At 35.3% G+C, this 71,035-nt stretch overlaps 7 protein-coding genes, 1 long non-coding RNA gene and 1 pseudogene across 12 annotated transcripts; 4 read left to right on the top strand and 5 right to left on the bottom strand.

Moving 5' to 3' along the window:
• Nucleotides 1-1,216: 1,216 nt before the first annotated feature.
• On the bottom strand, nt 1,217-6,398 carry LOC137735589 (26S proteasome non-ATPase regulatory subunit 12 homolog A). Of its 4 annotated transcripts, none has more exons than XM_068475020.2 (13): nt 6,246-6,398; nt 5,525-5,580; nt 5,223-5,417; nt 4,679-4,786; nt 4,471-4,575; nt 4,309-4,365; nt 3,992-4,188; nt 3,292-3,391; nt 3,078-3,190; nt 2,817-2,970; nt 2,652-2,729; nt 1,548-1,792; nt 1,217-1,458 (listed from the first exon to the last, which is right to left on the bottom strand). In XM_068475020.2, the coding sequence occupies exons 2-12, from the start codon at nt 5,525-5,527 to the stop codon at nt 1,574-1,576; spliced, it is 1,329 nt and encodes a 442-aa protein (XP_068331121.2). In that variant the 5' UTR covers nt 5,528-5,580; nt 6,246-6,398; the 3' UTR covers nt 1,217-1,458; nt 1,548-1,573. The 4 variants fall into 4 exon arrangements, with proteins under 4 accessions (XP_068331121.2, XP_068331122.2, XP_088554015.1 ...); XM_068475021.2 differs by having other exon boundaries at nt 1,217-1,454; nt 6,246-6,387; XM_088697889.1 differs by lacking the exon at nt 6,246-6,398 and adding an exon at nt 6,121-6,242.
• A 5,940-nt stretch (nt 6,399-12,338) lies between these two features.
• Nucleotides 12,339-14,275, bottom strand: LOC137733243 (uncharacterized). Its single transcript, XM_088696673.1, has 4 exons — nt 14,179-14,275; nt 13,557-13,720; nt 13,212-13,414; nt 12,339-12,850 (listed from the first exon to the last, which is right to left on the bottom strand). The coding sequence occupies exons 2-4, from the start codon at nt 13,703-13,705 to the stop codon at nt 12,843-12,845; spliced, it is 360 nt and encodes a 119-aa protein (XP_088552799.1). The 5' UTR covers nt 13,706-13,720; nt 14,179-14,275; the 3' UTR covers nt 12,339-12,842.
• A 2,530-nt stretch (nt 14,276-16,805) lies between these two features.
• LOC137735744 (E3 ubiquitin-protein ligase ATL4) lies at nt 16,806-18,414 on the bottom strand. Its single transcript, XM_068475184.2, has one exon. It carries the CDS (start codon nt 18,272-18,274, stop codon nt 17,303-17,305), a length of 972 nt encoding a protein of 323 aa, XP_068331285.2. The 5' UTR covers nt 18,275-18,414; the 3' UTR covers nt 16,806-17,302.
• A 16,143-nt stretch (nt 18,415-34,557) lies between these two features.
• Nucleotides 34,558-36,744, bottom strand: LOC137735238 (uncharacterized). 2 transcript variants are annotated; one of them, XM_068474648.2, is made up of 3 exons: nt 36,586-36,743; nt 36,356-36,454; nt 34,558-35,213 (listed from the first exon to the last, which is right to left on the bottom strand). In XM_068474648.2, exons 2-3 carry the CDS (start codon nt 36,444-36,446, stop codon nt 34,615-34,617), a joined length of 690 nt encoding a protein of 229 aa, XP_068330749.1. In that variant the 5' UTR covers nt 36,447-36,454; nt 36,586-36,743; the 3' UTR covers nt 34,558-34,614. The 2 variants fall into 2 exon arrangements, with proteins under 2 accessions (XP_068330749.1, XP_068330750.1); XM_068474649.2 differs by having other exon boundaries at nt 36,356-36,744.
• An 864-nt stretch (nt 36,745-37,608) lies between these two features.
• Nucleotides 37,609-41,126, top strand: LOC137733761 (10 kDa chaperonin 1, chloroplastic). The gene is made up of 7 exons (XM_068472941.2): nt 37,609-37,887; nt 38,017-38,075; nt 38,167-38,217; nt 40,077-40,142; nt 40,231-40,278; nt 40,465-40,494; nt 40,932-41,126. The coding sequence occupies exons 1-7, from the start codon at nt 37,800-37,802 to the stop codon at nt 40,998-41,000; spliced, it is 411 nt and encodes a 136-aa protein (XP_068329042.1). The 5' UTR covers nt 37,609-37,799; the 3' UTR covers nt 41,001-41,126.
• A 2,013-nt stretch (nt 41,127-43,139) lies between these two features.
• Nucleotides 43,140-43,991, top strand: LOC148695614 (uncharacterized). The gene is made up of 2 exons (XR_015964220.1): nt 43,140-43,799; nt 43,917-43,991. It is a non-coding gene; the product is annotated as an uncharacterized LOC148695614 (long non-coding RNA).
• A 4,634-nt stretch (nt 43,992-48,625) lies between these two features.
• LOC148695613 (receptor kinase-like protein Xa21) lies at nt 48,626-52,440 on the top strand. The gene is made up of 2 exons (XM_088696490.1): nt 48,626-51,764; nt 51,905-52,440. Exons 1-2 carry the CDS (start codon nt 49,619-49,621, stop codon nt 52,258-52,260), a joined length of 2,502 nt encoding a protein of 833 aa, XP_088552616.1. The 5' UTR covers nt 48,626-49,618; the 3' UTR covers nt 52,261-52,440.
• Nucleotides 52,441-58,601: 6,161 nt separating this feature from the next.
• On the top strand, nt 58,602-61,916 carry LOC148695612 (LRR receptor-like serine/threonine-protein kinase EFR). The gene is made up of 2 exons (XM_088696622.1): nt 58,602-61,293; nt 61,436-61,916. Exons 1-2 carry the CDS (start codon nt 58,602-58,604, stop codon nt 61,810-61,812), a joined length of 3,069 nt encoding a protein of 1,022 aa, XP_088552748.1. The 3' UTR covers nt 61,813-61,916.
• A 2,789-nt stretch (nt 61,917-64,705) lies between these two features.
• Nucleotides 64,706-68,514, bottom strand: LOC148695611 (protein TRIGALACTOSYLDIACYLGLYCEROL 4, chloroplastic-like; annotated as a pseudogene).
• Between the last annotated feature and the right edge of the window lie 2,521 nt (nt 68,515-71,035).

Here is a 71,035-nt window from a genome sequence, read left to right as displayed (position 1 = left end):
GGATTCTACCATATCTCTTAGACAAGATATTATCCTATTAGAGTTGTAATCCTATTTGGGTAAGAAATTTATCTTCCCTACTATTATAAATAAAGGCACAATTGGGTGGAATAACACACCTCACAATTACACATCTCTATCTTTCTCTCTCTATGGCCTTCATAATTATTCAGTAAATTATGTTTACAACAAATGCATTTTTTATTTTATTATTATTTTTTTTTTAATTTTTTTTTTTTTTTTTTTTTTTTTTTTGCTTTTTTCTTGTTTTCTTTCAGTGAACTGCATTTGAAATGAGCTTGTTATAATATAACTTTGACTTCCTCTTTCATGCTAATGAGGCTATATAGGAAAAGTTTGTATCATTTTCTCCACAGGAGTACTTCAAATTCTTGAAATTCCCCTTCATTTTTCAGAAATCAAGATCTTGGAACCTAATTTTTTGCGTTAAAATTGTATCTGATGTACTTTTCGGATGGTAACCCCCGGAAGTTCAAAAAAGCTTGCTTGGGGCTGCTCTGTAGGCTGTCGACGGACCGACTACCAGGTACTTGGGTCATTTGGCGGAATGATTCGGGACATTCTTGCCCGAATTGGACATGCTCCATCTTCTTCTGTGAATATTCATTTTGTTACTGTTTTGGATTTCGATTCGGGACATTCTTGCCCGAATTGAACATGCTCCATCTTCTGTGAATATTCATTTTGTTACTGTTGGATTTCGTGTTGGAGTGTTTGGGGCAAGGAAAGTGGGCGTCATGGTAGTCTTTGTCACGGGTTGATCATTCTGCATTCGATGGAATGAGTAATGCCTGGTTTGAGCAGTTTTCGTTCTGTCGAAAAAGTAGATACCTTTTCTCGGGAGGTTTTAGAGACCGGTAAAGCAAATTATGTTCCGTTTGCGGTAGTCATGGCTGCCGCTAGAGTACTGAGGGCGTTATATAGATCTGTATTATCCAAAACAAATTGAGAATTCATTGTAAACAAACCGGTTTTAGAATATTGACCATAAATAACTTACTGCAGCTCCAATGATGGTGTATATGATGACAATGGTAACAGTAACAAACCCCGTCAGTTCTGCTAATTATCGCTATCAAACAATCATGTTCTAAACATAACCAAAACACTCTGAAAGCACAAATCTAATGGAGATATTCTGTGGCAACCATGTAGCAAATAAAGAATCTTCACAAGACCAAAGAACATAGACAAGTGAAGTGAAACGCTTGTTTTCTTCCCAGAGCAAAAAACGAATACCATCCAAGGTTTTGCTTTCATTACCTACTAGCAAAGTAAGTGCTGGTAGCTTACAACAATCTTCTAGTTTAAAGACGCATAATGCTAATAAAAAACAACTTGGTACGCATGCCTGATCTGCCCCTATCAAACGAAGATTTACTCCAAATGCTTGAATCTGAAAGTTTCTTTAGTCCACCAAACAAAATTAGGGCCTACCTGCAAGAATGGTTTTAAGGGCATCGTTTTGTGTTTACATTTTATTTTTAAAACCAATTTAAAGCAAGCCACACGCGGAAGAATTCTACCTGAAATTTTGTGATACTGAATCTTCTCAAACCTTCAGAGAAGCCTTGTGTACCATGGTTTCTTTGTGTATTTGGTGGCAGCTCTTCTCAACAAGATCAAGCAGTTTCTCCAAGTTCATAGCCCACGAATTCAGAACATTGTTGCTATCCTTTGCAGTTTGGAAACAGACTATTCCTACTGGCCTGTCAATCTTGGCCACTAGTGCCTTGGACACAACCATATCCGACAGATGCTTCTCAGCTTCCTGTATAGGAAGGGGGCAAAGCTATAGATAAAAATAGAATTGAAAACGAAAAATCGCAGACTCCAAATAAGTCCAGCTATGGCATCCCAAAACCGTCAGATTATACAGATCAGACAGTTATCATATATAAATACGTTACATTATAATGATACGTTTACACATAGCGTCTACTAATACTCATTCCAAACTTTTTTTTATGTCTATATAAAAAAAACAAAAGAGAAACCATTTATCAACCCATAGATTCTCACAATGAATCGCAATTACCTATGGATTTATAGATCACAAAAATAAGACACTTTGAAAAGAAAAGAAAAAAGAGTGCAGACAGAAAACGGACAATTGAGTGGAAGGACGGACAGCACAAGAGCCGTGAGATTTACCATTCTAAATTATGTGAATAAATTATAAAACTAATGTGTCATACTTCATTACAACAACTTATGTGTAAATCAGGCTTCGGGTGGGGTTGCTTTGGAAATTGGAATGTTAATTTAATTGCAACCGATTATAATTTACAGAAATGATCAACGCCCATTGCACTAACCTTTTCATTTGGACCTTCTCGCTTTATCAAATGCCATGCGTCATTTTTTTACACAAATAAAAAGACATTTAATGCCTTTGAAATCTTTTTCTTTTCATTTTTAATCCCTAGCCAAAAGCATTAAAAAGTTCTGTTTCTTTTTTCGTGTACAAAATGACAAAAGGCATTTGATAGTGAGAGGGTCCAAATGCAAAGGTTAGCACAAAGGTTGTTAGCATTCCCCTTATATCTAAGCATGTTGCAACTAATCTAGACAAAATAATTCACTGTAACTAAGATTTCAATATTAAATGCAAATCAGCATTTGCAAACCTGGATACTCAGACACAGCAGCTCTGCAAGTCTTTTCAAGGTAATTCTCGAGTAGTTCTTTGAAACAACAAGTATGTTCTGAAAAAACAGAATCACATGTCAGAAACAAATTACTAACTGAACAGTTAAATAAAGAGAAGATGGGGATGCTTAGCAAAACTCTACATGTTCAATAATCCTCTGTCTCAGATCTTCAGCTGCTTTGTCACCCAAAGAGCCTCCAAGCATATTCTTCTCACTCTCAAACTCATCCTTGTATGTATTCCAAAGAGTGGTCCATTGTATGACCTCCATAGTTACCACCTGTTTCAACAGCAACCTATACAGCATAATAACAAAGGCAGGCATCATAAGTCAATGAAGAGCATATATTATATGTGAGCACGCAAAGGGAGATGTGCAATAGACGCTATTGTTGAATAATACCTAAAATATGGAAGTTCAGAAAGATTCTTATCCTCCAATATGGAATTGAGAAGGCTTGACTGCATTGAATCGTATGGAGCCAGAACCAAGTACCAACAGATTTTCCTCAAGACCTAGAACACAAGTATCAGAGAAGCTCAATTATATTCCTAAAATATATGTGTGTGTGTGTGTGTGTGTGTGTGTGTGTGTTATGTGTGTGAGAGAGCTTTACCGGTATCCACTGGGCTGGATTCTCCTTAACAGAAGGAATATCGTATATCGCCTTGTAGCAACGGCAAATCTCAAGGTAATCATTGGTGTGAAAATAATACCTACATAATCAGTAAGAGAACATCAGCAATTTAATTATTTAGACAGCCAAACAATTCGCACAATTATCTGGAAGCCATTCACCTTCTAGCATCTACAACTCCAAATGAGAAACACGGACTCATGGATCTAAACATAATCTTATACAGAAAAAAAACTAAAAGAAGTAAAGTTAAAATGTTATTCACCACCTCAGATATTTTGTCCTTTAACAGTTGTGGTTTGAATGGAGCCATGCCAGAAAACAAAATTAGAATGGAATCATGTCAGAAAATGAACCGAGCTAGTGTTTGGCAAAATCAGATTCTACACTCCATGCTTATTCTTTGCAATCCAACATTCCCATCCTACTGTTTGAAAATAGTAGGTTGGAACTGCTTACACTAGAGCACCAATACAAAGTTTACCTATAAGGGTAAATTCGTCAATAAATTTATATATAGAGCCAAAATCAGGGAACGGGAATGGAAGATCTAACTTTCTTTGGGAATGCAACCCATCCCTATTTTCACTTTAAAACACTGAAAAGGAATCTCATAACAATTCCAAAGTGGCAAAACAGTGAATCAAATACATAGAACAGGGATAAAAACACTCAATACCGTATCATTAATTCATAGTAGATCCGCTTCAACTCCAAGAGTGATGGTATATCAGCAGGAGCTTCTTCAACAACATTGTCACCTTCTTTAGGTTTTTTCTTTTCTTTTGAAGCATCAACATCAAAAACTCTGGGACTAATCTTCCTTGAGAGTATTTGAGCACGAACATAATCCTGACGATCTAAGCACAACCGAACCTGCAAAATTAATTACGCAGCGTGGCTCATAATGAGAACAGACCTAATACATAAAGACGTTGTGAATTTAATGAATGAATAGTGAATATAAAGTGTATTTTCAAAAGAATAAGACCCAACTTGTTCAAGAATGAAAGCAATCTTCTCAGTTTTTGCCATGGCACCAAAAGTTTCCACCTGCAAAGATTAACAATTAAAAATGAGTGCAATAAAATGCATTCTCCTTTCTTTTTTTTTCAAGAGGAGGGAGTGGGGCAAGGGAAGATAATATTCCATACTGACCGCAATTTCTTGCATCAAATCAGCAGCTTCAGCAATAAGCCCTTGCTCTTCCTTAATCTTTGCAAGTCTCTTGATTAACCGAGCTCTCTCAATTTCAACATATATCTAAGGAATAACAGTGCTCATGAGTACTTTAAACAAAAAATCATTTAAGTTGAAATCACATAATCTGAATGGAGGCAATTAAAGATTTTTACAATAAGTTTACCTTCCCAGCAGAAACATTATTCAGTGTTTTAATAAGCTCTACACGAGTTTCAATATCCGGTGTCTGATCAATGTATTGCATCGCTTGTTGGACCATTGCAGTTACAGCCTGCCCATCAAACAGCCCAATGAGCAATAACAATAAAAGAAAATTACTTCTCGGAATGCAATCAACTGCAACTTGGAAAACACATTATCACGGAAAGCAACTAATATAGGATATGCCGATATCCCAACCACAGCAGTAATTTGCTGCCCTGAAAGGAAAAGAGATACCGGTAACTCTTGATCTGTAATATTGACCATAAATAATATACGTTTAAGGAATCATAAGACAAAGATAGTTAAGTACACGTGCATACATGATCAAAGCTCTGTTTCTCTTGAAAAATGCTCAGTAGCACAAAAAATTAAAGGACGGCAATAACTAATTGGACACTGTACTAGTACTATTTTAACAAAGACTCAACATTTTAAATGGATGGTTTCATTTGTAAACTTAAATATACACAATCACACAACAAAGATGTCAAAGAATAGGTTACCTGCTTGAGCTGACCACGACGTTTGGACAATACAACAATCTGATCATTGAGAGTCTTCCATGCACCCGCTTTAAAGCAGAGATCAAGAATGTCAATGGCGGCCTTCTTGGTTCCTGCTACATCACCAGCAAGCCTCATCTGCTTCTCTACATTCAACAACTTCTCAATTTGGTTATCCAAATCACCTCCTCCTTCCTGAAATTCAACAATTCCACACAACACATAACAATTCAGGATCAGCAGAGACAATTATTAAAAGATTAGGGTTTTAGATCTGCGAAGAGGGGGTCCAAATGGCTTACCATTGTAAAGATCGAGTAGAAATGAAACACCTAGTCCTGGTATGGATGAAAGCTACCTGAAATAGTACCCGGCAATAAGATCATGACTAATTAAGCAAACATATTACATGACCAGATTAGTTTTAGTTCCATATTTTAAGGGGTCTATAAAATAACAAAATCTGAGCCATACAACACCCCCTTTCATCCCTTTCGCTTCCATTTCCAACAATATCCCTCACACACGGATCAGTCTCACTCTCCTCTAGTCCAAACATATCGTAAGGAACTGAATTCAACTAATCTAAATTCCTTAATTGGCTAAGAAACTCCAAAAGTAAACCCTAGAAACTCATAGCCCAAATGCAAAAGTAAAATAAAAAATTTAAGCTACAAATAAGCACAGTTCCATTAGAAATACAATGACAAGAAAAACCCATTACAAAAATCAACTGAAGTACCAAAAAAATAAAAAATATTCAAATATAAAAAGTCACAGGCCTGAAACCCTAAAATCATAGTTTTCAACAGAAGATATGAAGAGAGCATCCGAGTGAAAGAGTCAAAGGTCACAAAATCATTACAAAATTAAAACCCTAGATCGTTAGCAAACAAACCCAATCTCTACTTCACGAAACTAAATTCGGAACCCGTGCAGAAGGCCCAAATCGAAAACCAAGCAGATTTCTCAATGTATGATACAGCATTCAGAAAACCCTAAAAGTGCAATACTTGAGCATACCTGATGATACTTGAGATTTGAAAGAGAGAGCTGGAGAAACAGGCGAGGGAGGAGAGAGAGAAAGAGAGACCAGAGTGAGAGATACAAGTAAAAGACCAAAGAGGCGGATATTTTTCTTTCTTTTACTCGAAGACGTTAGAGTGAGGAATAAGTAAGGAATTTGGATCATGTGGGATCCTATCTGTATCATCCTGTATCAGATATTTGATCCTGGCCGTTGAAAATAATCCTACGGCTATGTAAAATTGATTTCTTTTAATACAATTTGATTTTTACCCGGACAAAACAAAAATGAAAAATTGTAAGGAGACTTTCTCAAAATGAGAGTTTTATATAAACTTTCTGTCACGTCACAGTTTAATGTCAATTATCGTACCAATATTATAAAATATTATGTCAAAATATGAGATGACAGATAGTTTATAAAAAATTCTATTTTTCAGAGAGTATACCGTAGTAATTCTCACAAAAAATTAGTGAAACAATTACAGCACGTAACAACAATGTTCCTCGAAATTACATGATCGTCTTAGTTATTTGTGCTATAAATTTTGTGAGGCGTTGCTTTCAGTTATAAATATTGTGAAAGCAGTCAGATTAGTGCAGTACCCTTTATCCTTGTTTGCTTTCAGATTAAGCTCCTTGATTAAAGAAACTGTGGAAGTAGGGTTATCCTTGTTGACACGAAAGTTGTATATTGGCTTATATAATTGGAGTAATCTTTAAGTTATCTTCGTACTCCTAGCTTGTTAATTAGTCATCCCAATATTTAAGATAGTTTAGTACTACTTCTATTTTATACAATGTTTTCTAACAAGACTTGTAACTCAAGTAATTAATAAACTGCATCTTGATTCATCGCTCTCCCCCAACAATCACTTGTACAAAGAAAAACATTTTTCTATATACTCATTTGATGATCATGGTTTGACATAAACTGGCCTTAAAACCCCACTTGATAATCATTTTCTTTGTTTGCGGCACAAAAAATAAAAACTAGAAAACAAACTAGTTATCAAACAAATCCTGAGATATTTAACTTTTGAAATGAAGAATAAAATGTTTTTTTTTTTTTTTGTGCCTAAAGCATCTCACGATACTTTTGGAAGTTCCAAAAAACTAAAAGCTCTTCGAACAATGTTTGATAGAAAAAATTAAAAAATTGAATGTACTTCTAATAAAGTGATTATGACAAAAGCACTTATGAATAAAAGTGCTTCTAAACAAGTAAATGTCACGAAGAAGTCACTTTTTTGTTTCATTAGTTAACCAAAAACTTTCCGAACCCTTTCCTTTCCTTTGCACAAAAGAAATTTCAGTATATTTATTCTTTGCTCCTCTTGTCACTTGAATAAGTTTTTTTTTTAACAAACGATATTACATACACTAACAGAAAGATGTGGGTTTAGCTTCAAATTGGGTTAGTAATAATGTGGTTCAAATTCGCCTCTAGCGATAATCAAATCGAAGATCTCTCATGTCACATCCCCGCCCGGGGGGACCACGCTCCAGGTCCGCTCCACCACCGTAGCACGATATTGTCCGCTTTGGGTTTACCATTCTCTCACAGTTTTATTTTTGGTAACTCACGAGCAACTTCCCAGTGGATCACCCATCATGGGATTGCTCTAGCCCCCTTCTCGCTTAACTTGTGAGCTCCCATAGAACCCGATGCCAGTGAGCTCCCAAAAGATCTCATGCTAAGTAGGGATAAGAATATACATATAAGGATCACTCCCCTGAACAATGTGGGATTTTACATCTCACTTACAAATAAAAAAAATTATTAAATCATAATACTAAGTCTCAAATTTCATTTAACTTAAAGCATTTGCCTTTTGCTCAAATTAGAAAGTAGTTGGAGTCGGTTAAGAATTATGTGGTTCAGGTATCATTACTTTAGTAGTTTCCATTTCCTCTTGTAGCAGTACACAAACGAATGAATGAGTACTTCTGAGTACTGTTTTTTTTTTTTTATCAAGAATCCCAAACTTAGCTTCTTCTTTTCTTTTCTTTTTTCCGAGAAACGATAAAGATCTTATTCACTTAAATGGGAATACAATCGTATAGGATAACATTGTAGATTAATTTGGAGATTCGTGGAACCAACAAGAATCCAAATCATAAAATATAATTCATTGTTGTTAGTTTAAGAAGCCACTATATTCAGAGTCGGATGGAAGTAAGGACAGGTGATCTCAGGATCACTTCGAAAAATATAAATGTGAAGGTCTTTCGAGGATTCTTCGAATGTTTGGTATGGATTTAGTTTGTGCTTACTAAATGTTTTATGTAATACATGATAGACATATCTTGACATATTGCTTCAACAACACTTGACAAATCCTTTCTATATCGCTCATCAAATTTCTTTGACATATATCAATATCTGTTGACATGTGCACAACAAGCCGACCAAGTGAATAAACTAATTCTTTTCGCCCGCTTTGTGCCTTGTTCCTAATAACAAAACTTGTATTTAGTACTGAGATCCCTATAAAGTTCAAATTCTGAATCTGGTAGAACGATTGGCGGTGACAAAATTTAGTGGGAGATTTTTACTTGGCCAGGAAGACGAACTTTCCCATCTACTTTAAGGTGTACGAGTCAGCGTTATATATATCTTGATCATTTTGAAATTATTAAATTAAATTACAAATATATTGAAATACTATTTCTGATTCCTAAATTTTTTAGTGTAATTATTTTAAAGTCCTGAGGAATATCCGAATGTATGTATATTTACTGTTAGAGTCACGTCGACAAAAGTCAAGTCTTTATCTCTCAAATAAAATTAAATCAAGCCACTAAAATGAAATTTTAATAAAATATTGGGATGCTTTAATAAAAAGAGTTTGGGTCAATTTTTTTAATAAAAAATCATTCACCACTTTTATTTAATAAAAAAACACTTGAAATTTAATGAAAATGACAAAAGTAACATGCAATAGGCCCAAAAAATTTAAATTACACGGGCTGCTCATTTGACATTATTAATTTAAGAACCATCCCCATTTCCATTTTTTCTATGGCGTCCACCATTCCTACTTCTATTTTTCCTCTGCACAGTTCCCACAAACTAAAAATAGTCTACATGTTAAAAAATAAAATAGGTAATGTAAATGGTGAACTGTCTTGATGTTTAAAGTTATATTGTCAACTTATGCCGTTGCAGGTTTCAACTTTTATCCCCTTAGAATAAATTAGTATATGATATTGCTTGTACTAAAAAGAATAAATAATTAGTATAAAAATATCCCTTGTACTAAAACAAAAATTACACATCAAATTAAAATTAACAATACCCCATCAATTATCTTTCTTTTTTTTTTTTTTTGAACGACATCGATTATCTTTTATATCAGCAAATCAATTATTTTGGATTACAGTTTTACAAGTCGTTTTGTCATATCCCAGCAATAACCTAAAAACAAATCAACAAAAATGCATTGGTATCATACTAGAAATGTGATACTTTACGATTCCTTAAGTAATAAAAAAAAAAATCAAATAGCTCAAATATTTCCATAAGTAAACAAAACTAGCAATTATAAACAAATGAAAAGTCTCCAAAATCTAAAATCTTCGAACTGAACACTACCATTGTATTTAGAACTAAACATTGATTATTTCTAAAACTGAACTATTTTGCTATAGTTCTAGAAATAGTATTTATTTGTTCCCTTTCAGAAATAATGTGAGTTATTTTGGTTCAGATATTAGAAATAGTGTGCAATTTTGTTGTAGTTCCAGAAATAATGTGGGTTATTTTGGTTCAATTTCAGAAATAGTGTTGGTTACTTTGTTGTAGTTTCAAAAATAAATTTATTTTGTTTCCTTCCAGAAATAGTATGAGTAATTTTGGTTCAATTTTAGAAATAAAGTGAGTTATTTTTTAGTAGTTTCAGAAATAGTATGTATTTTGTTATATTACAAAATAATTTGGGTTATTTTGTTGTAGTTTCAACAATAGTGTTTATTTGTTCAATTCTAAAAATAGTGTGAGCTGTTTTGGTTCAGTTTTCAGAAATAGTGTGTGATTTTGTTGTAGTTTCAAAAATAGTGTGGATTATTTTAGTTCAGTTTCAGAAATATTGTTGGTTATTTTGCTGACATTTCAGAAATAATGGTTATTTTGTTCACTTCTAAAAATAGTATGGGTTATTTTAGTTCAGTTTCAGAAATAGTGTTTTTTTTTTTTTTTGTAGTTTCAGAAATAGTGTGTATTTTGTTCATTTCTAGAAATAGTCTGAGTTATTTTGGTTCAGCTTCGAAAATAGTGTGGATTATTTTGGTTTAGTTTCAGAAATAATATTTATTTGTTTCCTTCCAGAAATAGTCTGAGTTATTTTGGTTCAGTTTCGAAAATAGTGTGGATTATTTTGTTGTAATTCCAAAAATAGTATGGATTATTTTTGTTCAGTATTAGAAATAATAAGAGTTATTTTACTATTTCTTAAACTAAGTACTAACTATTTCTTGACATAAATATGGATACTATTAATATTTCTTTAAACTAAAGACTCATTCTCACCAATTACTGACCAGTAACAAAAATTTGCAATGTTATGAACTAAAACCCTTCAAATTTTCTAACTGTACGAGCAAAAACTAGCATTAGTAGATTCAAAAGTTCAGAACTCCCTTGCATATAAATAGTTATATTTCTATAAATAGACATTTTCCTTTTCTTCTTAATATTTCACTTGCATTTCCACTTCTGCACCCAATATCGTATCTCCGTCCCAACAGTTCAGATCAATTTAGTATAGTGTAGCATATTGCTTACATAAAATAAATAAATAAATTCACCTACATTTTTCTTTTTCTGATTTGCATTTTCACATGCATGTGGCTGCAACCAAACAACCGAAACAGGGACATGGATAAAAGAAAATGAGGATTATTTCCAGGGAAATCAACAATTGTAGAGTTTGAATTTGAACACTGAATATTTTTTAAACTAAACACATGTACTATCATTATTTCTTAAACTGAACATTGACTATTTCTTGAATTGAATACTGACTATTTATAAAACTGAACACAAGTACTATTACAATTTTTTAAACCGAACACTGACTTTTTCTACAACTGAACACGGGTACTATCATTATTTCTTGGGAGTTTTAACGAAAAGTCCATAGTACTATTCACTTTAACGAAAAACCATATTTTTACACTAAAAAGTCAATCATTATTACTTTACCCTTTATTTTGTCCTTATCGTTAAAACTCAAAGTTTTCAAGCCATTTTCATTAGTTTTCTTTTATTTCTTACACTGAAAGTTGGTACTATCACTATTTCTAAACTAAACACTGACTATTCTTAAACTGACTGGTATTATCACTATTTCTTAAACTGAACACTGATTATTTCTTAAAATAAACACTAATACTATCAATATTTTTTAAACTGAACACTAACTATTTCTTAAATTGAGCACTCATTATTTTTTTAACCGAACACTAGTACTATCACTATTTCTTAATGAACACCCTAACCCCACAAGTAGGTAGTAGCTCTCTAGTTTGGGGCTGCAATTTGTAGCATTTCCTTTTGTTTTGTGGCGATTTTAAGCCATCATCATGTACAAGAAATCTCAACCAACTTCCCATTTTCAATTCCTAACAATCCAAATCTAGTAACGAGTAATGCCAAATTCATGACAGAACTCCATTCACTCCATTCTAATGTAAGCAGAAACAAAATTTCCACTCAGTCTCAAATTCCAGCACAATAAAACTTACATGCAAGAACGTCAAAGTTCGGATATGTCAAACTATTGCTATTGCTATGTGAAAATATTAAAACGACAACACGGTCGCGTCACAATTACATGTAAGCTTTCCTCGTTCCCAATTAAAATGTAGTTTAGTGACCTACGTCAACAGTGTTCCCACAATTACAGTGACCCAAGTGTACTTTTGTTGTGTATCAGAATGCTCAAAGGATAACTGGAGCCGATTTTAATTGTCACAGTGCTTGAAGAAAAAAATAGATAATGATGCATGAAATGCCATTTTACCCCATTTTCAATTTTCACTTTCACCCCAGTGGATAAATCTTAAATTTAATTTTGAAATAAAATAAGTCATGAAATGAACCTTTGACAAATGTGTCATCAACTATCAACTACTACAAATGTATCATCAAATTGCCAAATTTTCAGATATAAACAGCCATTTAGCAATTTGTTTTAAGCCCTTAATAAGCTAATAAACTTGACACTTCACAATTCTTTGTTTCTATGTACACAATAGACATGGAAATGTAAACATCATATGCAATGAGTTATGATGATAAATTAGATGATAGATTATTATGTTGTGGCCGGGAAAGCCGGTGATATGATGAACTCTATCTGAGATCATTATCGACCAGTTTGGTTTTCCCCTTTCGGTCTGGTTGGCAACAAGTTCAATGCCTAGTTGCCCTTTGTCTCCGGCCCAAATGCATATAGTATCCCTGACTCGGTGAGTGAGAAGTGTGGGCGTTCCAGTATATGGAATTGATGGGATCGATCAGTACAGCCTGCTCATTCACTTGCTTCAACGATGTCACTAGGTAGCTCCGGTGCCAACACATTTGCATGTCTATTTCCCTGTAAGAGACGCAACACACGAGATAAGAGTAAACTGACCTGAAAGGTTTCGAGATCATACAAATGAGCAATACTAATCTTCATATAAAATTTAATGCAAATACTACAATAACAAAATTGGTTTGGATTTATCAAGGAACAAACATGAAGATATCAAAATGAGTGATATCGAATGCTTCAGGAAAAAATAGTTTGGACAAGGCTCCCAATATTCTCTTTTCTTTTTTTATTTTATTTTATGTTAGTAACATTCTCAATTGAATAAGATCCTGGAACACCTCTATTTGGTTCCGTAAAATCTTTTTGTTCGATGTAAACAGAAAGCTATCAAGGCAAACTAATAAAAACATACAATCCTTACATATGCCATTTGGTTGACAAGCCAAAGCAAGAAGGTAGCAGTGTCCAGCTGCAATTTTCACCACAGGTACATTCTCAAGTGCTCCCAATAGAGGATGGGGCTCAACATCGGTTGGCTCGGTTAGGTGGCCGAGTTTGCCATCGTTGCCCCAAGAAAATGTATACATCCTGCCCTCTCTTGGCAACACAGCCATGAAGAAATTCCTAATTGCAGCTTGTACCACAAATATGTCTTTTAAAGACTCAACCAACAGTGGAGTAGTCACCTCAAACAGTAAACGAAAATAGTCTCACAATGGTCATGTTAAATAAAACTGAAACTGCAACAGCTTGTGAATAATGTTACCAATTGTTGGAATGGTGGTCTGTGATCTCTTCGCACTTGAGCTTGTACAAGACTGTAGTTTTACTTCCAGCATCGATACCGACCATACGAAGTTGCATTTCCTTCATAGCAAAAAGCCAACCGATCAATTTGGTGAAATACAACCCCATTTTTTCAAGTTTCAGCTGAATTCAGAATCCATAAGTCAGATACCAGTTCATCTAACATTAAGCCACAAACTTTCAACTTTAATTTTAAATCAAGTTACGAGATTTCATCAAAATCCAAATATACCAAAAAAACACATAAAAAATCCTTGCCCGACCTACAATTCTCCTAAAGATCTAAAATTTCATCAAAATCCAAACAAGCACGGGAATATTAAGCCTAGCACTAAACCCAAAAGCTACTAATCAAATTAAAATAAAAAAATACATTCAGACCTAAAATTTCATACAAAAATGAGGACCTAAAAGCTACTAATCCAAAAAGAATGAGATGCATTTCTAAATTGAAAAACATATCCAGATTCAAAAATGCGGAAATTACATGGTCAGCCGGAGAACAAGAGGAAATGGGAGCTTATTGATTTGACGAAGAAGAAGATTAGCAGATGGGTTGATGAAATGAGAAAATTACATACATGAGAGAGTAATCTGTCCACCTTTTGCTCTCTTCGTCTGAAGCGAAAATGGACAACATAAACGGGCCAAGCTGACGTTAGGCGTAAAATTGAAACCTTGATAAATTATTTTGTTTGGACCAGTTTTATTGGCCTGGTTTGATGTTGGGTTTTATCCCAAGGAAAATTAACAAAAAGTTTTAAAAAATTTAATTTTAATGAAAAATGACAAATAAAGGTGTAGTAAATAGTATCAGATAAAGGTAAAAATATGGTTTTTCGTTAAAAGTGAACAGTACCGAGAATGTTTCATTAAAACTCTCTTTATCCTAACCATTAAATAAAGTTATTACATAATTTTTGGTTAAAAATCAGAATATTGAAGTCATTTTTCATTAGTTTTCTTAAAATATCATTGATTGGTTATTCAATAAGTTGAGAGATTTTCAAAATTATTTTTTGGTGACTTTGGATGCAATCCCTTTATCAACGTTCTTCGATTGAAATCTTGTTAATTTTTAGTATTTTATTGGGATCCCTGAAATTAATACAATAATGCATTTCTATGTAGGTTATTATAATTTTAAATTAAATTTGATATTTGTAGTTACTTATATTAATGAGATTTTAAATAAAATTCATGATTTTAAATAAAACCCATTTTTGTCATTACTTATATTAATGACATTTTACATACAAAAAGTTGGTACATTTTATACAAAAAAGGTGGTACAGTTTAGATGAAAAACTTGGTACATATTATATACAAAACAATGGGTATATTTTAGGTTAAAAAAAATAAATACATCTTACATTAAAAAATGGGTACATTTTACATAAAAAATGGTACTTACAAAAACAAAATTGGTATATTTTACATATAACAAAGTGGAACATTTTTAAAGACAAATGGGTACATTATCAATAAATTATTGGTACAAAAAAAAAGGTTTAAAAAATGTGTAAAAATAAAAGTTTGAAAAATATGGACACAAAAATAAATTAATATATGGGTACAAATTAAAACTGAAAAGAAAATTGGTACAATTTAAAAAAAAAAGGCTGCAAATTAAAATGGGTACAAACTCAACATAAACATATATGATACAAAATTTAGCCATAAGTGTGTATGTGTGTATAATATCAAATGTTTCTAACACTAAATGAATATATTTAGAAATAAAATTTAATTATTTTGGCATGTAAAATATTTTGTTATGGAAATAATTAATGATTTTTATTAAAACCAAGGGACCTTAATCAAAAATTGAAAATGAATAAGGTTTTAATTAATGGAGTTGAAAAATAGGGATGAGAACCTAATTTCTCCTTTTTTTTTTATATATATATATATAAATGAAAAAGAATAAAATATTTTCAATTCCTTTCCGCGAAATTCATCAGAAACTAATTAGAATCGAACTCTTGTCATAGACCTAAGAGAAAGAGGTGCAAATGCATCACTAAAACTATAGCCCCATCCCCCACATTAAAAGCATTGTATTCATACATAAGCCAATAGAAAGAAAAAAAATGTACAACCTCCTTAGTCGCAGTCTCATAAAATCAACCTCATATACGACATTTGCACTTTGTTATTAGATCAACGAATCAAGGAGCTTTCATTTGGAACACTCAATAAGATAAATGAATGTTAAAATATCTCACATTGATCTAACTCCATTTTAACTAATACCGAGACATTTCGTGATAAAATCTCAAACTTAAACCATCTCCAATGGTTGGGCTAAAAGCCAAATTTTTTAGCCCGGAAAATTTAGCTTTTAGCCCAGAAACAACTTTTCTGCTCCAACCATTCTAGCCTAAAATTTTAGCCCGAGATTATTAAAGAATGAACTTAGGCTATTTTTTTTGTTAAATTATTATTTTTTAAATAAATATGTAGACTATCGTAAATTAATTTTATGAACATTTTAATCTAAAAAAATTTAAATTCCGATAAATATTGGGTAGAGTCCACTCCGATTTCTGGGCTAAATTTTGGGAGGAATTTGGCATTGGTTTAGCATTTAGCATTTAGCCCAAAATTTCCCCTTGGGTTGGAGTGGGTTTGGGGGGAATTTTTGGGGGGTAATTTGGCTTTTAGCCCACCATTGGAGTTGGTCTTAACAAATTGTGTAAATGGTAATTACCAAGTTAGAGATAATATTAATTGGTATTGTTGATAGTAAGTTTGTAGCCCATCTCTTTGATAATTCTACAATGTACCAACAAAAAAAAAAAAAAAAAAAAATTCTTACAAGTCTCAATAATTTAGCACAAAAGGATCCAATCCCATATGGTCCACAATCATTTGGATGGTTTCCACCTGTGAATGGGGGGAAGAGTTAAGTTTTACACATAAAAGGATAGGAAGAAGGAAAACGAATCCAAAAAGCTTTCAAAACACTCATTGACTATCCTTAGAATCCATGGAAATTGGACCCAAAATCTCTTACTCAATTCATTTGTTTTTTCTTTTGGGGTGACAAAATGTGAAACAAGTATAAATCAAGAATTCTAAAACAAGGTCTTTTGTACAATCAATCCCAATAAAAGTAATTGGCAAAGAGGACCGAAGTCACAATGTTAAACAATATGAAGACTAAAGAGCAATGCAAGAATAATCACACAAATATCAACTCATAGTTCCCAACTTAGGTTCGATTAGTGTGTCTGTCCCGTTACATTTGAGTTTGAATCATTATCATTATTCTTAATCACAACAATTAAAATACGCATGATATTGTCAAAACAAAAAACATTTAACACTTGATCATACTGGTATCCGAGCTTGAACCATACTTTGGCGCTCACTACTATAATCACAAGTAGAATATGTGAAATGCTACAACTCATAAGTGTTGGGTAACGACGTTAAAAAAAATATTACTCCACTACTAAAATCTGTGTAAATCTCTACTTCTCCATGCTTCTAGCTTATATACACATATGCAATGGGTCGTTACTTTCAAATTTCACCTATAAATTTACCAAGCCCACCTATACTTTTACCTCTCGTTCTCTCCACATCAGCAATTCAGCTCCAAAAAACGAAATTTACAGAAATGAACCACAATCTGGGAGTGGCGCTAGCAAAACCAATGAATGAGAGAATGATGATAGAATTGATTGAATTTACCAATCATACCCCTGCAAGCCACCGAAACATCTCGGATATCTTTTCTCCGACGCGCTCTGTTTCCAAGCTCGAATCGCCGGCGATAGACACCTCGCTCCGGCAGCTACTTCCAGTGTAGAATCTTCCAGAGCTCCGAAATGACATATCTCGGGACGAGAGGGTGCTGGACAGTTGATCAATGTAGTCTTTGAGCCAGCTTGACCTTCCCGAGCTGACCTCCGCGGCTAGGATCAACGGCGGAATTGGCGGTTCCGGCTCTGCCACTGCCAAGACGACCTCATCTTTCTCTCGTTCAGCGTTGCTCAGTCGCACTTCCGACGTCTCCTCGTCTGCAATGTAATCGAAGGAGCCGACGGAGTAGGAGTGTCGATTGGAGGAATTCGTCGTTGTCGTCTGATTGTTGTTGCGGAGGCTCACGTTCCCGATTTCGAGACGGAAGCGTCCGCTACCGTTCGCTGTGGCTGGTTCGGCATTGGAGGAGACGAGCATCATGAACTCGGCGTCGGAAGCGGCGATCGAGGAGCGACATAGCGGACAAGTCTGCTGCGACTGTAGCCACGGGTCGATGCAGACGGAGTGGAAGGTGTGGCAGCAGAGCGGGAGGAGGTGGACCTCGTCGCTGGGCTCGAATTTCGACAGACACACGGCGCAGTCGGTGGAGATGGTAGAGGAAGATCGGCGGGCGATGGAGGAGAAGGTGTAGAGAGGGAGGGAAGGAGAGGTATCGGGATTGATTCGGCAAGTGGATATGCGGCGGGAGTCGGAGAATGAGTCGGAGGGTGAGGGAGCAAGGCGACGGATGCACCGGCGGTTGAGGTGGCGGAGGATGAGGCAGATTGAGGCCACGAGTGTGGCTGCGAGGATGACGATGATGATGAGGAGGTTCGGGCTTAGGGTTTTGAAGGAAGAGGAGGGTTTTCGGTGAGGTAGTAATGGCGGTGACGGCGCTGGTGATGCTGCTGTTGTTTCCGACATTTTAGAGAGAGAGAGAGAGAGAGAGAGAGAGAGAGTGAATAAATTCCTTGTTTGTTTTGGGTTTTTATTTCGGAGACTGGGAGGGGGATGGTACCAGTCCAGAGTAAATGCGCGCAGGTTTTTGAAGAGAAAGGTAGGAAGCAGGAGGAGGGTACTGGAGTTACAATTATGCCCCTCTTGTTGCCGGGAAGTTATGATTGTGCCCCTCTGTAGGTATGAGAATATGATTTGACTTGCGTTTGATGGTGGTTTTTTTTTTTTACACAAACGATGCCATAGGTTAAACTGATAGTTAAAGAAAAAGGAGATGGTTAGAGATTGAGTGTAAAAATTATTGTTTTTCGTTATTGCAGTAATGTTTCTTCTGCTTATGTTAGTGTTTTACATGTTGGATTTCATTGGATTATTGTAATTGGGATGGTTCCCAACAATTGCTTGTGTCATTTTCCTCGATTCATTTTTTTCTATTTTTTTTATTAAATTTGATTTTTACTGGAGATTATTATAAATTTAATCATTATTAACCATAAAGGTTTTAGTCATACCCATATGGAAGTTTCGTTGAAGATTAAACTTTTGTTGACTCTAAAAATTACAAAACCTACGTGGCGCGCAGACCGAGTAACTAATAAGCTAACTAAGTCCTTTGGTTGAATGCGGGGCGTGCTAACTTGTCGGCCGAGGAGTAAAATTTGTTGATGTTGCGTTGAGCGCGTTGCTGACTTCTTTACCTTGCAACTGCGACCGAGGAAGGAACACTCTCGGTCTTCGGGTTCTAGAGCCTGAAGACAAGGCTGCTAGTTCTGCGAAGTTCACAAATCGTCGGTGCCTGATTCGGTCACCATGATTATATTCGTAAGAGTACAAGCACGTCGAATCGACACCAGACTATACGGACACAAATATTCAAAGGTGATGTATGCCTTGATGGTAAAGGTGGTTCAGCCGTCAGAATGCCGAACTCTGAATCTCACTTGTGAGTATTCGATCATAAAATCACTCGGCGTCCAATACGCCGAATGTCGTAGCTCGTAACACCTTACTTCGCCGAAAAGGCTAATAAGGTGACCTCCGCCAACAAGGATTCGAAAACCCTTCTCAGCCGAGACTTGGATAGGTAACCAATCGGCCTCAACGCAGTGCTGTTTATCCAAACTGAAGGTGTTCCTCATTCGGCTGATTCTACGGCAACAGTGATGTTTATCCAAACTGAAGGTGTTCGCCGGTTGCCTCCACAGTACTGTTTATCCAAACTGAAGGTGTGTCGGCGAGAAAAAGAAAATAAAAATCTCAAGCTGTTTGAGAGGTTTTGCGCAGGGCAATTGTGTGTTGAATTGAAGGTCCTCAATTGTTGCAGGATTTCTTGTATTTATAGCACCAACTCCTTGAGATCGAATTAAACTCCTACCTGGATTGGGAGTGTTTGCTTCGAACAACCCTACTCCCATTAGGACTTGGAACTCACCCCCCTTTGGGGCTTTATTCATTGCTGGTCAAGAATCCTAGTTGCACGAGGACTTCCTTAACCTTCTTTGCTTATCTGGACTACTTCTTACGATATGACTCGACCATCCCTACTAAATGGCCCAGAATCATCAGGCAACCCATAGTATTTTTTACACGGCTTTGGGCCGAGCACAAACCTACACTCGGCCCAACAATATTATTTTGGGCCCAAACAACTTTCCACGTTTAAAATGTTTTGTTACATAAGATTATATTTGGAGAGGATATGCAACATAGACATATAACAGTAATAAATGACGTATCATTTATTTCAACCGAGATGACAAAGCTGACATGAAAAAAAAAAGCTAGCTGGCATAGACAAAGAGATTTTAAATTTGAAGCTGCATTCAAATATGGTTTTTGTTATTTCCAAAGGCGAATCATTTGCTTTACCTTAATTGCTAACATACTTAAGAATTATTTTATTATTTTTAAACCAAAAGCAACCCAACTTTTATTATTTTTGTTTAAAAAAAAAAAAAACATAAATGGAGCAATAATTCTGGTAAATCGGATGGAATGAAAATATTGATAATATGTCAAATTACTAGTCAGCTATCAAATTAAAATTTGATATTTTAAATATGACATCTCTTTTAGAGACGCTCTTAAACCTTCTAATTATCATTAATTATCTTTCATAGATAGCCCACCTTTTATTTTTTGATACAAGCGACTATGGATGAGAGATTAAAACACGAACTCGGATGCAAAGGTAAGTATAATTAACCACTAGACCTGAAGTCTTTGTGGTTACAACACTAAACCAAGTATCATTTTTTTTAATTTCAAGAATGAAAACTAATGAGAATAATTAGATGAGGGCGTCTGATCCACGTTCATTTGTATAACACTTCGCACAAAAGCATAAAACCCTATAGGTTAGTTCATTAAATCTCAATTTGGTTGTCTGGTATAAGAGCTGCACTCGTCAAGCTAACCACGTGTCTTTTTCTTGAACTTCATCAATTGCATGTCTTTTGTTTTCAAATAAAGTTTGCCTAAAAGAGTGACATTAGTAGTGATGATGATGGTGTAAGGTGAAATCAAATTAAATGTCTTAATATGTACCTATTAACAACCTAATGAGTTAATTTGACACATCTACTTAGAATCACAACCATTTGATCTGAGAGAAGCTACAAAAAAATGTTGGATTAAGTAGCAACCAAACGATGCTGGATACTTTTTGCTTCACCTGATCCAGATCCATAAATCAGTTTCTCTCTGGTACTAACCATTGATTAAATCTGATCTGATGGAGCATGTTTGTCACTGGATTAGCAGTTTCTTTCTGGTACTAACCATTGATTAGCCGTTTATCACTGGATTAGTGGACTAATTGAATTAGAATTTGATATTCTTTTGGTACTTTGTCATTATTATCTCAAATTCTTTTGGGTACTCGAAAACTAATTAGAAAATAGAAAGAAGAATAAAGCATATGGTATATAATTATTTTAAATAATGAGATTTTCTAGGAACATGAAGTGTAGTGCTTTCTGATATGGAAATGGAATGATCCAGATGGACTGGAAATTTGGAGAGACTCTTTCTCACCACTACCCTAGTACTAGTAATTAAAAAAATAATTAGGGACTTGTTAAATCTATGAAAAAAATGTATTGAAGAGATAGTCGTTTTGAGTGCCAATAATAGTTGTAGAAGATTGATTTCTATAACATCTTCCTCTTGAATATAATGTAATGCAAGAAAACACATTGTATGTCACATGCTTTTAGTAAGTTTAATTGACAAGAGCTTCGTGAGGTTTTTTTTGAATTAAAATTTTACCCTCATCTATTGAACAAGAATATTAGGTTTCATTAAAATATTTGGAAAGACTAAATCATTTCATACAATTGTGCTAAGAAAAGTGTGCGAAAATCATTTGTTAAAATAGGATCATGAAATTGACAGAAAATAACTACGAGTCATGTTAATACGTTTTCTTTAAAGTGATATTTACCCCCACTCTAATATGATTTTGCTAATTGGTCTAAAGCAAATCACTTTCAAGATACAACAAAATCTGAAATTTTAGTTTAACAAAAAATGAAATTCCATTAGAATCTTCTGAAAAGAAACTCTATGGTTATGTTGGATGAGAGAAAAAGGATGACACCCATTCAATTTGGGGTGAAAGTGGTGCATCCAAAAGTCATATATCTATTCCCCTTCCGGCACTTATAATTATATACCTCTTCCTTCCTACACGAAGAGTTGAAGGGCTATAACTTTTTGAGGCACATACAATATTTCATGCTCAAATAATATGTTTCGATACCCATTCAATCAACAAACTTTCTATCATAAAATTTCTGACAAATATATATATATATATATATATATGTATGTATGTATGTATGTATGTATGTATCTTCGTATATTTTAAAACATCCCACGTCATTTATCCTTTCTCAAATACAGAAGACAAGTCAGGTTGATAAGGAGAGTTCCAACAACTTTGGGTTCACATGAATACGTAATGGATGATGCAGTGACTTAAAGCGACACACAATGTTTCATTCCCTCGTCACATTGCGAAAATAAAACCAAGATAAGAACCGCCTAAGGATTAATTAATATATTCATTTATTTAATTAATCAGTCAATGATACGACTATTAATTATAATAAAATTGTCAATTCATCCCGAACTTGCAATGAAATTTACACTAAAATTCCATGTAATTTAATGACTGATGTAGCATTGATAGATGCTTGATCATTTATCTACGTGGAGTGCACATCCAACTCTTTTGGTTACATGTAAATTAAAGTAACAAGCATTGACGACCCTACTTAAACAAAGTCAAGCTACAATTTGTTGTCGTTTTTGGCCCTACAGGTTCATGCATCTACGTATGACAGCAAATATGGCTGTGACTCAACTGGACTAAAGCGACCAACGTCACTACAAACCCGCAGATTCACGACAAAACAAAACTGGACACTAGTAGTTTCCGTTCGTGTTTTGTCGCATTCCAACTTCCATGCCTGGGACTAAAATTCCTACTAAATATGTGTATTTTCTAAAGTGAGAAGCTGCTTGACGTTTCCTTAGCTAATTAGTTACAACATATTATTGAAGGTTGTGATTATTTTTAAAATATCCTCGTTAAATTATTATATAAAGATTACGTGACTAACATTCCTACTAAATATGTGTATTTTCCAAAGTGGGAAGTTGTTTGACGTTTTCTTAGCTAATTTTTTTTTTTTTTTAACAATTGATATTATTTACACTAAGAAAGAACGGTGGGATTAGCCTCACAATAGGTTAGCAATAATATGGTTCAAATTCGTCTTTGACAAGAATTAAACCTAAGACCTCTCATTTACAAGTAAAGAAGAATATAACTATATTGTAATACTAAGTGGCTTTCTTAGCTAATTAGTTATAACATATTATTGAGGATTATGATTATTTTTATGATATCCTCGTTAAATTGTTATATAGTGATCACGTGACTAACATTCCTACTTACTATGTGTATTTTCTAAAGTGGGAATTTACTTGACGTTTTCTTAGCTAATTAGTTATAACATATTATTGAGGATTGTGATTATTTTTGAAATATCTTTGTTAAATTGTTATATAGCAATCACGTGACTATCTTTTCAAAAATGTTTTTGTCAAAATGATTTCACTTAAAGAAGATATAGACAATTTTTTACAGAAAAATAGAAATGATTTACAGTGAATAAACTCAAGACTTCTTTTATTAATTTTTATTGTCAATAGTCAAAATGATAAGTTATGCCAATTTTGAATATCAGTTTGATTATAAATCCTTTTCATTTTTATATTACTCTCTTGAACATTAAATAACCATTTACTATAAATACTCATGTTAATCAAAATCGGGTGAGAAAAAAGGTTGTTTATAGCATTGTCTGATTGTCTTTTATGAGTAGAATATAAGGACATCTCCAACCGAAAGGTCCATAGGGCCTGAGGGCCGAAAATAGACTAAAAACCGTCTCCAAACGAGAGTTAGGCCAAAGGGCTCGTGGGTCCCACAAGACGGTCAAAGGGCCAATCGGTTGGTCATCTTCAACCAGCTCATTGGTTAGCCTACTTTTTCTTTTCTTTTTTTCGTTCTTTTCCATTTGCCCAGCCCACTTTTTTTTTCTTTTTTTTTTTCTAATTTTATTCTTACACCATTTCTCACATATTTTTCACCATTCTATACTTACATCATTTTATTTCAATTCTTCACATTTCATACTATAGCCCTTTGACTCTCAGTTGTAGATGGTTTTTTGTCACAAAACTATGTTTGACCTATGGTCATCTGGCCCCTCGGTTGGAGATGGTAAGAAATATGGTCATGCACTGTTCATTAAAATATTAATTTCTTGGAGGACCAAAGGGTTAAAACGAGTCATCTAACCCTCATTCAGTTGGAGATGGCCTAACTTGCTACGTAGGCAATTAATGGTGTCACATCCCGGCCCGGGGCGGATCACTTCCCGGGCCCACTCCACCACCGTAGCACGATATTGTCCGCTTTGGGCTTACCATTCCCGCACGGTTTTGTTTTTGGGAACTCATGAGCAACTTCCCAGTGGGTCACCCATCATGTGATTGCTCTAGCCCTCTTCTCGCTTAACTTTGAAGTTCCTACGGAACCTGAAGCCAGTGAGCTCCCAAAAGGCCCCGTGCTAGGTAGTCTAGAGATGGGAATATACATTTAAAGATCACTCCCCTGGGCGATGTGAGATGTCACAAATGGAGTCGAAAATAGTTAGGTATTTGAGTGGTTTAAATTTTAGTAATTTAATAGTTTAAGTAGTAATTTAAAAAAAATAATAGAAAAGTTATGGACGTATTTTATAATTATCTTCTTTTTCTATGGGTAGAGTGAAACAGAAATAGTGGACAGGCCACAGCCCTCAACCAAAACTATATAAAAGGGAAATCTTAGACTTAGTTTTATTAAAACTCCACATATTGTTTATACCCCATATACTTAATACACTCGATATTTGCTTTTTCAATTAAATTTTATCTTTTTTTTAGAAGAAACGATAGTGATTTTATTCAAAACTATCAAGAGTGCATACAATCTTACATGAGGATATTCGACAATAGATTCAGAGGTTCCTCAAATCAACAAAAGTTAAAATCAGAAATTAAGGCTAACTTGATCATACTGTGTGCCACATTTCTACACCCTCATTTCTGTAATACCCTCACAATCCTCATTCTCAATATACACTCCACTTTTCTGCATACTAACCACCCTATTTAAATTTGAGAATGTATCATTGTCGGCAAAAAAAAAAAAAAAAATTGCAAATCCGTTACTTTGTAGCAAAAAAAAATCTAGAAATACATTAACTTCATGAATACTATTTTGAGCATCCATCATTGCCCCCTTCTGAGTAGGATTGATAGACAATTGAAATCATTGCCCTCTTCAATTTCTTACGTGACGCTGAGTCATTTGAAGGCAAAATCTTTTACTATCAAATTTGATAGCAGATGTCAAATTTATTAAATGCCTTTTTAATAGATTAATATAATATATAATAAATGTTGTTATGTATTTTTTTTCAATATTTGATTTTTTTTTTTTTTGTCATTAGTTAAATTTGGGGATGGGGGGAATCGAACTTGGGTGAGGTGGGAGTTTTCTTAGCTCTAGTGCCACTGCAACTAGGCCCCTATCCTCTTTTTCAATATTCGATCGGTTGCCTTAATCATTGGACTCCATAAATTTTTTTTTATTTTTTTTATTTTTATATATTAAATGATGTTTATTATTTAACATATGGGGTGAAGCAAAATATTGTACAAAATGTCAAATTGTCACATAAGCTATCAAACATCATTTTGATGTTTAAATTTGGCATCTCCCTTGGAAATGCTCTAAGCTGACATAGACAAAAAGATTTCAAATTTGAAGTTGCCTTCAAATATGGTTTTTGTTATTTCCAAAGGCATTCCACATGCTTTACCTTAATTGCTAGCATACTTAAGTATTATTTTATTATTTTTAAACCAATAACAACCCAACTTTGATTATTTTTGTTTATAAAAATACAAAAATGGAGCAATAATTTTGGTAAATCGGGTATTGATAATATGTCAAATTGCCTAGTCAGCCATCAAATTCAAAACATCAAATTTGAATTTGACGTCTCATTTGAAAATGCTCTTATACCTTCTAATTATCATTAATTATCTTTCATAGATGGCCCACCTTTTGTTTTGTGATACAAGCGATTAGGGATGAGAGATTAAAACACTTGAACGCGGATGCAAAGGTAGGTATAATTAACCACTCGACCTGAAGTCTTTGTGGTTACAACACTGAACCAAGTATTATTCTTTTTAATTTCATGAATGAAAACTAATGAGAAAAATTATGTGAGGGCGTTTGATCCACGTTCATTTTATAATACCTCGCACAGAAACATAAAACCATATAGGTTAGTTCATTAAATCTCAATTCGGTTTCGTCTGGTATAAGAGTTGCACTCGTCAAGCTAACCCTATTAGCGCCGCGTGTCTTTTTCTTGAACTTCAGCAATTGCATTTCTTTTGTTTTCAGATAAAGTTTGCCTAAAAAGAAAAAACCGACTAAAGCCAATTACTTCAAGTAACATTGTTACAGGGTAGTAGATGGTACTTAGAATTAGTGGTGGCAGATCAACTTATTGGATTGTTAATGCGTACCTTCTAAGACTTATTTAATTTAAATCATCATAATATAAGAGTGATATTGGTAGTCATAATGATGATGTAAGGTGAAATCAAATTAAATGTCTTAATGTGTACCTATTAACAAACTAATGAGTTAATTTGTCACCTCTACTTAAAATCTCAACCATTTGATCTGAGAGGAGCTACTACAAAAAAATGTTGGATTAAGTAGCAACAAAATGACTCTGGATACTTTTTGCTCCACATGATCCAGATCCTTAAATCAATTTCTTTCTGGTACTAATTAACCGTTGATTAAATCAGATATGATGGAGCATGTTCGTATTAGTCGTTTATCACTGGATTAGTGGACTAATTAAATTAGTATTTGATATTCTTTTGGTACTTTGTCATTATTATCAGAAATTCTTTTGGGTACTCGAAAACTAATAAGAAAATAGAAAGAAAAATAAAGCATATGGTATATAATTAGTTTTAATAATGATATTTTCTAGGAACATGAAGTGCAGTGCTTTCTGATATGAAAATGGAATGATCCAAATGAACTGGAAATTTGGAGAGACTCTCTCACCGCTACCCTAGTACTAGTAATTAAAAAATAATTAGGGACTTGTTAAATCTATGAAAAAATTGTATTGAAGAGACAGTCGTTTTGAGTGTCAATAACAGTTGTAGAAGTTTGATTTCTATACCATCTTCCTCGTGAATATAATGTAGTGCAAGAAAACGGATTGTATGTCACATGCTTTTACTAAGTTTAATTGACGAGAGCTTTGAGAGGTTTTTTTTTTGTTTTTTTAATTTTTTTAATTTTTTTATTTATAATTAAAATTTCACCCCTCATCTATGGAACAAGAATATTAGGTTTCATTAAAATGTTTGGAAAGACTAAATCATTTCACACAATTGTGCTAAGAAAAGTGTGCGAAAATCATTTGTTAAAATAAGATTGTGAAAATTGATAGAAAATGACTATGAGGCTCGTTAATACGTTTTCCTTATAGTGATATTTCCCCCCACTCTAATATAATTTTGCTAACCGGTCTAAATCAAATCACTTACAGGATACAACAAAATTTAGTTTAGCAAGAAATGAAATTCCATTAGAATCTTCGGAAAAGAAATTCTATGGTTATGTTGGATGAGAGAAAAAGGATGCTGGGTATTTATAGAAGAGGATGACAGCATGACACCCATTCAAAAGGTTGACATCCATTCAATTTGGGGTGAAAGTGGTGCATCCAAAAGTCATATATGTTCATTAGATAGAAACTGATATAGTTTATCACACCACATATTTTTTTCTGGCAGCTATTGAAAGAATCATGTCTTTCATCCTGTGGCTGTTACGTGAAGAGTTATACCTTTCCGGCACGTTTAATTATATACTTCTTTCTTCCTGCACGAAGAGCTACAACTTTCTGAGGGACATACAATGTTTCGCGCTCAAATAATATGTTTCGGTGCCCATTCAATCAACAAAATTTCTGACAAATATAATATATATATATATATATATATATATATATATGTTCGTATATTTTAAAATATAATGTTTTAACTGTTCACTTTAATGAAAAATTAAATTTTTACTCCAACAAGGCAATCCTAATACTATTAACTTATAACACATTTTTATCATTTTTGTTAAAATTCAAAGTTTTCAAATCATTTTCGTTAATTTTCCTTTGACAATATCCCACATCATTTATCCTTTATCAAATACAGAAAACAAGTCGGATTGATAAAGAGAGCTCTAACAACTTTGGGTTCACATGAATACGTAATGGATGATGCAATGACTTGATGCCACACACATTGTATCATTCCCTTGTCACATTGCGAAAATAAAATCAAGATAAGAACTGCCTGGGGATTAATTAATATATTTGTTTATTTAATTAATCAGTCAATGATGCGACTATTAATTATAATAAAATGGTCAATTAATCCCGACCTTGCAATGAAATTTATACTTAAATTCCATGTAATTTAACGATTGACGTAGCATTGATAGATGCTTGATCATTTATCTACGTGGAGTGCACATACAAATCTTTTGGTTACTTGTAAATTAAAGTAATAAGCATTGACGACCCTACTTAAGCAAAGTCAAGCTACAGTTTGTTGTCGTTTTTGGCCCTACAGGCTCATGCATCTACGTACGACAGCAAAGATGGCTACTACTGAACTGGACTAAAACGACCCAGGTCACCACAAACCCGCAGATTCACGACAAAACAAAACTGGATACTAGTAGCTTCCATCGTGTTTTGTCGCATTCCAATTTCCATGCCTGGGACTAAAATTCCTACTAAATATGTATATTTTCTAAAGTGGGAAGTTGCTTGACGTTTTCTTAGCTAATTGGATATAACATATTATTGAGGATTGTGATTTATTTTAAAATATTCTTGTTAAATTGTTATATAACAATCACATTGTTGAAAATATTTATGGGTTAATGAATGTCCACAGAGTAATATTGACTAGGGAAATGAATGGGGATTATATTTTCAAAAGGTGTGTGCTGTAAATTTCAAGGTGTAATTGTTACGTTTGTTTGGAGTTGCTCTATAAATAGAGTGCTCTGTGTGCTATCAAAATAAACCGAGAAGAAGAAAATATTAATAACGTCAGTATCTATCCCTCCCTCTTTTATTTGTCATCCTTTCGTGTTATAGTTACAATGTGATATTTACACATGCTCCGCTCATGTCACTAGTAAAGGTTATCTCTCTAACTTTTGCCTATTTATAACACACATGACTAACATTCCTACTAAATATGTGTATTTTCCAAAGTGGGAAGTTGCTTGACGTTTTCTTAGCTATATATATATTTTTTTAACAATTGATATTATCTACACTAAGGAGAGGGATGGGTTTAACCTCACAATGAGCTAATAATAATATGGTTCAAATTCTTCTTTGGTGAAAATCGAACATAAGACCTCTCAGTTACAAGTGAAGAAAAATAACATTAGATCATAATACTAAGTGGCTTTCTTAGCTAATTAGTTATAACATATTATTGAGAATTATGATTATTTTTATGATATCCTGGTCAAATTGTTATATAGCAATCATGTGACTAGCTTTCCTACTAACTATGTGACTAGCAATCAAGTGGGATGTTACTTGAAGTTTTCTTAGGTAATTAGTTATAACATATTATTGAGGATTGTGATTATTTTTAAAATATCTTTGTTAAATTGTTATATGGCGATCACGTGACTATCTTTTCAAAAATGTTTTCGTCAAAGCGATTTCATTTAAAAAAGATATTGACAAATTTTTACAAAAATATTAAAATGATTTACGGTGAATAAACTCTAGACTTCTTTTATTAATTTTTATTATCAATAGTCAAAATGATGAGTTATGCCAATTTCGAAGATCAATTTGATTAAAAATCCTTTTCATTTTTTATATTACTCTCTTGAACATTAAATAACCATTTACTATAAATACCCATGTTAAACAAAAGAGTAATGCTATTATTACCACAATTTTATACCATATTTTTTTACCATCTTAGATGACAGATAGTTGGACAAACTACATCATTTAATTTCAATTTTTTATTAATTAAAACACTTAAATAATCTTAGGTGGAAGAAGGAGACTCCTCGTATACCACAATCATCATTTAAAAATATTGAAATTAAATAATGTAGCTTGTCCAACTTATCTCCCACTTAAGATGATAAAGAAATGTGGTATAAAATTATGGTAAGAATAACATTACTCTAAACAAAATCGGGTGAGAAAAAAGGTAGTTTATGGCGTTGTCTGATTGTCTTTTATGAGTGGAATATAACTTGCTACGTAGGCAATTAATGGAGTCGAAAATAGTTAGGTATTCGAGTGGTTTAAATTTTTAGTAATTTAATAGTTTAAGTAGTAATTTAAAAAGAAAAAAAATTGAAAAGTTATGGACGTATTTTATAATTATCTTCCTTTTCTATTGGTAGAGTGAAACAGAAATAGTGGACAGGCCACAGCCCTCAACCAAAGCCATATAAAAGGGAAATCTTAGACTTAGTTTTACTAAAACTCCGCATATTGTTTATACCCCATATATTTAGTACACTCGATATTTGTTTTTCCAATTAAATTTTACATTTTGTTTAGAAGAAACGATAGTGATTTTATTCAGAACTATCAATAATGCATACAATCTTGTATGAGGACATCCGACAATAGATTTGGAGGTTCCTCAAACCAACAAAAGTTAAAATAAAAAAATTAAGGCTAACTTGGTCATACTATGTGCCACATTTCTACACCCACATTTTTGTAATACCCTCACAACCCTCTTTCTCAATATACACTCCACTTTTCTACATACTCACCACACTATTCACACCTTCAAAGTACGAGTTTTTTCTTCTTCTTCCCTTTCAAAGAATGAATATTTAGATTTGAAAATCCATCATTGACGGCCAAAATAAAAAATAAAAAAAATTGCAAATCCGTCACTTTGTAGCAAAAAAGATATAGAAATACATTAACTTCATGAATACTATTTTTGAGAATCCATCATTGTCCCCTTCCGAGTAGGGTTGATAGACAATTGAAATCAGAGCCCAGTGGAAAAAATAAAGAAAAGAAAAAACGAGTACGAAAAGAAATTTTGGCGTGGAAAGATGGAAGAATATTGGGGAGGAAAACCAAAAGGGAAGCCAATCCAATATGTTCATGGGACAGAGACTAAAAGTCGAAAAAAATATGGTAGAAAAGCATAAACAATACCATGATAAAAATACCAACACATACCATAATAAAAATGAAGTTTTAACGAAAAGTCCACGGTACTGTTTATTTTAACGAAAAACCACATTTTACACTAAAAAGTCAATCATGGTACTATTCACTTTACCCTTTATTTTGTCCTTATCATTAAAACTCAAAGTTTTCAAGCCATTTTCATTAGTTTTCCTTAATAAAAATATGGATAGGGTTTATTAGATGTGTGATGCACGTACTTTTGAAAATTATGAACGATCAATAGAGATGAATAAATATTGTAAGAAGAAAGATTAATAAAACTGCTCAAAGTTAGGATAAGGACTTTTAAAATACAGATACATTGTTATGATGACGTATCATATTAATTGACTAACGGTGTATTTGTTGTATCGGACTATTTCGGACTGGACTAGCTTCAGGGACTAAGCTGGACTGACTTAGAATAGACTAAGTTGGACTGATTTAGTGAAGTGTTTGATGCAATATCAGACTAAGAAGCAAGATTGTAATATTATATTATTTTATATTAATTTAATATATATCAAAATTTCCTTTTTGTTTTTTTTTTTATCTAGAATCATCCTCTTCAAACTTCTCCAATCTATGTTACCTTCAATTTTTTGCTCCGCCTCTCCATCCCCCTCTTCCTTTTTCCTCATTTTTGTCCCTCTGCCTGTCCCTCCTATTTCCCTTTTCTCCCCATTTTTGCCCCACCTATTTTTTATTTTTGTAACAGTGTCTCCCTCCCCTCCCTTTTTTTTTCTCTCGTTTCACCTCTATATATTGTCCCCTCTCCCATCGCTCTTTTTGTATTTATTTTTACTTTTTTTTTTCTTCAGATTTGGTGCCTGTATTTTCTAGGAAAATCACAATTGGTCAAGAAAAATCACTCAGAGTCATTGCACCCATGCTAAAGTTTTCAATCTTGCTGTCCGCAGAAGAATTTGGGTCACCATGAGACCTGTTTTTGCCATTGTTCAGGTCGATCCAGATGGCAAAAGACCCCAAATCACTGACCCAGATGCCAAAGGGGCACTGGGTTTACGGGACGATGGAGATCGGCAAAAGCCGTTTTTGGTTTGGTCACTAGAGAAGGGAGGGCTGATGCTACTCATGCAAGTTCGCGCGACGCTGCTTGCAGAAGAGGGCAGAAAAGGGAGACGGGACTAGCAATCTCGTAGTTTTTTGGGGGCCTCACTAAGACCTCATAGTGAAACCTTTAGTGTAGGCGAGTTCGGGCTAGTCTCATTAAGACTAGGCCTGCATGATAACAAACACCGGACTAGACTAATAATTAGTCCAATCTAATTCAGTGACAATTAATAAGGGCAAACAAACATTTCCTAAAAGTGTAACGATATATATAAAAATTTTCACATAAGAACGACATAATATTGATGTACCTGTCCCATTGCTCTTCAGACTTTACAACTGTTCCAAGTCTTCAAGACTTTGTTACATTTTCGGTGATGCCATGGACAACCAATTTAGAGTGTCCTTGAATAGAATCATCCTTGTTGTGCCGCTGGAATTAATTATACGCATCATAACCTAATTTTCTAGTTTAGTGAAATAACATATATGCCTACTCTTTTGTCTGTTGATTACTAATAGTAATAGCGGCTTCAAATCTCCTGCAATGACTAATTTTTAATTCAACGATAAATTTACACTGAAGAGGTGGAAGATTTAGACTAAATCATATAATGAGTATACCACAATAATAATAGTATCAAACTGTTATCCACGAGATTCAAATTTTCTTTTTCTTTTTAAACTAATTGTTTTAAAAACATGTAAGCATTGTAGCCCTAACCTAATCCTATATTTACACTAAATGATGGATAGAATAAATTGGTTTTGAACTCGCTATGTACAAAATTCTAATATGAAACGTCTCACTCATAAATAAAAAAAAATAAAAAAAAGTTTTTTAGCCAAAATAATCTATCTGAGATTTGAAATCAATAGAAGAGATCATTGAGTTAGTCCACCATCAATCATTTAGGTCATAAGGACCAAAATAACAAAAATACATTCAATTTAATAAACAATGAGCCTAAATGATTTGACAATAATTGAGAGTATTTTTGTCATTTAATTTTATTTAATGGAGATTTTTCATCGAATGACCAAAATAATTGATTGTGGACAAACTCATGAATTATTTCTATCAATTTCAAATCTCAAAAATCAAAATAAAGAGTTATAACAATCTTAAAATCCGTTTTAACTAAAAACCAATGATGCCAACAGAGTAGCAGAGCTTTAGTACTTGGTAGCCCATAAAATTTAAACTTAATAGAATACCACAACCATTATTGTCTCTCATCTCAGATGGGGTCGTGTACTCCGGTTTTTATATTTACCATTATGCAAATGTTTGAAAGTATTCTACTCTTCATTTACTTGATTGTTTTAATGCTTGCATCTGCCTGTGAGACAATGTACATATCTACCTCTTGCGAATAATGTATATTTACGGTATAAATTTTATAATCGTTATCGTTATCGTTCAACTTTTTATTCTTTATTTAAAGATCCATGTAAAAAAAAATCATCAACTTGAAGATCATTTATGCATTCAAGTGTATGGAACAAATCGATTGTGCGAGTATAAATAATATATTTATAATGGACCATTGATTTATTTGCTACATTAGGATATTAAATAATTTCTAATTCGAATTATTATTTTGTAGAGATGATCTTAATTAAAGATTAAAAAATTGCAAGATTTCATTTTATATTGTGAAAATACATTATTCGTAAAGGGTTGATATATATCCGTTCCCCATGGAAGATGCAAGAATATCATCCTAAATTAGTGTAATCCAGGAAAATGTGGAAATTTAAACAAAAAGAGTTTTGAGTCTCTAATGCGTTTGTTGGGTGTTCCTTGATGTCAAATTTCAGCTTAAATTGAGTACGCACCAGGATAATAAGAGGCCCAAAGCACAATCCCTGCTGAAGTCTTGTTGGAGTTTGGAAATCAGGCCTATACCTTAAGGAACAATGCCATTCTCTTCTGGCCAGGAAACACAGTCCTGATTAAAATAAACGATACGTTCTAGTGATACTTTTTTTTATTTTATGTCTGATTCATAGTGCGACATGACGTAAATTCTCAATTTGTATCATAAAAAAGGGATGATATGTGACTGTTCTATCACCAGGGACAACATAGTTAGGTTGTGCCAACTTTTTATACCAAGAAAACTCATGAAAGAACCTAACAACGGAATCAAAGGGGATCAAAAGCAAAAACATAAATTGGAATCCATAGTTTTTGGTTTGTCTCTGTGTGTGTGTGTGTGTATCACACTCTTCTCAAGTCAATCGTAAAAAAAATTTCGAGCATTCTCTAGGGAAATATATCAGAGTTGTAACCATGAATCATTAATTGAAGTACAACTGTTGCAAAAGATAAACAGCACATAGAAAAGCAATGATAGTAACATTGTTCAACAGCGAGGAATCATTCCTTTGACCTGCACTGCATGGTATGCTGCTTCCACTGTAGCAACCTTTCTTTTGACGGATCCCTTCACCGCGATTTTCCAGCACAAATGTGGAGTTTGTCTTCCCACTGCTGAAGAGAACACACCAAAAAAATGGCCCCTTGTGAGCCCGAACCATGCCTACTCCCACCTCAGTATGTGATTTATTTCTCAGAATTGATAAAGCCTTACTGTCTCGAACAAGAACATGTCCAAACGCTAGTGAGGGCTCAAGATACTTGGATTGACAACCCACAATGTGGGCAGTTATGGTGTCGAAAGTGGGTAGTTCCACACCACAATTGGGGGAAAAAACTTCGGTGAAGTCATCTTCAGACGGTTTGCAGTTCACAGTATTGTTGCTAGTGCAGTTTCCCTTGCATAACTCAGCATATTGCAGCGCAATGCACCCGAGTCCTGAACTGTCATTTAGTTTTGGAAGTTTGTGAGCAGTTCGATTGTTGTTGATAATGTCAACAAGATCACTTGCAGGGTTTCCTGAAGGACAAACCGCACTCAATGTCACAAATCAACAATGTAGTCATACAAAACAAGATGAACGATACACTTAACAAATATGTATTTCTATCTTATGTAATCATCGAAATTAAAATAGATAAAAAAATGTATACACTCAACAAAAATGTGAAGAATGGAATGTTAATGTTTTAACTCAATCCATATACATTAATCTTGATAGTTGGGAATTAAATACCGGCAGGGACAAGGTCACCAACGATGCTACTCTTTCCTACTCTCACCAAGTAGTCCTGCAAGTTAATATTTCACTTCAACTTCCAACTTTTCAAACTGTAAAGCCAAAGACCAGCGTGATGCTAAGGGTCCTACTGTAAGAACCAAGTTATGAAACATCATAAGGACCAACTCGTGTTCATCAAATGTTCATGATTGGTATAACCATTCACTCGGGCTTCTCCCTAGTTCGGTTGGGATTCTGGTCGGTGGTCACTCTGCATTCTGTTAATAATCATAACAGGAGAAGGGAAACACTGAGAGTACCTTGACGAACAATGTTAAGATTGTGGCGGACGAAATGCTTTTGACATTTTTGAATGACGGATTACTATTTGAGAAGTGGAAAGTGAATAAATGCTAGGTCACAGAGATAAGAAATGCAATTTAATCCTCTAACTTCTAGAACAAAAAACTCTTTACTGATGAGTGGCTGCTGCGCATTTCTTATTTAGCACTGGACCTTCTAATTAACCCATCATCCGTGTACGAAGTGCACAAAACAATCTAACAATTATTAGAGTGTGAGCATCCAACTACTTTAAATTCCCGTTTTGGGAATCACACTCTAAACCCGCCCCCTCGCGTGTGTGGTTACTTAAGTCAAACACAGGGACAACACCCAGAAACAATACAAGCAAAAAGTACTGGTAGGAAATATCAGAAACGGAAGCTCCAAATGAGACAGAAAAATAGAAAAAAACACAAGACAAATACAGTAAATATATTGCAATATGCTGCATCAATACTTGAGTTTGGAGAACAAGTTGTAATTTTGGAGGAAATGTATATGCATAGTTCCTTGCTGTAAAAACTAAAAGCTCAAACAAGTTATAATTTTAGAGGAAAGATAAAAAAAGAATCTGCAAGTTGAGATTATATTGTACCATGGCTTTTGGAGCAAACAAGAGCTGCTAGTAGCAGATGATTGAAGATTATGAGCCACCCCCAGCAACAAAGCATCTGCTTCTTCACCATAATCTCACCTGTGAGAAAAAATGGGGGTTTTACTTTACTCAGAAAGCTGAGTAGAAAGAAATAAACTAAGAAAAGAGAGAGAGAGAGAGAGAGAGAGAGAGAGGAAAGTAGAGAATAATATGAATAGGGTATTGATTACTTTTTCATGAAAAATACAGGAGAGATGTGTTTGGTTGGCGAGAAAATGCAGGAATAGGAGTGGGAAAGCAGAGGGATTTTCCAGGAGGAGAGAAAAAGGGAAAAACGTGTGGGGTGGAAAGTGCTTTACCACTGATGAAGCATTGCAGAGTTTACGGACAAAAAGACGACTGGTGGTGGACCCTTGTAGCCGTTGTGTGTTCTGTGCATGGATTTCTTTTGCATAAGAAAACGCAGAGGATTTGAAAAATTGGAACTGGGTGGGGCCTAATTTTGGGGATTAGTGAAGGGGTGAGAGGGTTTTTGGGCAAGTGATCACGTCATCCCTCGACCCAATTAGGTGACCACTCGGATCCGGCCCGACATTATTCTGAGACTGACCTAACTCGGTGACCCTCGGGTTCATCTCGGTCACATTATATAGACCGACTGGTGGCTGCCGAGCCCAAAGCGATAATGCTGAACCCCCAATGTCAAGATTCTCGAATCAATTTGGAGATTGTCGACCTGACACTATAACCTTTGAATTTGAATAACAACTTAGATGGATCGGATATTTAAGTCAGTGTGACGTCTTAATCTAATAAGACAATACCATGTGTTAATCTCATTCCACATGATATTATGTTCTTGGACGAACGTCATTGTAACAGTATACTCAATCCATATAAACCCGCCTCCTCAACTTGACTTGGTGATTGTTGTGTTTGATCGGGTGTCGCTAGACCTGACTTGCTAATTGTTGGACACGGTTGATTGACCACAAGAGATGACTTGGTAACAGATAGATCTGACCCGAGAATAGCCAGGCCATACACTGTGACCATCAAACCCGACCGGGTTTGACGTGACTACCGAGGGCGACTATCGGGTCAAGGATCATCGGGTCGGGCCACTTTTGCATTACCAAAACAAACTTGACCTGCTTCTATTGCCAACAAAGCTTAATGGGCCCAGCCCATGAAATCATATTCGGGCTTTAGACAAAACATTATAGACCCAACCAAGCTCATTTTTGCCAGCACACACAACACAACATAAAACGTCGAGGAACCGAACCATCTAGAACTCTGCCGGTTCAACTACTCTCTCCTTATCTCACACACCACGAAGCACCAGGGTTTAAGATATCTGCCCCACTTCTTCCATCCCCAACATTTCTTCACTCTCTCTGCACCTCCACTGAAACCCCACCATCTATCTTCGAGCTCTGCCATGGCTTCCACTTTCGTTACACTACCAAGTCCTTTGCTGTACAAACCCAGCACCGCTTCTCTGTCCAACGGCCAGAAGCTACTCCCAGGTGTGTTGAATTTACCTCCTGTCCAAACCCTTTTCTTAGTTTCTTGTATCTTTCCTAAATTTCTGTACTTTTTTAATTTTATTTATAAAATGTTGTTAATTTTGATAAATTGTGATGGGTTTTGCTCAGGTCTGCGAAGAAATTCTTTGAGAGTCAACGCAATTACCCAGAAATGGGAACCCGCCAAGGTTTGTGGGGTTCTGCGCAATTTGGGATGGCTATTCTCTTTTATTTTGGTGATGCATTGGTGTTTTGATTTTTGTGGTTTGTGGGTTGCAGGTGGTTCCGCAAGCTGACAGAGTGCTTATTCGTCTTGAGGAACTCCCTCAGGTATGCTGGTTTTTGGTCTTGCCAATTGTGTTTGAAAGTATGGAGTGGAAACTCGATGCGACTATCTTTTATTAGTCTGAATCCAAAGCATCTATGTCAATTGAGTACTTGGGCTTTGGGCTGTGACAGTTGTGAAGATCCGTAGCATTATCAAATGGCTTAATGTACTACTACCAGTCGCATTGCTATGACATTTTCTGAGCATTTCAAATTTTTCTTTCAAGTAAACAGTAATTTTCCCTTGAATATAAATGTCAATCTTTTGTGGTTCTTTCAATCTTTATGTGGTGAAAATCAACCTACAAAACCTAAAATTATATGATTATATTTGTATATCATCTCTATGATATCCTCCCATTATCATATTGTTGTGATATCATACCATGATGCATTCAATAACAAATTATGATAGTGTGGAGTATGTTAACCTTGTATATGCAGAAATCTGTCAAGTTAAGCCATTGTATGTGGTCCTGTGAAATGGGGATAGTGTTATCGGAGTAATCTTGATAGTGGAATGGTACCTGGCCATTGATTTTGTCATTGAGAATCAAGTGGAGAGAGCATTATAGTTTTTGAATGATTTTTCATGGCTTGAAGACATATATATAGTATAGTTCTTTACAGTTAGGTGGTCTTTCTTAATTTATTAGTCAATCTTTGTTGGACTTTAATCAAGGCATGGTAGGAAAGTATTCTGACATTACCATTTGTCTCAGATTGTATTAGGTGGATTGGGTATAATCTTTCATTTGTGTGACTCCTGGATTTTCGTGTTCCAAGTTGTTTGATAACCGGTGTTGAACTTGACGTAGGATCTTCAGATTGAGTAGGAGTAAAGCTTGATCAGAGTTGAAAAACTAGTTTGAAACTTGAATTAAGGGCATTGGATTTAGGTATAGTACTTCGCACTCTTAACTTTGGTATATAATGGATGGTTGTAGGGTTTAGGTATGGTCGTCCATCTGCTTGTACTTTGAGCGTATGAATAAAAATCTTTCTCAGTTGGGGATTGAGTTCAACTACATGTCTTGAACTTGATCCATGATTTGAGCTTGAGCTTTAATGGTGTGAGAAGTCATCCCATCTTATTGGCTTGACTCAAGTAACGCTTCATTAACACTGGTGGCAATTTGAGTTATATTCCCCTTATGTGTCTGTGTGGGTCTTTCTTTTGAAGGTGGGCACTCATCTTACCCAAGGTTGGCTTGAACATGTGGCACATGATTCAAATGCTGTAATGATTGTTGTGTCATGCTTCCTTATGCTGTCAAAGAGATAAAATTACCCTATATACCCTCACAGAATAGTAATGGTTTTAGTGAGACTTATAGTGTTGCATGCATCTCACGCTTTCTTTTTCATTATTGGGCAAATGGCCCAAAAGTATATCTATCGCCATATTAATTGCTTAGAACAAGAAGTTCCAAAGGATTTCACTAGTTATTTCAATTTGTCTAACCATAGCACCAAGTAGCCTACTTTGCACCATGTCCTTGTAAACTAGACCCTTCACAAATCTTGATTCATGATTTTTTACGAGAGCTATGTTAAGTTCTAATAGCTATAATGGTTGATTACAATCAAATGTATTCAAAATGAAAACGGTTTTTATTCCCTCATTTTTTTTTGAACTTTTTGGTTTGCATTTGGGATGCTCGTCTTATGAAATGCCTCAAGAGATTTCATGTTAATTGCTGGCTGTTAGTTGATTTGAAAGCAGTGGGTTAAAAATTGACTTCATTGTTTAATTTTCTTTTTCCTTGTTATATCAAATGGACAAGTATATGTGTAGTTGTCTACATAATATCTTACCTGTTTTGAGACATTATCTTATGATAAACTGCTCTGTGTCTCAGAAATCAGCTGGAGGAGTTTTGCTGCCCAAGTCGGCTGTTAAATTTGAACGCTATCTTATGGGAGAAGTATGCCTACTTATTCTATTTTGCATGGTTCTAGTTCTTTATTTTGAAGTAAGACCCAGGATAATTTAACAAGCATTGTTATTCTCAGATTCTCTCTGTTGGTGCTGACGTTGGGGAAGTGAAGGCCGGAAAAAAGGTGAGCAATTAAAAAGTTCCCAAATAATGACAACTTTTTTCTGGTGTGAATTAATGTTGATTTTTAAAATTAAACAATTTTCTGATCAACTGAAGTCATCCGTTTTAAAACTTTAAACTTTTATTTCCAAGTAGTGAGATAGGTGCTTAGTATCTCATCTTAACGGAAATGCTTATCATTTTGCAGGTTCTTTTTTCAGACATAAATGCATATGAGGTAAGTAGAATTAGTTCATGTTGAAAATATCATACAGTCCCGATGTAAAGAGTCTGAATAAATATTCAGGAATGGACTTCCCTGTATTCTATACATGTCGCCGGGCCACCTTTCTTTCTTCTTTAGTTTTCTGAATAAGTTAAATTGTCTTTAGTTTCTTGTTGCAATAGAAATTAGAACACCATTTCAATTCTGAGGGTTTATCTTGTGACGGGTCTAGAACGTGCACAATTTTAGTGTAGAACATTGCTGACACAAAATAGCCATTCTTTGCTCTGTTGACGCTTAATAACGGCCGACTGTAAAACATGGTACGGAATAGAGACATAATATAACTGTAAGTCTATGTTGCGGAAATGTTCTGCTGGTGGTGCATGTACTGGCTGCATATTGATGCTTGCACGATGAATTGACATTTCGTCTAATTTTTGTCTCAGGTGGATTTGGGAACAGATGGCAGGCACTGCTTCTGCAAAGAGAGTGAATTGTTGGCTGTAGTCGAATAGAGTTTCAGCTACGCGGGTAGGGACAATGGTTTACAGAATTGTTTCTTTAAACTTTTCGTTGTCAGGTTGGTTTTCCTTGTAGTGTCTCTAACTTCTAAAACTATATATTCAGTTGGAATTTGTTAACACCACACTGTTTATGCATTTAATTGTTTGAATTTTGTATTATTTAACCTCCATTGTGAAATGCAAGCTATGATAATCTAAAGTAATGATGGAAAACTCGAAGCATAGGGCAAATGTAAAAATGGCGGGGAAGGAAGCTGGAAAAAATTCCCAAAAATCCCAAACCTAACCGAAAAATTCCCGATCCCAAACCAAAAAAGTCCTAAACTAAAATTCCCAAAATTTTTGGGATGACATACCAAACCAATCTCAAAATTTTGGTACGGGAATTGGTATTGTTTCCTCAATGTTTCGGTAATTTCATACCAAACCGAAAATAAATATTATATATATATATATATATATATATATATATATATATGCACATTATTATACATTTGAATTGTTGCTAAATACTACTAGCAATATAATTGGTGTAGCCTACAAGTAGTAACCATAGCCTTTTGCTCCATTTGTTCAACGTTGTCATCCAACTTTTGAATTTTTAGAATTTTAACTCTGCCATTTGGTCTATAGGTGTAACCATAGCCCTTTATTGCCACATTTGCTGGCACGAACCTCCCACACACACTAACCTTGCACTGTTGCTTCTCAACCAAATGTGTCTAGTTCTTCAACACGAAATAAAAAAAATTGTATTCTTAGTTTTCGAACATATTAGGTTTGTATCTTATTTTTTTGCCTTTGGGTTTGTTACTTATTTTATTTTGGTTGCATGTTAATTTAACTTGGTATGAATGATTGGTATTTCAATTTGTATGAAATCTGAAAATACCTAACCATCCCAAAATACCGAAAATATTTTGGGAATCCTGAAAATTTTCAGTTTGGGATGGGATCTCATTTTTTGTTTGAGATCTCATAACGAACCACCCTAAAGGAACGCTATGTGCGAGAGGAGTTGTTTTTTTTTTTTTGGTTGTTGGTTTATCAACATATTACACAAGTTCAGCCATCCAAATATTTCAAAAACTGCCTAATTTGAGAAAACTGAAAATGAAACTTTGAACGAAAGTGAACACCCTAGAACTTGTTGAGAGTGCCTAAGTGTGAATTCCACGTTGGAGAGATTAGTAGGAAGTATACCAAACGGGTTAGGAAGTTTGGTTAACTTGGGAGAGCTTTCGGCTCTGTTGCAAACCGACTTGCATTTGCCAGAAAGCAAATTACAACATTTAAAGAAGGGAGGATTGAGTTAACCGTCAAATGGGTAATCTCTCTTATTTTGAGCTTCTTGGAGTCACGTTTGCCATTGTTCCTTGGTACCTTTGTACCGTAAGAAAGAGAAAGAAAGGTGCACACGTCAAGTGATTCAGAAGAATTTCTCAGGCTATCTTACCAAAGTAATAAATTCTCCGTTGCCAACTTGATTGGTATGGCAGGTTTTGGGGTCTGTTTATAAAGGAGTACTTGAACAAGGTGAAATTTCATTTGCCGTCAAGGTAATTAATCTCGTTCGTCGGGGGATTCTGTGAGTTTCATTGTTGAGTGCGAGGCTTTGAGAAATATCATACAACGTAATCTTATGAAGGTACTCTGTATATTTGGGATTTGACTATCGTGGTTGTGAGTTGAAGGCCTAGTATATGAGTTCATGGTTAATGGGAGCTTAGAGGAATGGTTGTATCCAACTGAAATAATTGGTGAAAACATGGAAAGACCAAGTATCTTGAATTCTTCTAAAACGTTGAGTATTCCAATTGATATTGCTTTGGCATTGGATTATCTGGATCATCATTGTGAGATGTTAGCATTGTACCTATAAAACAAATAAACACTTTTGATTAAACACCAAGTCAAGCACGCTCACAAGGTGGGGTTTGCCTTGATATGTATGGACATTTGATTGGCCTAGGCACGTTATCCATTGTATGGATGAGGAAAGAATTTCCCAAAGATGTTATTTAATTAATAGTATCTTGGGATTATCTTATAATGACCTTAATTGGATGTGATTGTGATTTCTTACTCGATAGAGTTGGTCATCAATTAGGAAGGTGTAAAGATAAAATTTAGTAATTAATCTTATATTTAATACATTTGACTTGTCTCTTCACCATGAGCATGAAAGCTTGATGAGGTTGTAGTTAGTTGCTCTGACCTTCAAGGATGTTGAACTCCACGTGGATTAAATGTTGGCCTCACCAATTTAATAAAGTTATTCTCGTTTTTCGCTGGTAAAACTCATGTTAAGATAGGTTCCAAGGAGCTATTTCGGGACTTCCTTGAGATGTACAAGCACGCAATCTCATCCGGAGTCCGCGTGAAGCATGTGAAGGAAGGAAGCAGCCACGAGCCGTCTGTCGAATCTGCTAATGTGGGATAGACAGCCATCAAGTTCCATTCGTATTACTTTGTTATGGGATTCACCTTCCCCATGTTGTGCTTTTTTCAAGAGGTGATATTCTCTATGAGGTGTGCTCCTTGAATGCAATCCGTATGATGGTGGAATTCTCGAACTTGAGCAACTTCTTTGATCTAAGATTGACCATAAACAAGTTCATATACTTCTTCAAGATTGACTACAAGGATGGCGTGGGGCAGCTAAGGTCTCGCCATAAGCTTTTTGATTCCTCTAGTAAAGGTAATCAAGATTGGGCCAAGGACACTTTGGAGGTCAGTGGGAGTCCGACTCTTCGACTGAGTAGCGCGTACGGACTACCTTCATTGATGGTAAGTGAATTGCTCCATTCTTGGTGTGCTTGGAATTTTTGTGAGCTGCCCTTGACTTCAAGCTACTGAATGTCTTCTTTCCTTTATGTGGATTTGAAATATGGCTTATCTCCAAAGAACATGCCAGACAGGAAGAAAATACATGTTAAATCCGATTCTGCGAACGACGAAGGAGTGAACCTGTGAGAACAAAGACCAAGAAAGATTGTGAAACCAAACGCCTAGGAGGATGGTTCCGTAGGTACTCTGACCATCAAATCAGAAAGTGAGAGAGATAATGGGAATAGATGTCAAGTGTATTGAGAGAGTTTAGAGTGCCTAATCCTTTTTTAGGAGTCGTGATACCTATTTGTAGATGATGAGGAATCGTTCTGAGTGCTCTGCCAATACGTTGTAAGAGTAATTGGACTCAATAGCATGGCTTTGTCCACTTAGACGTCTCCGCTGCGCGGTTCAGAGCAGTCTTACCCTTGCGCAGCATGGATCAGCGCTGCTTGCCATCTGCACAGCATGGCCAGTCATGTCATCCATACCAATCACTCTGCCAGTCTGCCGTGTAACATAGATCATGCAGTTTGGACGAGACAAGATTGATTGGCATCTGAGTGGAGGTTGTTGAGCATGGCGTGGGGTGACTACGATCGCCACTCCGGCTGGAGTGCCTAAGAGGAGATGGACACAGATATTGACATCAACCTCCACGGCGTTAACAGCGGGGCTGGGTTCGCACAGCGCCAGGCCGTTTCTGATGAAGATAACGCAGTGGCCCAGCCGTCGACTCGACGGTGGCCGCCTGGGCATCGTGGTTCCAACCAGTTGAATCTCTGCCATCTCTGTTGTTGGGTCATTCTAACTCGAACCGAAGGCAGAACGACGATCACTGTTGATCAATCGCGATGAGAAAATCACAATAAAAAACCACTATGTTTGGATGAAGAAATTTAAGAATACTAAGAAATTTAAGAATACTAAGAAATTTAAAAATAACGGAAATTGAAATGACGAGATTTTATTTTCTAGAATTTGTAAATTCTCTTGTTTGGTTAACCTAAAATAACAATAGAATTGAATACGAAATTTGTTATTTTTAAACTCTCAATCATAGAAATTGAGAAATGACACCTATTTACATGGAATTTGAACTCGGGATTTGGAGGTCCCAAATTCCAAGTTTTTTTCCACGTAGAAATTCTAAATTTCTATGTTTATGAATCCAAACAAGAGAATTGGTGCCTGTCAATTTATAAATTCTGACTTTTACCAAAATTTCATATTTATTTCTCTCATCCAAACATAGTGTAATTTACAACAATTTACATTAAGTCTAATAAGTTATAATAATTTCTAAAAAAAATTATTAGATGACATTATTTTATAAATTCAAACAAAAATACAAAAAAATTTCTAAAAATATAATATTCTTAAAAATTATAATATTTTGAAAAAATTTTAAGGGCCTGTTTGGTATCCTATTTGAAAATTTTATCATTTCTTAAAACATTTCTTAGGAATATTTCTTGAAAACAATTTTTTTTAAGACTAAAAAACTTGATTGGTTTGTGATTTTAAAATTTTAAATCTTACGACTTAAACCAGACAAAAAGATCTAAAAAGAGGAGGTAGCATGAGCGAGAAAGAGGACAGAGGAGAAAGAAAGTAAAAGATGATTGGAGGAAAGAGAAAGAAGAGAGAGGATAAGAGGAGAGACGAAAAATGTATAAAAAAAAGAAAAAAAAGAGATAGATTTGGAGTGAGAAGGGAGGATGGAGAGAAAATAAATTAGTGAGTTTAAATTTAAAAACTCTAAAAACTAACTTTTTATGTTTTTAGAGAATAGGCTATATTTTTAAGTTAGTCTTGAGTTCAGTTTTTGAAAATAGTCTTACCAAACAAGTTTTTAAGGCCTAAAACTTGAAAATTGTTTTTGAATTTAAAAAGTTGAATTCAAGTAGAGTACTAACCAGATCCTAATATTTCCTAAAAATTTCTAATGTTTCTTATTACTTTAGTCTAAAGTAGGGGGAACGGTACTGTGCAATTTTATCTTAATTTCATTTTATTTACGAGTTTGCCATCGGGCTGATTTTAGTCCAAGTTTTGCTTTATCACTGGCTCTCTTTGCCCCTGCTTTTGTTAGATTTCACGTTATTTACAAAATTGCCACCACCTTTTATTCTTCGTTCGGTGAGGGTTTCAAGGATGAGAGGCCATCCCGTTCTGTCTATCGCTACTTTTGATCAACGAGTGTGTGAGCTGTGTTTCAGCCAAAACGGATTTTTCATCTCTTCCATACTCAAACCCTAGCCTCTCCACCTCTCTCCCTCACACACAAGCAAACTTCATCTGAAAGCCGAAGAGTCCAAAGCTAAATCCCTTCGAACTCTTTGATTATGAACATCCATTGTCTTCTCCTCATCTTTTTCTTCTGTTGCTTTTTCGACCAGTAGGAATGCTTCAGGTGGTGCTGCTACTGCTACCGCTATGACATTTGAGCGCTTCGCAGGTTGGGGAGGAAGACGACGACGAATCCACTCTGAGTTAGCTTGGCCTCCTCCGCAACACTAGCTATACTTCTTCCACAACTTCTGCTACTTCTTCTGCTGCTAATGGGCGGGGCTTTTCCAACTGGGTTTCTTACAAAAGAGCTTCATTTGCCAGCGCTGTAGAGATTCCGGCCTCATCTCCTCCAAAATTTGGCAGTACCTGATGTGGGTTTGGTCTTTTTCTTAGAGGTTTCAGCGTGAAAGCTTCTTCTGCTAATCAAATGAGTCTCATTAAGCAGCTGAGGAAGCGAACTAGTGCGCCGATCAAAGATGTTAAGGATGCTCTCATTGATAGCAATTGGGACATTGGTTAGAACCCCTTTCTCCCATTGTTCTAAAAATCCCCGCCTAGTACCGCCTCGATTAATACTTAGGTGTTTGAAAATTAAGAAATAGTGCCTAAACCTGGTGCCTGCCTAGATCGCCTAGGCACCCGCCTAGCCCTCCCAACTCTGCTTAGGTTGCGACTCACTTAGACAGAAAATAGATAACTTTCATTTTGCATTTTATTTTTTCAATAAATTGTAAGAGACTGTTGAATACTTAAAAGAATACGCATTATATGCATGTTCCTCATGTTTTCATTATGTTCCAATACTTCATAATATACATGTCATTCTATTTTGTAGTTTATAATGAAATTATATATATATATTTTTTTTTTAAATTCTAAAAATATATTTTAAATTTAAAAGTGGTTGACAGTGCAAGAGTCGAAACCAAGTGTGAAATTCACATTGAAAATGACAGGGCAAAATGCTAATCATATTCTGAAAAATGTTGGGTTTCCTGATGAGTACTCTGGCCGAATTCAAGAGGCTAATTTAGTGATTTGCAGTTAATTTTGTAAATTTATTGAATGAAGTCATTTGTTATTTAGCTTATCTTGTGTTTAGTTTGGTTTTAGGAGAGGGTTGTGCATGATCTGTAGAATCACAATTAAGGGTCAGTTTTTCCAACAATTTTTCTTTTTCTTTTTGCTGCATGTTTGTGCATGTTTGGTCTCTGAGATTTTGTTTTTAGTCACTGTTGATTTGTAGTTTATGTCTCCCTTTGGCTACATATTGACACAAGTTTATTCTCGGCATTTTTTTGTTAGGGTAAGTGGTTTGGCGAGTTCTGTATTATCATATAATCTTTGGGGCTATTTTAAGTAAAAATGAAATGTTGACATTGATATATCATGCGGCACACTTAATTCACACTACTATATTCGGTCTTCATGTTTCCATTGCAACGCTCTGCATTTCCCACCCGATGAATTTTTTAATAAAGATGTAGTTAAAGCAATTACATGCTCTATCAAGTATGTTTTATATGTGGTTGTGGTAGTTGCAAGGAAATGAAATGTTTGTGCTGATAATTGGTAGTTTAAATATATAGAAATAGAGAATAATTATAATTGGAGCACCTAGGATATTTAACATTGTTTTCTTTTCCATGTAATTTTTTCTCATGCTTAACATCTGCTTTTGTTTATGCATTTGATTCAAGTGCTATTTTTGTTAGTGTTAATTTTGGGTTGCATATCAACAAACCAACCCAGTTAATTTTGCTTAGTGTTGAATGTTGATGTATAAGGTGAACTCTCTTTGCATCAACTTGAACAAACATTCTTCTACTTAATTGCCTAGCTGCTAAAACAAGAACGAAACACTTTTTATGTTTTTTTGTTTAACTGCTAAAACAGGTGGCTGGCATGTAGGACATATATTTTGCCATCTTAACTTCAAGGGCAATATATGTGTAAAATGCATGTTGCTTCTGTTTCTCAGGGAAACAAAGAAAGCAGTTTTTGCAACCATATCTTTTGTAATCAGCTCGGTTGAATGTATATAAAAGCCAAACTGCTACCGACACCGTTAACTCATCTATCCCTTTTGTTTGTTCATGATTATGTTGAATTTTTTTCCAGGTTAAAATGTGTTTTATTAAGGCTGGTGCATTCAAGTCCTGCAGCAACGCACAGACATTTTTTCTAGTATTTCCCGAAAAATTTCCCCCCATCCTTCAACCCTAGCCCCCAAACCATGATAATTTCCTAATGACCAGTCAAGCCTTATCTTAATTTCTAAAACCTAATGGACCTGTGTAGGGGTCGTCCTTGGATTCAATTTGCATTCTCCTTATCTTGATTACTTACCGCACTTTGCACTCTCCTTATCTTGATTCCTAACCACTATATATCAGTGTATCATGACATTTTCCAACACTAGAGACAATATAGTTGACCCACATGGTGTATACTTATTCCATTCTATAATCTGGTGCTGAGTGTTTTTTTTTTTTTTTTTTTGTGAGACCTCTCACTTACAAGTGAAAGAGGAATATTACTAAACCGTAGTAAGTGACCAATCTGATGCTAAGTTAGTTACTTGCAAAATAGTAACGAAGTGTACAATGAGTTAGTGAATAATAGGTGCCTCAGTGGTTACTCAATGAAAGAACTGTACAATATATGAGTTTCCGAATTATGTTCCAAAAAATTTGAGATTATCCTGATCCAAAATTTTTGAAATGAAAATTAAAAACTTATTTCCAATCCGATTCATGCAAAAAAAGCCCGCAAAATGTTAAACAAAACCGACCCCAATACTGTGGCATCATTAACTAGGACAGTAATTGCGTGTTTTGGGGGATGAATATGCCTCAACGTATTTGCATTATGCGGCAGGTTGCTTATAAATTAGATGTATTCTCCTCAGAGCTGCTGTAAGCATATAACAAGTAGCAACCACCATGGGGATGAACTAGTTCTTTTCAGTTTTGCTTTTCTCATATTTTTGCTTTCATGTCCTTATTTTTCACTCATGCCTTGCCTTGAGACTGAGTGGAAATGAGACAGATCGATTGGCCTTGCTTGAAATCAAGGCGAGGATAACCTATGACCCTGTTGAAGCCTTGACTTCATGGAACGAAACCAACCATTTTTGCAATTGGCGTGGTGTCACATGTGGTTGTCGTCACAAGAGGGTCACGGTGTTGAACCTGCAGTCCTTCAATCTTTCAGGCTCTCTGTCACCACATGTTGGGAATTTGAGTTTTTTGAGAGTACTTTCTCTCACCAACAATAACTTGAGCCACAAAATTCCTCCAGAAATCGGCCGTCTCTCAAGATTGCAAGATATAGTTTGGGAGAATAATTCCCTTACCGGTGAAATTCCCTCAAACTTATCGCGTTGCTCTCAACTAACCAGAATTGCTTTTGGTGGGAATTTTCTGGTAGGAAGACTTCCTGAGGAGGTTGGCACTTTGTCGAAGTTGAGAATAATTTCGATGCTCTTCAACAAACTTACAGGAAGTATCCCCTACTCCTTTGCCAATTTATCATCTCTTGAGTTGCTTATGGCACTTGATAATGATTTTTTTGGGAGTATTCCAGATATCTTTGGTCAAATGGCCAATTTTAAAGTTCTTGGTTTGGGTGGTAATAGGTTCTCAGATGTGATCCCTCCCTCACTCTATAATCTCTCTTCCATTAGTGTCATTGATGTTACAGTCAACAGAATCCAAGGCACTTTACCTCCAAACCTAGGTATTGTCTTTCCAAGTCTAGAATATTTAGGGGTCGGCCACAACAAATTTACTGGACCTCTTCCTATTTCGTTATCTAATGCCTCAACTCTAACTTATCTTTGGATGGAAGGAAACAAATTTCAGGGGAAAGTTCCTTCTTTGAAAAGTTTAGTTAATCTTGAGTCCTTGAATATTGCTTACAACAATCTTGGAAGGGGGGAAATCGATGACTTGAGCTTTGTTTGCAATCTGACTAATGCTACCCGTTTACGACAACTGATGTTCGATACAAACAATTTTGGGGGCAATTTAACTCAATGCATGGCCAACTTGTCTTCTTCTCTTGTATTCTTGCATGTAGAACATAATAAAATATCGGGAAGCATCCCCCATGGGATTGGAAATCTGGCTAAGCTAGAGAGCATTTGGTTTGCCCAGAACCAATTTTCAGAAAGCATCCCCACTGATGTGGGAAAGCTTCGGAAGTTGTACGAATTAGATTTGGGTTTTAACAATCTCTCCGGCTATATCCCATCGTCATTTGGGAATTTAAGTGAACTATCCATATTGAGTTTAGCCGGTAACAAACTTGACGGCAATATTCCCTCAAGTCTAGGTAAGTGCCAGAAATTGATTACCTTGATTCTTGCTAATAACAACCTCAGCGGTATCATATCCCCTCAAGTCATTGGTCTGTCATCTTCCTATGTGGCATTGGATTTCTCTAAAAATCAGTTGACTGGTTTCCTTCCCGAAGAAGTAGGAAATTTGATAAATCTGGAGTATTTTCGTGTTTCTCAAAACATGCTGTCTGGGGAAATTCCAACAAGTCTTGGTAGTTGCATAAAAATTGAATCTCTAGACCTGCAAGGAAACTTCTTTCAAGGGACGATTCCATCATCTCTGAGTTCACTAAGAGGAATCAAAGAATTATATCTTTCTCACAACAACTTGTCAGGCTCGATTCCAGAATTCTTAGAGCGTCTTCAAGTTTTGCAATCTTTGAATCTGTCTTATAACAACTTTGAGGGCATGGTACCAATGAAGGGGATTTTCAGGAATGCAACTGCCACATCGATTGAAGGAAATAGCAAGCTTTGTGGGGGAATTCCTGGATTCCATTTGCCCAAGTGCAAACTCCAACATTCCAACAACGGAGGATTAAGCCCAAAAATGAAATTGATAATTTCTCTGGTTTGTGGGATTCTTGGGGTTACTTTTGCACTAGTCTTTTTGTACCTCCGTCGGCCACAGAGGGCAAAAATAGAGCGGACTTCAAGTGATTCAGAAAAATTTATCTCAGTCTCTTACCAAAGTCTTCTCAAAGCTACTAATGGATTTTCCTCTGTCAACTTGATTGGTATGGGCAGTTTTGGGTCTATCTATAAAGGAGTACTTGAGCAAGGTGAAACAATTGCTGTCAAAGTACTCAACCTTGCTCGTCTGGGAGCTTACAAAAGTTTTATTGCTGAGTGCGAGGCTTTAAGAAATATTAGACACCGTAATCTTGTCAAGGTACTCTCGGCATGTTCTGGTTTTGATTATCGCGGTCACGACTTCAAGGCCTTAATTTATGAGTTCATGGTTAACGGGAGCTTGGAGGAATGGTTGCATCCAACTCATACAATTGGTGAGACAAGTCAGAGGCCAAGGAGCTTAACAATTTCTCAGAGGTTGAATATTGTTATTGATGTTTCTATGGCACTGGATTATCTCCATCATCATTGTGAGACGCCAATAGTTCATTGCGACCTCAAACCCAGCAATATTCTTCTCAATGAGGACATGGTTGCACATGTAGGTGACTTTGGGTTGGTGAGGTTCCTCCCAAAAGCTGCTGAAAATTCTTCGGGAAATCAATCAAGTTCTTTAGGGATCAAGGGAACTATTGGTTATGCTCCTCCTGGTAAATACACAGTTGTCTATTTTTTCCTAGCTAGTATTTTAAGATTGTGCAGTATTTATTTTAAAATTTTCAAATATGAAATGGGCTTTTAGCACTTCACTAGAAAATTAAAATATAATGTTCTGAATTGTGGAATGCAGAATATGGCATGGGACATGAAGTGTGGACACAAGGTGATGTGTACAGCTTTGGTATCCTCCTGTTGGAAATATTTACAGGAAAGCGACCAACCGATAACATGTTTGAGGGAGCTTCAAACCTTCATAACTTTGTGAAGGCAGCTCTGCCGGAGAAAGTGGAAGAGGTTTTGGATCCTGTTCTTGTTCAAGAGAGTGATTGTCATGACGAGGATAGCAAAAGGAATCACGTCCAAATTGAAAAAAGTTTAATGTCAGTTTTAGAAATTGGTGTTGCTTGCTCAGCAGAGTTGCCTAGAGAAAGATTGGACATCAGTGATGCTATGGCACAAATGTGTCGGATCAGAAACAAACTTTGAGCAAGTGGTATATGTGAATAGAAGCTTATTGTTAGTACGTGGTATAGCATGTAATATTAATATATTTTATGTGAGAGAGTTCTCGTATTTGTTAAATAAAAAAATACAGTACATATGGCTAGTTGATCAATGCTTGCCAAACAAACTTATTTGCATACGAATTATGCTTGATCGATGAAATTCTAGCTTTACCAAACATTAAGTGACAAGTGGAGACGGGATCAATTTGCAGGTCTATGATAGAGCATTCATGTAAAGATGTTTTGTGTATATTCACCCCAAAACACTTTAAGTGACAAGTGGAGCCTATGTCTGGTAAGGTTAAGGGTTAAAGTTAAGTTGATGATGTAAGACTTAATTACATTTTGTAACGTCAATTTTCGGCTATATTGCTCAAACATGTTATATTTTAGAGAATGTGCTAGTTTGTGAAGAAGGATTCAAAACTACATGTGTTTTTGTACTCTATCATTCTTGTTGGTATAATGATTGGCTTCTCATACAAATTATATATATATCATTTGCATGTTGCATTTCATTATTTTTTGGAAAGCATTTGTTTAGGGGAAGCTTAACAATTTGAAGATGTGTTTCTTTCGATGTTTATTTATTTATTTTTCTTCGACTATTTCTTTGTTTTACTTTCCTCTTTTGAATTCGTTCTCACTTTCAAGTTTCATTCTTTTGAAGTGATTCCAATTCCTAGTAAGGAAATTTTTTTCCGTCTCATCTTGTATACATAGATAATTTATCTATTCATAGTAATCATAATTACTCTCGATGAATTTCATATTTTGGAACCATTGCATGATGTTATCTACACCATTGAAAGAATTATCAAATTCAATAGAGAGAATTACTGGAATTTTGCAAATCCTAAAACCCAAGTAAGAGGTAGGATAGAATAGAAACAAATATGTTATAGAGAATAATAGAGTTTTACAAACCTTATTGTCTTTATTCAATAAATTTGAAATTTAGAATGGCTAAATATATGAAATTCAAGAAGAATAGGGGGAATAGCTCTACCAATCTACCAATGCATACGTGAAAGACGATTTTTTTTTTAATTAAAGTGAATGATGAGTTTTAATTTAAATGTTATTGATTTGTGATAAATGATCATTTGAAATATTATACTTAATTTTGGGATGAGATCTGTTGGATGTAAAAGATAAATAATGATTGAATTTTTTAAAAAGTATTGAGAAGGGTTGCAAAGCAATAGAAATAAGTTACTACTAATCTTATTTTTTCAAGTCAGGGTAGGCCTTGGACTACTATAGTCCTTATGTGCCTCCGTCAGTTGTTATACCATTGTTAGTTTTGTGAGTTTATGTTTCCTTGAAGCAACCTTGATCTAGATTGCATGTGTGACTCTCTATATGCCAATTGAAGGCTCCAACAATCATCCGAAAAAACCTGATACAACTAGTTCTTAAGCTTTACACATCAAGGGGAAGTATCGTAGTTAATATTATTTAAGAGTGTAGTTTTGTAAATCTAGAAGTAGGATTCCAATAAGATTTGGAAGACTCATGTTACTTGTAAGGCAAGTAAAACCCACATAATTAATATAATTAAAGGTGTAAGACTACGAGAGAAAATAAGCAATTATAGAAAGTTGAGAGCGCTTTCTCTCTTACCATCCCTTTCCTACCCTCACTTTCTATATTTTTCCTTAAGAAGTTTATTAGAAAGTTAAATATATATATATATATATATATTTATTTATTTAATAATGCGATAAAGTTGGTGGGTTGGATAAATAATTGTTAGGTGCAAAGGGGTCGGTGAAAAAGTTTGATATTTTGAAAAAAAACATTTCTAATTTGAAATCCAGACTCCTAAGGCTATTTAGATGGCAATTTCCAACACCAACTTGTCCAACGCCTTATTTAAAGCTTGTCGGCCAGTAATGATTTATGAATGCCAGCTATATATCTACTAGTTTACCATGGCACTGTGCAATGAGACAATATGGTCGACCCATATATATCAAGTCAAGGCCATAATATATATATATATATATATATATATATAAACTACAGTGTTTGTGAATTAAATAATTAATTGTTAAGAAAGAGAAAAGTCTGCTAAATCTGTATGGATGGGCAATTTCCAACCCTAACTTGACCATGGCAAAGTCTACTAGCGCACTTTCTCCAACTTAACTTGTAAGCTAAGCTAGAAAATAGACAGTTTAGAAGCTACTTTCCGACAAGCCGGTCGGCCAGTAATATTTGATGAATGCTAGAGCTATGTATCAACCAATCTACCGTGGCACTTTCCAACACTAGAGACAATATACTTGACCCATATTTGGCGAGTCAAGTCCAAATATTTAAAAATTTGGAATCAGATAATTTACAACCAAAGTGTTGATGCAAAAAGCTGATTACCTTAAAGTTGGTCTTGTAGAATTATTAGAGTGGCGGATTGAATGTCCACTTCTAACAACATTGGTATTGTTATCAACTTGATAAGTATTATTTGCATAATTTGTCAGTTGTTGGGCTTTATCATAAAAAATCTCAATGTTAGTTAGACTGGGGTAATGATACTTAAACTCTTCTTTTGTCATTGATAAGGTCAACGTAGGACATTTCAACACGCTCCCTCACATGAGACCCAATTAGTGAGTCACACGTAAAAGATCCACAAATCAACAACCATATAAAGTTAAGGGGACTCATCCTACACGCAGGACCAAATCACCCACCATCATCGCGTGAAAAGGTCCCTCCTTTGACAGATTTGCATAAGCTTGAGTGGTTAATCCTTGCTAACAACCATCTCAAAAGTGGGGGAATTGACGGCTCGACCTTTCTCTGTGATTTGAGCAATGCCACGGTGGGCAACGGTTATGGTGGACGAGTAACCGCGGTTATTTACCCATAACTGTTTATGCTCATACGTGCATAACCGTTTACTAGTTGGGTAATTGCCTAAACGGTTATACCCATACCCCGTCTACATGTTTTATAACAACTTGAAAATAAAAAAAAAATTTCATAATTTTTTTTTTTTTTTTAATAATTAAACACCGTTATAGGTACATTCATCATACATTTCCGTATTTTAATTTTTTAAGACAATTCTAATAATTGAAATAATAGTTTAAGGACAATATTTTTAACTGTTACCAATGAAGGTAAATATAATATTTGGTAAGTATTGTTGGGTTACAAAAATTGTTTAGAAGACATTTCTGTCAAAGCATTTCTGTCAATTTCATGGTTACTCGCAAGGAATTTAAATTAATTTGGCGAATTCCTTGATGATGAGAATCATCATTCTTGTAGTAGTGTTATTGAGAGAAGGACCGATGAAATCCTTGCTAATTTATTGGGTGCTAAGTATTATTGGATCGAGAACATGATTTGTGTTAATTTTACATATATAAAATAAATGGGTAAACAGTTACCTGTTTATAACCACGGTTAATGCCCATAACCGCCCATTTAAATTTCGCAGGTAAACGGTTATACCCATAACCGTTTATTTATCTAAACGGTTACCTATAACCGTAATTGTTTAATTTAAATGGGCGGGTAGCCGCGATTACTCATAACCAATGAGTATTTGTCAATCCCTAATGCCGCCCATTTGGAATTTCTCGAAATGTTTTTTTTTTTTGTTTTTTTTTTTTTTGGGTCAAGAATTTCTCGAAATGTTTACCGACAAGTTTGGGGGCACGTTACCTCAATGCTTAGGAAACCTGTCTTCTTCTCTTCAAATATTCCATATTGCACAAAATAAAATATTAGGAAGTATCCCGAATGAGATTGTAAATTTGGCTAGCTTGGAGGTTTTGGGGATGCTGAGAACCAATTATCAGGTCACATTCCCCCTGGTGTACGAAAGCTTCACAAGTTATATCTATTAAATTTGAGTAGGAACTCTCTCTCTTTGGCAATCTTACATCCACTTTCGGAAATTTAAGTCAATTAAATGAGTTAAGCTTAAAAGGCAACAACTTCCAGGCAATATCCTGCCAAGTTTAATATAGAGTGTCAGAATTTGAGGCTCTTATATCTTGGTGAGAACAGTTTTAGCGGTATCATATCGCAAAAAATCATTGGTCTGTTGAACTTGAATATATTTAGTTTACCTCAAGATCATTTTCTTGGCTCCCTACCAAAGGATGTAGGAAATTTAATAAATCTTGAGCATATAGATATCTTTGAAAACATGTTATTCAGTGAAATTCCAGCAAGTGTAGTTAGTTGTATAAAATTAGAGTACCTAGACATGCATGGAAATTTCTTCCATGGGACGATTCCATCAACTTTAAGTAGCACAATAATCCTAATTCTTGTTGTGTGGCTTGTTCTTGGCAATCGACATTGAAAATCTTAAACCTAACTACCTAAGCCTACTGCAACCATGGGAGAAAAGACAATATTGTCTTTTTTTGATCAAGTATCTCTTTCTGTTGATCGGGATAATTCAGGAAATTCGGGAAGAGTTTAAATTGCTTCTAGAGATCGTGACTACATGACGCATGACGAGTCTCTCTTTCATCCATGATTTATCCTCCAAAAGAGAGTGTCGTCGCTGCCAATGGAACTATAATCTCAGTAACAGAGCCTGGTCCAATTGCACTCACCCCATCTTTATCCTTACACAATACCTTGCTTCTTCCAGAATTATCAAATCATCTTTTATCAGTCAGTCAAATTACCGATCGATTAGGTTATATCGTACTAATGTTTCTAGTACATTTTTTAAAAGGTACCAACCTTTGGGCTAAAACCTAAAATTTTTAGTCCAGAAACAATTTTTCTGCTCCACTACTTCTGGCCTAAATTTTTAGCCTCAGATTATTAAATAATGAATTTAGGCTAATTTTTTTTTTCTTAAAGTAACTTTTTTAAAAGAAAAAATTATGTAGACTATCATAATTTAATTTTATGAACATTTTAACCTAAAAATATTTAGATTCTGATAAATATTGAAAAATCACAAACAGACACCATGAAACTTGTTAAACGCTATGAAAAAATATGAAACACATAAAAGATTTTTTTTAATTAATTTAGCCGTTACATTTAAATTTGAACTGTTAAATATTTTTTTTTACTGTTGAATTTCATTAAATTAGATCTTAACCGTTGGATTCAATAAATTTATAAATATAAAACTAAATAAAATACATATATATGGTGGGCCAGCCCCACTAATCATGGGCTAAATCTGGCTTTTGTTTAGCTTTTAGCTTTTAGCCCACACATTTAGCATGAATTGGGTTGGATTTGGGGGGAGAATAAAACCTAAAAAATAGCATTTAGCCCAGGGTTGGAGATGGTCTAAGAGAAGGGGGTTGTATTATGTCGACGATGTGGCTCCTAGCAGAGTGAATCAAGTACGCAGTGGGAATTGTGACAAGATTTAGAAGATTTAGTTAAGGCATTGGCAACTTGGGCATGCCTCATTTGGCTATTTACGGAAGTTGGTTATGTTATTATTTACTAGTATTTCAGACTTTGATAGCCACATATGTCTTTCTTTCCCTATATGAGTTGCTCGAAGAAACATAAAGAATTAGATTTCAGGTGGTTCAGTTGGATCTTTTTCAACCACCATAGGATGACCCATGCTTCAGGCATAAATCTTTGAATGAAGATCATGGCGAAGACTTATTCAGCTTTTCCACACCATAACTAGCTACAATGATTTTACAACTAGTCATAGTCAAATGGGGTGTCATGTCTTCCACATAAAGTAGTTTCTTATTCGATCTCAGCCTTGCTCATACCAAGTTCCCATTACCTATTCTTTTGTGTATATCCTCAATCCATTCACAAGACGCAAGCATGCGCCCAATCTGGAACTAGAGGAGTGAGGACGAACATTACTTGTTGGCATAAACAAATGACACGATAATACACCAAAATTAGGAATTGTCATTATACAATACCAAAGCTAACTATTGTTTTATTGGCGTACTATCGATATGAACAGGAACGAGTAATTTTTTATTTATTCGAACACGATCATATGATGTTATAATTTCACTCAACTTATAACTCGTGAGTTTGTTTTAAGTTAAAAGAATGAATACAATAACTTCAAAAAGTGAACATTCCTAATATTAGTTCACAAAATTATATTTATATTGAATTTATTCATCAAATTAAGAGAAAAAGATATATTTTTTTTGTCAGGACATCCCTCATCGAGTACGATAGCGATTGGGGTGGCTGATCCACTACGTACAGAGCACTCTGATTATGATTATAAATTGGATGCTGCTAAAGCTGCTAGACAAACAATCAATACAGCTCAACTTTTTTACAACTCCATTTCTACTTTCGCACAAAACAAATATCATCGTCATGGGGATGGGGTTTTACAACTCCATTTCTGCAGTGTTTTTGTCATCCTTTTTTATGCATGCTTTCATTCTTCACTCTTGCCTTCCTTGTTTCGCCCTTCCGGGAAATGAGACAGATAGACTCGCTTTGCTTGAAATCAAGGCTAGCATAACTCATGACCCTTTTAAAGTCCTGACTTCATGGAATGAAACCATCCACTTTTGCTCTTGGCATGGCGTTACATGTGGTCGTCGTCATAAGAGGGTCACAAGCTTGAACCTAACGTCCATGAAACTTGCAGGATCTATATCGCCGCATGTTGGGAACTTGAGTTTTTTGAGAGTCATTGATCTCCAAAACAACAGCTTAGGCCATGAAATTCCTCCAGAATTCAGCCGCCTGCACAGATTGCAACACCTACAGTTAAACAACAATTCACTGAGTGGAGAAATTCCTACCAACTTGTCGCGTTGCTCTCAGCTCCTCAGGCTCGCTGTTGGTTTCAATGTGCTGATGGGAAAAATTCCAAAGGAGCTTGGCCTCTTGTCAAAGTTAAGGGTTTTTATCATCCACTCTAACCACTTTACAGGAGGAGTCCCTACTTCTTTTAGCAATTTATCATCTCTTGAAGGGTTCTCCGCAACTACTAATAATTTGAGTGGCACTGTCCCGGATATTTTTGGACGAATGACCAATCTTAGCTTTCTTTCTTTTGGTCAAAATAGCTTTTCGGGTATGCTTCCTCCCTCAATCTTTAATCTCTCTTCTCTCACACTCCTTTCTATGGGAATAAATGAAATCCAAGGGAGTCTACCCTCAAACTTAGGTATGGTCTTTCCGAGTCTCCAAACATTTTTTATTTCCAGTAACCAATTCAGTGGATCTATTCCTGTTTCATTATCAAATGCCTCAAATCTATTTAGATTGGGGATCGGACGTAACCACCTGCATGGAAAAGTCCCTCCATTGACGAATTTGCATAAGCTTGAGTTGTTAATCCTTGCTGACAACCATCTCGGAAGTGGGGGAATTGATGACTTGACCTTTCTCTGCGATTTGACCAACGCCACCCATTTAGAAATTCTCGAAATGTTTACCAACAATTTTTGGGGCACGTTACCTCAGTGCATAGGAAACCTGTCTTCTTCTCTTCAAATCTTCACTATAGCTCAAAATAAAATATTAGGAAGTATCCCGAATGAGATTGTAAATCTGGCTAACTTAGAGGATTTGGGGATGGACGAGAACCAAATTTCAGGTCACATTCCCCCTGGTCTGGGAAAGCTGCACAAGTTATATAAATTAAATTTGGGTATGAACTCGCTCTCTGGCAATCTTCCATCCTCTTTCAGAAATTTAAGTCAATTAAATGTGTTATACTTAGACGGCAACAAACTTCAAGGCAACATCCTGCCGTGTTTAATTAAGTGTCAGAATTTAAGGATTTTATCTCTTGATGCTAACAATTTTAGCGGTATCATATCGCAAGAAATCGTTGGTCTGTTGAACTTGTATGTATTGAGTTTACCTCAAAATCATTTTACAGGCTCCCTGCCAGAGAACATAGGAACTTTAATAAATCTAGAGTATTTAGATATCTCTGATAACATGTTATTCGGTAAAATTCCGGCTAGTCTTGTTAGTTGTATAAAATTAGAGTACCTAGACATGCATGGAAATTTCTTCAATGGGACAATTCCATCAACTTTGAGTTCACTAAGAGGTCTTTCAGAATTGTATCTTTCTCACAACAACTTGTCAGGCACCATTCCAGAATTCTTAGAAGGTTTTGTATTTTTGGAATCCTTGAATCTATCTTATAACAATTTTGAGGGCATGTTGCCGATCAAAGGAGTGTTCAAGAATGCAACGGCGACATCAGTTGAAGGAAATAGCAAGCTTTGTGGGGGCATACTTGAGTTTCATTTGCCAAAGTGCAAACTCCAGCATGCAAAAAAGAAAGGATTGAGCTTAACCATGAAATTGGTTCTCTCCCTCGTTTGTGGGATTCTTGGAGTCATTTTTGCACTAACCTTTTTGTACCTTTATTGCTCACGGAGGGACAAAAAGGGTCAAGCTGCAACTGATTCGGACAAATTTCCCCAGGTGTCTTACCAAAGTCTTCTAAAGGCAACAAATGGATTCTCCTCAACCAACTTGGTCGGTATGGGCAGTTTTGGGTCCGTTTATAAAGGAGTATTTGAGCAAGGTGAAACTACAGTTGCCATCAAGGTACTCAACCTTGTTCGTCGCGGAGCTTACAAAAGTTTTATTGCTGAGTGCGAGGCTTTCAGAAATATTAGACACCGTAATCTTGTCAAGGTACTCTCAGCATGTTCTGGTTTTGATTATCGCGATCACGACTTCAAGGCCTTAATTTATGAGTTCATGGTTAACGGGAGCTTGGAGGAATGGCTGTATCCCATTCATACAATTGGTGAGACAAATGAGAGGCCAAGGAGCTTAACAATTTCTCAGAGGTTGAATATTGTTATTGATGTTGCTATGGCATTGGATTATCTCCATCATCATTGTGAGACGCCAATAGTTCATTGCGACCTCAAACCCAGCAATATTCTTCTCAATGAGGACATGGTTGCACATGTAGGTGACTTCGGGTTGGTGAGGTTCCTACCAAAAGCTGCTGAAAATTCTTCGGGAAATCAATCAAGCTCTTTAGGGATCAAGGGAACTATTGGTTATGCTCCTCCAGGTAAATACACTTGGTGGTTTATTTTTCCCTAGCTAGTATTTTAAAATTGTGCAGTATTTATTTTAAAATTTTCAAACATGAAATGAGCTTTTAGCATTTCACTAGAAAATTAGAATCTAATGTTATGAATTGTGGAATGCAGAATATGGCATGGGACATGAAGTGTGGACACAAGGTGATGTGTACAGCTTTGGCATCCTCCTGTTGGAAATATTTACAGGTAAAAGACCGACCGATGACATGTTTCTGGGAACTTCAAACCTTTATAGCTTTGTGAAGGCAGCTCTGCCTGAGCAAGTGGAAGAGGTTTTGGATCCCGTTCTTGTTCAAGAGAGCAATCATCCTAATGAGGGGAGGGCAAGGAATCGCATCCTAATCATAGAAAGTTTAATCTCTGTTTTAGAAATTGGTGTTGCTTGCTCAGCGGAGTTGCCTAGAGAAAGATTGAACATCTATGATGCTGTGGCACATATGTGTCGGATCAGAAACAAACTTCGAGCAAATGGTATATGCGAATAGAAGCTTATTGTTAATAATGTGGTATAGCATGTAATAGTATTGATGTTATGTGAAAGCGTTCTCGTATTTGTTAGATAAAAAATGCAGTGCAAATGGCTAGTTGATCAATGTTTGCCAAACAAACTTATTTGCATCGAATTATGCTTGAACAATGACGTTCTAGCTTTGCCAAACATTACAAGACGAACACTCTGAAAGAATTAAAATTAAAAATTAAAAAACAAAGTTGTGGAAAGTATTCATCAAATTTCAAACCTATGTTGGATTTTATTAATAACAAAAAGTAAGTTACACCTAGTCAGGAGAATATAAACCTAACTCCTCGTAATACAAGAAAAAAGAAAAAAAATACATGAAAAAGAAGGGGATATAAACCTTACTCTTCTATAAACGAAACAATAAAGATACAAAAATACGCATTCATCAGTCATCCATTCAACAACATTTATGTGAGCATTCATCATACATTCATCAACATTTATCTTTCGCTCACTCACTCTCATATTTCATTAAAATATTGTTTTACATATAGTTTGGGGGTGGTCCAGGCAACACAGAGGTGGGCATTCATCAAAGCCATGTCACAGAAAATTACATGAGCATTGACGAAATTTTAGGTCTATAAATGCATGAGAGAAACATTACACAAATCCGTATGACTTTCAGAGATATTAAACCATGCTTAATTTTAACGCAGTAGAGGGATTTGATTTACCTTTCATTTTGTAGATCCGAGTTCTTGCAGCCATCTTTGCTGTGTGTACAGCACCTTCATTTGTGAGCCATTGCTCCTTGCATTTCCTATTCCCCGGGGCCTTACTCGGATCCCCAAGTCCACATACAGAAAACATACATGCATGAGTCAGAATTTCGTTTTCATTTGAGCTTCGGTTGTGAAAACGAGAGGGAGAAATGGTTGGATGCATTTTTATTTCAGATATCGCCAAGTGGAGACCATAATCGCAGAGAGAATGAGAGATCTTTACCTCGGTTTTCGCAGAGGAATGCACGATGGTGACAATCTGGGCTAGAATCAAAGATCGTCATGGCTGGGTTCCGTTTTTGACAGAGATGGAGATGGATTCATGTTTTGACGTTCTGGGTTGATGATGGAAGCTAGGGTTTCAGTTCCATGAGATGTGGAAACGGGCCTCTAGTTCATGTTTCCTGTCACGGGTTCAACTCTCCAGAGCACTGAAATTTTGCTTCTTTTCCCAGTATTTTCCAGCGCCTCTGTTTCTTTCTTGTCACCAGGTCACCACTTCGAATCGCAGGTGTGTCGGTTTCATTGTCTTTTCTTTTATTTCTGTTCCTGTTTCCTTTGTTATTTTATATTTTCTTTTATTGTTTATTTCTTTTATTTTCTTTTTTCTTTGTTAGCTATTTTTCAGTTTTTAAGGTTTTAATATTTTTGTTTTCTTTCTTTATTTTTCTGCACCTTGAGGATAATGTGTGATTTAAGTTTAGGGGTGGAAAGGTAAAATTTTTAGATTTTTAATTTTTAAGTATGCTAAAATTTTTCATTCTTTTTAAGTTAATATTCATAGATTATTTTAAACATTTGAACAAATGGACATGGTGGAAATTAATTCCACAGTAGAGTCTTTCCTATTTATTGTTGTTTTGGCACTAATTCATGAGTTATCCTTTCACAATTAGCACATTCACACCAACATGATTTGTGGGGGTGAGATTGAAGAACTTGCTTTTCATCTAAGTTAATTTTTTATATTTTTGTTCTAAAAAAAATAAAGTTTATTTATTGTTATAAATAAAGTAATAATTGTTCCACCGAGACTTTGCTTAGTAACTAGGTTAGTCATGCCTAATCAGCAGTGATCTCGCGTCAAATAGTAGAGTCTTGGCATGGGATGAGGTGGTTAGTTGGTTTCATAGCCTTTTCAGCTCAAGTTAGTAAGCCCTTAGGGGCATTCTACACCTAGTGCCCCAAAGCCCTTGTGGTTTGGGAGCCATTGACCTAAAACTCATTACATGGCTTGGATCGAAAGTTTAAGTGAACTAACATTGCACAACCACTTTTATTACTATCTTCTTCTTCTTTTTCTTAAGCCTTTTCCCACCATGTGGGGTCGGCTGTGAGGGATGCAACACGAGGACTTTCTAGGCGGTCACCCATCCTAGTAATACTCTCGTTCAAACTCGTTTAACTTTGGAGTTCAGATGGACTGGACTCTGTGGTGGTAAGGGTTTTAGGTTAACTTCAAAATAGTTATGTTTGAAGTTAGTAAGTATTAACTAAAATGGACAAGTGGTAAGGGTTTTAGTCGAGTCTTTTTAACCATGTTGATTCATTTTATACCAAATGAAGTTCATGAGTTTTTTTTCTAATTAATTCTAAATGGCTTAGACTCTGTGGTGGTATTGGTTGGAATTTTTTAAAAGATGTTCTAATTTTAACATTTTTTATGGATTGCAACTTGAAAGTGAAAATTGTCATAGTCAATTTTTGTTAAAGTTTTTAGTTTGTTAGTTTTTATTTTTTGTTTTTAAGTTTTGTTTTGCTAGAGGACAGGCAAAAAGTTTTTAGTTTGTTAGTTTTTATTTTTTGTTTTTGAGTTTTGTTTTGCTAGAGGACAGGCAAAAAGCTAAGTTTGGGAGTATTTGATGAGTACATATTATACCATATATTTTACCCTATTCTTAGTTATAGTTTATTGGTTATTTTGGTAGAATTTTGATACTTTGTTATGTATTTTCAATGCAAGGCATTCGACTTCCTCTTGAGTAAAAAGTGATCAAACGGATGAATTTTAGAGATTTCAACTGAAGGATGTTCGTGAATCTTTCAAGATGATTGTACCAAAATTTCAGATTTTTCTACCAAGTCATTTAACCGCGACAAAGAAAAGAAGGCACAACGCGTAGCTTTTCCAGATTGACGTTTTTGAACATTGTGGGTATTTTGGAGGTGAAGATGGAATATTTTGAGGAAGATTTGTTTTGAGGATTTGATGGGGACGATGCAGGTTTTGTAACACATTGTGCATAACTGCATTTAAAATATCTCTTACAACTTAAGGTGTGAAACATTTAAAAAGTTAAGGAATAAATAGAAATACCTGCTGCTGAAAGATTAGATTGATCCTAGGGGAGGACATCGGATCTTTTGCACTATTAGCTGAGGAACTCTTCAAACCATTATCACCCTTTTAGCCAAACCTGACGCTAAACAAATATCCAGGCGAGCATCAATCCTGGTCAGATCACCGTAGAGCTCTCCAAATTTTCCGTGCTGGAAAGTATAGCAGAGAGCCGAAAAAATCAATACTGAATGGACTTCTCTTCTTACTGCTCCAAGAATTGCCCTCGTCTCCCCTCATATGAATTGCCACTGGGTTGTACCCATCCTGAAACCAGGCAGTGCAGCCTCCACCTAAAATTTAATGCCACCATTGACCAGAAGAAGTGAGAATGGCATTACAAATTAATTTTGCAAACGAAGGGGAACTATATCACTAACAATGATTAATTTTGACAATTAAAGAATTTCGTATCTGGCCTTCCCTGGGGCAAACATCAGGAAATAGTTAAAGTAAAAACTAAAGATACTGCATACTGTCGGCAACAGATCTGGACTTGTAAACACAAAATAAAAATATAGAATTGTTCTGTTAGAATTTGTCTCTAGAATTATTTTTATTACTATTATTTTCTTTTACTGCAGTCACACCTACTAAAAGGAGGTGACATACTCCTTAAGTCTACTGGCTTTTAATATACTAAAGTAGAAAACTACACACATACAATATAAATGAAACTAAGAGGTACCAAAACATGTATACATGTATAAAAACATGCAAATGTATAAACTAAAAAATTATAATATACACCTGAGTATTGGTATGAAACTTCCAAAAAACTGTAACGAGATAATACAAGTTATCACAGAAAATATGAGTAACGTGTTAAATTACCAAAAACTCCATATACTGCAGCATGAGGTTCTTTAAGACGCACATCATAAGATGGCCGCCAAAACAAACCCTTTTCTTTCTGTATCATGATGTCTTTTCGTGTCTCATTTTGACTCCAAAGATCTTGGCTTTTTTCATAAGAAAAGGCAGTCTTTGCGCAGAATCCAGGCATTAGAGAAGGAGGTGCCTCATCATCTATGGAATTAACTGCCTGGGGATGACCACTGTTTTTATGTACACCAATGTGGTACCGCAATCCAGATTTGGAGACAAGTGATGACATATCTAAGGAAATTGACTCAAGCACATCCCAGTATTTTCCCTTATGGTCAACGAACAGTTCAGGGCATGCAGCCTCAAGTGTAATATCATGGTAAGGAAGCTGCAAACATCTTAAAGGTTGAGAAAATTTAATGCATGGCTCATAATTTAAACAGGAAGATAAATAAAGGAAATAAAGGTACAGACATGAACTTTTTCACTCAAACAACTTAGGCAGCACATGTGCAATATTAAAGGTACTGATATTAACTTTGTCAGTACATGGCTCTTAATTTATAGACATGAAACTTTCCAATTTTATCTATGTTCCCTGCAGTGCATATGTGCAATGTTATCAAGTCTTGTAACGTATAAAGAAAAGTGGTAAACAGAAGACACTTGTAAATTAAGATTTTTGAAGCATGTTGATATATACGAACCTATATACAAGGTATGTTCAGGAAAGAAATGAAAAAATTGTGGCCTCATTTAGTCTCTAAGATTGGTTTGAAATGGACAACCCACTATATTCAAGGTATGTTGACGAAAGAAATGAAAAAATTGTGGCTTACTTGAAGGTAGGAGAAGGATTATTTTCCATTCCAATCCACCAAAATGGTAAGGATCAGAAGGGATTATTTTCCATATCCCCCTTCTAATCACCTCAATATGAAAAATCATTCACCCCTATCTTTAATATACCCTGAATATAGCAGTTTGTCCATTCCATTCCAATCCTAGAGACCAAACAAGGCCCTACTTTTCAACAATTAAGAAATTAGGAAACAATACTTTAAGACTATACATGCTGACAGAATCTGGTAAAGTTCAAGTGATGCATCCCTATAATTACTTATTTTTAACTTCAATTCCTATAAGAGAAATTTGTCATATGAAAGAAAGAAAAAATCGCAGTTGGAGGATACTACAACCTGGCATGACCAAACCCAAAAAAGAACTTTAAACCTAACAACTCCAATCAGTAAACAAATTATCCACCTAGCCATAGTAATTGTACAAAAAATGAAGAAATTGACACCCATAAATCCCTCAAACTAGCTTCAAAAACCCGGCAAACAAGGGACAAAAGGAATTCTGACTGTTTAAACATTTGATTAAAGGTCAAAACAGGAAAGTAAATGCGTGCCTTATGAAAGAGCATCAATTTGTTGCGGCGTCCTTTTTTCTCACCATGTCCTTCTGTGCTCAACTTTATGGATGAGGACGGAAACAAAAGAAGCTGAGTGCATAATCCAAACGAATAAAGTGACTTGTCCAAGACATGCTTCACCACATCTTTCAAAGTAGGGACCCCCATCTCATCATTGGTAAATTCAGCTTTAATACAAGAAAAGAGTTTCTTCGGGCGGAACTGCCCAATTAATCCAAGCCACCTATTTTCACGCAGATCATGTAACAAGGGAATTAGTATGTCGGACAACTAAGAATGCTAACCGGATTTGGTCTAAGCATAGGGATAATCCGAACCAGTGCTCTGATAAACCTGATAAAGCTTTGATGCTCTCGAAATACATAAGAACACGCTTGCAAATCAGTAAAATAACAAGGCAACAAAAAATTCATGCTTTATGTGCTGTACCACTAGAACTAGGCAAACAAGCTTTCTTCGGCTGTCAAGCTTTCCACTCAATCTCTCTTTCTCACATCAAGTAATTCACCAATAACCCAAAGTTTATACAATATACCAACATCTTCCTAAATATCATACAAAGAACAAACCAAACCTAGAAGCAGAGGCTCCTTAGCAATTAGTAACATAAAAATTGTTTACAAAAATACGAATTTGGAGAACAAAAAAAAGGTTCATTTCTCAGGAAACAGGAGACAAATTATCTTTCCTAACCTTTTTCCTTTACCCAATTCAACCCCATAACAACAATTTCAATTGTTCTTCTCTCCAAACTTTCCCAGCAACCAAACAAACAACAAATGAATCACACCCATTTCCCATCATTTTCTCAGTAACCATACAAACCACAAACCAATCAACAGAAACACGTAAAACGAAAAAGAATATCCATTAAACGAAAAATAAAATGAATTTGAGAAAACCCAATAGGCAATAGCTAAGCAAAGAAGTTGTAGCCGTGTACCAGTTAGAGGTAGCTGGTCTGAGCAGAGGGACTGGTGAGTGAAAGAACCCAAGTCCCTATAAGAATTGGGGTTGTAGGAAGGTATAACACCCAGAAGAAAGAGTTGCTGAATCCTAAGGGCTCGGCTGGCTCGAGCACCATCGAGAGGAAAGGGGTCGTCGGGAACGGCCTTGGCCGAGCCCTCAAGGGTCTGAGGTGAAGAAACGTTCAAGTCCCAGAAGGCTGAGCCCATCGCCGTCCTCAGGTTCGCCATTGTTGGCTGTCGAAAGAGTGAGGGAGCGCGAATTCTTTTTGGTTTCGGTTTTGGGGTTCAAGTGGTGGGTTTGTGAAGGTTTTATTTGTCTCTTCCTTTGGGTCCTTATCTGTCTTGAAATGAGTTTGAACATGGTGTATCCTCTTTATCGCATTTGTGCTAATGACATGATATTAAGTGGAGAAAAACTTATGAGTTATAATTGTTTCATTGGCTTGAGACTTTACCATGGCGATGGATCATTGTCATAGAAGTACTTTGCGAGAAAGAGATTGATGGTTGGGAAATCCGCAAAATCCACCATGGTGTGAAAGGAGAAAGTGGTGATGGAGTGCTCATATGTTATATTTCAATGAAGGAAGATGCTAGTTTAAGGGAGGTGAATAGGTTCCAATTTATAAATTTAATGTTAATATCGATTCTCAAATTTCAATTTCGCATCACATGAAATATCCTACATAATAAACAAATAAATGTACACATGGACGTAGGAAAATCCTTAGGCTCCCTCCCAAGTCAGGACAAATGAGGACGGAAAGACTTGCAAAACTCATCAACTAGTAGGCAATTTTATCTCCAGGCTTTGCTACTCAAACTTTCTTCAACCTTTAAGTGGAAGTGGCACAATACTAACGCAGTCAAGTGCAATCCTGGAATTTGTTCGAAAGACAATTGGCCCTTAAATCTACAAATGAAAGGTAATGTGTCAATAACAATTGGATTTTCATCCCATTAACCAAAACATTCACCCCAGCCACGCATGTTAATAGCCATATAAAGGAGCTCAGCTTTTCATCCTCTCATTTTAAAGTTCTACGCTGATCTAATAGTCGTACATTAAAACACATGAGCAGTAAAACGACTGTACAGATACGTCAGCAGAAAAATGATTGCAGATTATCGAAATCAGACAGGGCATACACTATCACATCCCAGTGTCGACTTCGCCGTAACACAATATTGTCCGTTTTGGGCTTCGATCACACCCTCATGGTTTTGTTTTTGGGAACTCACACGAGAACTTCCCAGTATGTCACCCATACTGGGATTGCTTTCGCCCGAGCTCACTTAACTTCAGAGTTCCGATGGAACCTAAAGCCAGTAAGTTTCCAAAAGGCCTTGTGCTATATGGAGGTGCGCATGTACATATAAGGCATGTCACCCTCTCTCCATTGGTCGATGTAGGATGTTACATATGCGCTTCCACAAGTACCAATTAGCAAATGACTATGCGGATTTTGTAACATATTGTGCATAACTGCATTTAAAAATTCTCTTCCAACTTAAGGTGCACAACATTTAGACAGTTAAGGTATAAATAGAAATAGCTGCTACTGAAGGATTATATTGATCCTAGCGGAGGACACCGGATCTTTTGCACTAGTAGCAGGGGAACTCTTCAAACCATAAATAACCCTTTTAGCCAAAGCTGAAGCTGAACAAATATCCAGACGAGAATCAATCCTGGTTAGATCACCGTAGAGTTATATAAACTTCCCGTGCTCGAAAGTATAGCAGAGAGAGCCGAAAAAATCAGCACTGAATGGATTTCTCTTCTTATTGCTCCTAGAATTGTCCTCGTCTCCCTTCATATCAACCGCCACTGGGTTGTACCCATCCTGAAACCAGGCAGTGCAGCTTTCACCAAAAATGTAATGCCACCATTGACTAGAAGAAAAAGTGGGATATGGCATTACAATTTCATTTTCCAAATAAAAGGGAACTATATCACTAACAATGACTAGGTTGACTACCCATTATTTTTTACAATTATAGAATTTTGTATCTGGTCTTCTCTGGTGCAAACATCAGGAAATGGTAAAGTAAAAAACTTAAGAGCACTTCCAGCATGGAACCCCCCAGGTAATATACTATGTTATTCACCTAGTGAACAGTAACTGCCCTTAATGAACAGTAATCGCCTTTTGCATCTCCACCGTTGCATTTCAATAGCTCTGGCAATGGGCAATAAAATATTATTATTATTTTTATTTATAAAATAATACAAAATAATTTTATTTGTAATTTCGGATAAGATTTTTAATCGATCTCGTTGCGTCACGTGTTATTATCTAAAAAGTTATAAAATAAAATAATATAAAATAATTTTATTTGTAATTTCAGATAAAATTTTTAATCGTTCTCGTTGCGTCACGTGTCATAAAATCCGAAAAGACAATTATTGATGAAGGATTTCCGATAAGATTTTTAATTGTACTCGTTGCGCCACGTGTCATTATCCGAAAATGCAATTATTGGTGATGGATTTCCGATAAGATTATTAAACAATCACGTCACACCACGTGTCATAATCTATTTACAATCTTTGAGGATAGATTTCCATCAGATTTTTAACGAATGACGTGGCATTATCTACAACCTAATCCTTTCTGAATCCTCCATATAATCCACCATCCATCATCACAAATCTCATACCAATTTTCTCAAGATCTCTATCATTATTCATAGTTTCTACTTCCCTCTTCACCAAAATCTCTATCATTATTCATAGTTTCTGATTCATTTTTACAATGTCTTCTTCTTCAAGGATGATGTGGGAAATCGATTAGCAAGAGGAAGAATTGTTTAACCAATCAGAAGAAATGTTCAATCTCCAAGTGGCCCAAAATGAGAAAGAATAGGATGAGGAGCGTAAAAGG

This window comes from Pyrus communis, chromosome 7 (genome assembly GCF_041283825.1).
Source record: "Pyrus communis isolate YQ-2024b chromosome 7, ASM4128382v1, whole genome shotgun sequence".
Classification (NCBI taxonomy): Eukaryota; Viridiplantae; Streptophyta; class Magnoliopsida; order Rosales; family Rosaceae; genus Pyrus; species Pyrus communis.
This window is presented reverse-complemented; position numbering and strand designations above follow the sequence as displayed.

Excerpts from the sequence above, each read along its gene's own strand:
- LOC137735744 (XM_068475184.2), bottom strand. The coding sequence starts at position 18,274 with ATGTCGGAAACAACAGCAGCATCACCAGCGCCGTCACCGCCATTACTA.
- LOC137733761 (XM_068472941.2), top strand. The coding sequence starts at position 37,800 with ATGGCTTCCACTTTCGTTACACTACCAAGTCCTTTGCTGTACAAACCC. Across the intron at positions 37,888-38,016 it reads CGGCCAGAAGCTACTCCCAG|GTCTGCGAAGAAATTCTTTG; the intron begins GTGTGTTGAATT and ends GGTTTTGCTCAG. Across the intron at positions 40,143-40,230 it reads AACGCTATCTTATGGGAGAA|ATTCTCTCTGTTGGTGCTGA; the intron begins GTATGCCTACTT and ends TGTTATTCTCAG.
- LOC137735238 (XM_068474649.2), bottom strand. The coding sequence starts at position 36,446 with ATGGTGAAGAAGCAGATGCTTTGTTGCTGGGGGTGGCTCATAATCTTC. Across the intron at positions 35,214-36,355 it reads TGTTTGCTCCAAAAGCCATG|GAAACCCTGCAAGTGATCTT; the intron begins GTACAATATAAT and ends TTTGTCCTTCAG.
- LOC148695613 (XM_088696490.1), top strand. The coding sequence starts at position 49,619 with ATGCTCTTCAACAAACTTACAGGAAGTATCCCCTACTCCTTTGCCAAT. Across the intron at positions 51,765-51,904 it reads TATTGGTTATGCTCCTCCTG|AATATGGCATGGGACATGAA; the intron begins GTAAATACACAG and ends TGTGGAATGCAG.
- LOC148695612 (XM_088696622.1), top strand. The coding sequence starts at position 58,602 with ATGGGGATGGGGTTTTACAACTCCATTTCTGCAGTGTTTTTGTCATCC. Across the intron at positions 61,294-61,435 it reads TATTGGTTATGCTCCTCCAG|AATATGGCATGGGACATGAA; the intron begins GTAAATACACTT and ends TGTGGAATGCAG.
- LOC137735589 (XM_068475020.2), bottom strand. Across the intron at positions 3,392-3,991 it reads TACTATGAATTAATGATACG|GTATTATTTTCACACCAATG; the intron begins GTATTGAGTGTT and ends CTGATTATGTAG. Across the intron at positions 3,191-3,291 it reads ATCCAGCCCAGTGGATACCG|GTCTTGAGGAAAATCTGTTG; the intron begins GTAAAGCTCTCT and ends CTTGTGTTCTAG.
- LOC137733243 (XM_088696673.1), bottom strand. The coding sequence starts at position 13,705 with ATGGGGTTGTATTTCACCAAATTGATCGGTTGGCTTTTTGCTATGAAG. Across the intron at positions 13,415-13,556 it reads GACCACCATTCCAACAATTG|GAATTTCTTCATGGCTGTGT; the intron begins GTAACATTATTC and ends AGCTGCAATTAG.